The sequence below is a fragment of the Pteropus vampyrus genome, unplaced genomic scaffold (assembly GCF_000151845.1).
Source record: "Pteropus vampyrus isolate Shadow unplaced genomic scaffold, Pvam_2.0 Scaffold140, whole genome shotgun sequence".
Taxonomy (NCBI): domain Eukaryota; kingdom Metazoa; phylum Chordata; class Mammalia; order Chiroptera; family Pteropodidae; genus Pteropus; species Pteropus vampyrus.
In genome coordinates, this window is record NW_011888921.1 from 4,666,780 (window position 1) to 4,728,516 (window position 61,737).

A 61,737-nucleotide genomic window follows, 5' to 3' on the forward strand; every position below is an offset into this window, starting at 1 on the left:
GGGGGGGTGGAAGGTGGGGTTCATTGCTAGGCACACGAACTGATAAATTGTTTGGGACTTTTATTTATTTCCCACGTTTCAAGCATGGAGCAGCAGCCCAAGTTACCTGGGTGATGGGAAAATCACGTGGAAGCTGCCTTAACCATTTCAGGATTAGAAAGGTGATGTAGCCAGAAAGGGGAAGAGGGTTAATTCTCAGGATATAGGTGAGTCTGATGTTACAAGAGGTGCCATTCCTCAGAGCTGGGAAGAGGGCAACTTGCTTGGCATCCCTTGGAGGCCCGCTCCTGGTTCCCTCAACCCAACCTGTAGCTCCTCCTCCCTTGGCAACCCCTTCCCCACCTGAGGTCCTTTAACCTAGATATCTGAAGGTGCTCACTCCTCAGACCCAGACCTCTGTACATGCTTGTCCTTCAAGGCCCAACTCTTGTCCATGCCAAATCCCTTCTGTGGTTCCTAAGCCCAGGACAGAGCTTGAGGCCATGAAGAGAGGGAAAGACTTAGGGAAATTAATTTCTATCACTTATCAGGCATATATAATCGCACACTCTACACCTTGGGTAAACCATCACTTACTCTCTTGGAGCCTCATCTATAAAATAGGGATGAAACTATCCATCTGCCTTGTCTTTCTTACAGGATTTTGAAGATCAGCTAGAAAAATGTTAGTTAAAACATTTGAAAATGGGAAATGAAAATGAGAAAGGGATAGTTTATTATGTCATGTATGATTCTCACTTGTGCAGGCCTGGCTTGTAATTTGACCTTTGGGCCCTCTTTGCCTGATTCCGCCTTTAAGTAGCTAGTGTTCTCACCACTTTCAAAATTTCCTCTCCAACTTGAATCCAATTTCTGCCATTTACCTCTTAGAATAATGTTTATGGGCCACATGGGGAAAATACAAAAGAAAATTGAGAAAAAGAAATGTGTGCATCACAAAATTTTACATCTCGAAATGGAGGCTTTGTTTTCTATTGGAATTTTTTTAAAAAATGGACACAAACCAAGTAAGCTGGAGAAATATGCAAGAGATCCATCTCCGAGTGCTTTAAGTTACACTGGCCTCCTGTACCCTAACGTATGGCTGATGTGCTAATGTATGGCTGGTCTGCCCTCCTGAATTCCATCTGGGTTCCTGGAGGGTGGCCACCATCGGCACCTTATAGAGGATCTATTTACAGAACTATAGACTGTTTGGGCCTTAAAAATGATTCTAGTCTCTCATTTCGTAGATAAGAAACATGAGCTAGTGCTAGACACATGGGAAACACTCAGTTATTGAATTTGTAAATGTATAGGATACTAGAGCAGAGAGGTCATAAAGATGATCCAATTCAGCCACTGTATTTTTAGTAATTATAACAACAGGCACTTATATAGCATTTCTTATGTGCCGAGTATTCTTCTAAGCCCTTCTAATTCTCATAACAACTTCATGATACCATTATTATCACCCTCATCTTAGAGACGGGAAAAATGCAGCATAGAGAGGTCAGAGAGGAAGTGGGAGATCCAGAGTCTGAAGGCCTGTAGTCTCGCTTCGGAGTCTGTGTTTGTAACCACTGTGCTACACTAACTATGGAAAACCAAGCCCCTGATATGAGAAATAACTTGCCCAGGTCATACAGCTGGTTGGTGACAGAAGTAGAACCAGAACTCATAGCCACTGACCCCAGTTCATTGCTCTTTCCAATCTGCTTCACTATGTTTATGTCTATATATATCACAGACATGAATTGCACCAGGCCTTCCCGATATCTCCTCAGAAGCACAGACATTCTTTTGTTGATGGGTGGGCTTCGTCCCCATTTCTCGGTGGGGAATATGTACATTGAAGGATAGGGACAGCAGGCCCTTGATCTCTAACTTCATGACCCAAAAAGTGTGAGAACTGCTACTGCTGACCAACTGCAAAGAGCCAGGGACCCCTCATTAGGCCAGCAAGTTAGAATTTGGGCCTTTCACCAACCCCCTCTGTGACAGAGGATTGCATGTGCCAGATGATTTCAGCCAAATCATCCATCTCTGAAATGCGCCAAGGCTGTTTTAAAAAGCTTGCAGGTGAATAGGTTGGTAGGAAACATGGAGTCTCTAAGACAGTGGCTCTCGGACTTACTCTGAGCCTCTGAAAGAAAGGGTTTTCTCAGCAGAACATGATGAAATATTAATATATTAATATGCCATATCAAATAGAGTCTAGAATCACAGGCACCAAAGTTTTAGGGAAAAAAATATTGTAAAAGGCTTAAAATTGAGAAAATTCTATCTATTATTATTTTCTTTGAACTGGGACAAGATGGTTATTACTCAGTTTTTACAGCAGAACACTGTGATCCAGCTTGTGGAACACCAGCCTTGCTAAGCCAAGTTTGAGAACCACTACTATAAGTAAGATATTCAGAAAGGACCTCCTTATCCCAGAGTGGAAAAGAAACGGCAAGTCCAGGATCAATTGGAAGGTTTAACCCTGACCAAACAGAAGAAAAAAAGACAGAGAAGCGGGCAGCTGGCATGAGCTGTTTCTATTTCTTCAATTCCAGCTCGGTCTCAATGACCTTGGTTTTTCTAATACAGGCCACAGTCACAGAGTGATGTATTCTCAACCTCTCATTTCAGGAAGGGGAAATTCCTACAAAGGGGAAATGTAAGTTCCATATAGCTGTTGTGTATCTAAACAACACTCTATAAATATCCAGTGTTGAAAACGCCCTATAACGTAACAAATGAATGGGCATCAGTCCCCTGAGCCTTCCCAGGATGGTTTGGGAAACAGTTAAGTGAGCCTCTGCCTACTCCCTTTTACAAAGCAAAGATTGCTTTTACAGTGCAAATCACCATTCCCTAACTTTTCTGTCTTAAAGATCAGTTTCTGTATATTGCATTTTCTGAAAATAAGAAAGATGTGTAAAGACAATCCACATTCATTCATTCTGGCAAATATACCCTGTCCACGTCACCATCTCTAACATGACAGTTGCCCCAGACTCTTGGCTTCCTCTAGGTCCCAAGGGTGGGGGAGGCCTTGGCCACTGCCAGTCCCACAACCACTACCACCCACAGGAATGGAATGATTGACTATAAACTCCAGAGGGATCCAAACTTCCATTTCCCATTCCTTAGCTCCCCATCATTCATTCATTCCCATTCTTTCCACAATATTTATTGAGTGCCTACTATTGCTAGGTACAGTTCTAGGATACGGTTCTAGATACGGTTCTGAGTAATTGAACTCAGCAGACGAAGTCTCATGAAGCTTGCCTTCTAGTGGGAGGGGACATGAAACAAATGAATAGATGAAAAGATAGTTGATGATAAGTGCAATGATGACAATTGAAATAGTGGATGGATAGGAAGTACCTGGGGGAGAAACCTAGGTTGTGTTTTCCAGAAGCCTCTCTGAGAAAGTAACATTTACATAGAGACCTGAATGACAGGGAATCAGCCATGCAAAGAATCTGAGTAAAGAGCATTCCAGGCAGAAGGGACAGCTCATGCAAAAGTCCTAAGGCAACAGCAAGCTCACTGTGTTCAAGAAACAGAAAGAAAGTCCATGAAACTGAAGCCCAGTGTGTCAGAGAAAGAAAGTACAAGAGGAGGTCAGAGGGGAAGGCATGCTGTAGCTAGTGCACAGCTCATAGGCTGGGGTAAGGAGTTCAGATTTCATTCAAAGTGTAATGAGAAGCCTCTGGAAGATGTTAAGCTCAGAAGTGGCATGATCTGATCTATGGTTTTAAAAGATCATGTTGGCCTCCTGGTGAAGAATAAAACGGGAGATCAAGAGATCCAAGAGAAACTACTTAGGAAGCTATTATGGGGGTCCAGGTAGAAAGAGCAGTGGCTTAGACAAGGATATAATAATGGACTGTTGAGGAGTGGAAGGACTCAGGAAATGTTTTGGAGCACCCTAATGACCTGCCTTGGTTCTCTCTGCATGGTTTATCCCTATCAAGTAGTTATGGAAAACTGACAAATATATATCAAGCGCATACTATATGCCAGGCACTGTGCTAGGCACTGGAAGTTACAGTCCAAAGGAGACAGACCCCACCTTCTCCTGCCATACTGCCATACAAAGTTCTAGGCTGGGGAAGCTATTTACTGCCCATCCCAACCCTGCCCCATTTTCAGAGCCAGAGGCACACCCCTCACTCCACACTGGCACTCTACTCCAGTGCCAACCTGGAGTTGATGGGGTCGGGGGAGTATTTACAGTTGGAGAATTGATGCCATAAAAAAAGAAGAGTCCAAAGTCCTCCCAAGATCTCAGAGCAAAGACCGGGGAAGCCCAAAGTTTCTACAATGAAGAGAGGGTGCAGCCGGGCACACAATATGAGAGAATATAAGAGAAACCCGTTGGTGCCCACACCATTACTAGTCCTTCGATGGGTCATTGGAGCCCAGCCAGCAAGAGCCCCAGTCAAATCAGGCTTGCTCAGCCTTCTCCACTACCTCATTGTGCAGTGCAAGTCCCCAAGCTCCCTTAGTAGATTTCTGAGTCTTGTTTACCCCCTGGTGGCCCATTTCTGAATCTGCAGCCTGTAATAAATGGCTTTTCACTACACACTCACTACTCAATCTACAAACTTCTCCCAATCCACGTGCTCCCAGAAGCAGTATTGGAAATTCCGGAAATCCTGGGAAGGGCTAGTAATGTCATTACATTAAAGTAAAAGGCCACATCGGTTTCTGAGCTAGCCCTCCACCTATTGCTAGATTCATCTTTGGTTTATGAGTTAAACTATTTTGAGCACCTACTATGAGCTGATCCCAGGCACCATGTGCAAAGCTGACCCCAGCTCAGATGATCAGGCACTCCCACCAAAGGCTTTTTGAGTCTAGAGCTGGTAATATAAAGAAGCTAGAGCAGAGGAGTTCATCCAGTGACTGTGGCAGGAGCCCTGAACCACTCTTCCATGGTTCCTGCTGTCTAATTTTCTTTTTTTCCTGCCTGTTTTTTAAGCCTAGTCCTCTGGCCTTTTCATCAATTCTGTAAGAAAGTTATTCTCTATCCTTTCAATAAATGTCTTTTCTGCTCATATTAGTTGGTGACTGTTTTTGTTTTTGCAACCAAGAAAATGACCGGTACGTTGGACAGTTGCTCAAGCCTCTGAGCCTTAGTTTCCTCCACAGTGAAAAGGGATGATAACAATGCTTCCATATGCCAGGGTGTTTTAGTAAATGAGTGTATTAATTATCTATTCCTGCATAACAAATTACTATACGTTTAGCAGCTTAAAACAACATACATTTATTATCACATAGTTTCTGTTGCTCAGGAGTCTGGGCATGGTTTAGCTTGGTGCTCTGCCTCAGGATCTCACAAAACTGCCATCAAGGTGTCAGTCAGGGCTGCAGTCTCATGTGAGGCTCGAATCAGGAAGAATAAACGCCAAGCTCAGGTAGTTATTGATAGGACTCGGTTCCTGCAGGTTGTTGGACTGAAGACCTTAGCTCCAACACAGCAGCTTGTTTCATCAAAGCTATCAAGAGAGAGTCTACTTGCAAGATGGAAGTCACAATCTCTAGTAGCCTAATCACAGAAACATCATCCCATCACTTATGCTATGTTCTATGGACTAGAAGCAAGTCACTTGGCCAGTCCACTAGGCAAAGGGAAAGGGTTACCCAATGGCATGAATTTGGGGCTCTCTTGGAGTCAGCCTGCTACAATGACGGGAGTGTTAGTCATCGTTCAAGGCCTTGTTTGAAATCCCATTTCCTTTTTGAGGGCTTTTCAAGTCCCTCCTTAGCCCAAACCCATCAAAATTAGCCCCTCTTGCAAATGGGAAAACTTGAAGATGTACTGGGTGCCAGATGGGATTATTTTTAATTGTATTAGTAGGGATAATGTTATTTTGATGCTATATAAAGTTCTTTTCAAGAGATACTACTGAAGTGTTTAGTAGAATATCATGATGCTCAGTTTTCCTGAAAATATTTTAGAGTAGTAAAGAGACACTACTCCCTTTGTTTCTCAGTCTCCCAGACTAAGTGGTTGCCATGGAAACAGTTGCTTTTGTTCTTGCCAAAAATGGTTCAGGAGGCCAGTTTTATATATGTGTTAGAGGTGAGAGGGACTAACAGGAATAATATTTAACAAATATCATACTTTCTCATCTCATAAGCTTCAGAAGGCTCCCATTTTAGGGTTGTATTCACAGATACATACAAATTCACTAAAATTCTCTCATCAACCCTGAACAAAAGAATACGGGGCAGGGATGGTTGTCATTGACTTATAGATACCGTCATCAATAAAAAAAGTGGTGTCCCTTTCTGTATTGTGCTTGATCCTTCAGATCAAGAAGAGAAAAGATCCTGGAGAAAGCCCAGGGTGGAGAACCAACTCCCAGAAATCATTTATCGCCCCAGTCATTGCCAGCCTCATACACAGACACGGGGGGGCAGACACTCACGGCAAGGATCCTCTTTTGACTTGGTTTTTGACCCAGGTAGATCTCAGCCCGTAGTTCAGGACTTGGGCTTAGGAGAAGGGGAAGGGAAGGGAGGAAAATACTTCAGTCGCTGCTGGGCTTGGCTCAGGCCAGATCCAAGGCTCATCCACTGCAGCAGGAGCAGGAAGCACCTAGTTGCTTCACGCAGTCTTGGCCCCAGGAAAAATGATGAACAACCACAGCTTTTCTTTGAGCCTCTTCTTTTTGTCCTCCTCACTCTTCCTTCCGGCTCTCCTCATTTCTCTCCTCTTTAAGGTAACATCCTCCCTGATTAAGAAAAATGCCACGAATGCCACCTTAACCAAGTGATCAATTTTAACATCACTAAAAATGGGACAAACTGATGATCATATGCTCCCAGGCGATGCGCTGAGAAGGATAAAATGTCACCTAGGTAATTCTTACGAAAAAACGTTTAAATTTAATCGAATCACAAGGAAACAAATTGAGGTGCATTTCTAAAAACAATTGACCTGCAGTCTTCAAAAATATCAATATTATGAAAGAAAAAAAACCCAGCTAGGAAACTGATAGAGTTTTAAAGAAATTAGAGGGACATAACTAATTTAATGCATGATGCTTGATTGGATCCCATTTTTTTTTAAGTCATAAAGACATTGTTGGGACAATTGGGGAAATTTGAAAGACTGTGTGTTGGACAATAAATATTGAATTCCCCGAGTGAGATAATGTTTTGTGATTATATAGAAATGCATCTGTTCTTGGTAAATACATGATTAAGTATTTAGGAATAAAGCCGATGTCTGCAACTAACTCTCAAATGGTTCAGTAAAAACATACATCTAAAGCAAATGTGGAGAAATGTTAACGACCAGTGAATCTAGGTAAAAGGTATATGCAAGAATATGAATTATTCTCGCAACTTTAACCCTACAGAAAGGTCTAAATTTTTTCAAGATAAAAATTTGGGAAAATGCCAAGGCTTCAGAGTTTCAATGCCAGCAGGGGAATACTCTGAATAAGGAAAGTGCTGGGGGCGGGGGGCGAGCAACAGTGAATATTTACCCAACAGGTGCCCTGGATGCTAGGTGCCAGCAAAGCAGGGGCACTGAAAAATATTTACTTAGAAATAATTTGATATTTGACATTTTCCCCAAAATATCAAATTTGTCATGTAAATTTTCAGAATTTTGTTAGACTTCTTAAAATTTTTTACAGTTGAATTGAATTATTCTTCACTACGCAAGGATTGCCATAATCCTTTTAATGCTTAGGGCATCTAAAAGTCTAATGTGTTCCCCCATCCACCAAGGCAGACAAACTGGGAGCTGGAGGTCAAGGGAACCAGAAAGGCAAAGGGGACCTCACAGCTCTAAAATGCCCTTTGGAGTTGGGTAGCCCAAGTCTGGGAGTCCTGCCATAAAATTAGCTGTGGTAAGAATGGAAACTTTATACTTCAGTTTACCCTGGACTGTTTTAGAGGTAATTGTTTATTTTCTTTTTGTTTTTCCTTAGTACTAAGTAGTTTTCGTTTGCTTAAAACAAGTGTGAGCCTCTCTCAGCTACATTAAGAAGAACCAAGACAAGGGGATTACATATTGCCCCTCGCCCTTCGGCAGAACTCTAAGAGAAAGCAGAGCCTTCCAGAGCTGCCCCCTGGGCCAACTTTGTTTTATAGAAAAGCTATTTGCTCCCTACCCTCCTTCTCTCTTTCCTTCACGTCTGCTGCCCTTTCCCTTCTCTGCACCACCTCACAACTACCTTTTCTCCCTCCCGATATGGTGTGATGAACAGATCAGTTTGGGCTGTGAAGTCAAGGAGACCAGTGGATCCCAATGAATTAGAATGTGACATAGACCAACTTCAAAACATATTCTTCCTTTCAAAAAAATACTCATTAATGCCAATAAGGTAGCAGGCACAATTCTAAGTACAGGCGATACAGTGGTAAGTAAAGTAGACAGACAAGGTTCCTGCCTTAATGCAACTTGCATTCCAGCCCAGGGAGGAAGATAATAAATGAGAAGACAAATGAATAAGTTAAAGACCATAAAACCTGTACTGTAGAATCTAGCTACATATTGTATGAATTCAACTATATGACATTCTGGAAAAGGTAAAACTATGGAGACAGTACAAAGATCGATGGTTGCCAGGGGCTGTGGGGAGAGAGGAATGAACAGGCAGAGCACAGAGGATTTTTAGGGCAGTAAAACTATTCTGTGTGCTACTGTAATGGTGGGTATATGTCATACATTTGTCCAAACTCATAGACTGTGCAAAACCACCGGTGAAGCCTAATGTGAACGATGGACTTTGGGTGACTATGATGTGTCAATATATGTTCACGGATTGTAACAAAAGTACCACTCTGGTGGGGGAAGTTAATAGTAGGGGAGGCTGTGAACATGAGGGGGCAGAGGCATATGGGAACTCTGTACTTTATCCTCAATTTTGCTGTGAACTTAAGAGCGCTCTAAAAAATAAAGCCTACTAAAAAAATGGGTTGCAGGAAATTAACATGTGACTAAAGGTTACTGGAGGGATCTATTTTAGATAAGATGAAAAAGGAGGCCCTCTCTGAGGCTGTTTTCTCAACTATAAAATGAAAGTAGGAGTTTTTGCCTCTGTATAAATATACCTATGTATTGATATATATGTTAATATATATGTATTGATAATATATATGTATTCACACATTAAGACTTTTAGATGCCCTAAGCATTAAAAAGATTATGATAATCCATGTGTAGTGAAGAATAATTCAACACACACACACACACACACACACACACACACACACATGAAAGGGCCCTTTAGATTGCCATGTATCTTCCCATGTGATAAAGTTTGGAATAACACCTATGATGTATTGGTAGACAGCTCTGAAATGGCTCCCAATGATCCTTGCCTTCTGGTATTCAAGTCCTTGTGTGATCCCCACCCTCTGAGTGTGGGCTAGATCTAATGACTTTCTTCTAAGGAATAAAATGCAGCAAGAGTGATGAAAAGTCACTTCCAAAATCACAAAAAGATGCAACTTCTATCCCCTCTGTCTCCCTGTCTCAGAAGTAAGCTGCCCTATTGCATGCAGCCCCATCGAGAGGTCCATATGACAAGGAACTGATGTATCCAGCAAGGATATAAGGTGAGGTCTTACAGGATGCAACTACCAGATGGAATGTGTGGTCCTTAATTGGGTGCTGATTAGGACATATCAGCTGTCCTAATCAGACATTTTGGGGCCAATGGGGGAGATTTGAATATTGACTGGGATTAGGGAAAATAAAAATTAATCAGTGGAAATATGGAGACTGAAAAAAAGTAAGTTTAAAATTGTACGTTCATTATGATCTCATTTTGCTAAAAATCATTTGCGTGTGTATGCGTGTGCATAAAAAAGATACGACCTACCCTATAACCCAGCAATTCTATTTCTAGGTATATATATCCAAGAGAAATGAGTTCTTATATCTACCAAATGGCATATGCTCAAAAATGTTCATAGCAATTTTATTCAATTAGAGACAAAATTGGAATCATCCTAAATGGTCATGAGAATGGATCATCCTTAATGTATAGGAGAATGGATATATTATGGTATATTCTAACAATGGAATACTACACAGCAATAAAAAAGAGCAGACTGCTGATAAATGCAACAAGGATGAATCTAAAAATATAGACTGCTGCGGGAAAGAAGCCAGATACAAAAGAGTACAGACTGTACGATCCTTTTTATATGAAGTTCAAGAACAGGCAAATCTAATCTATGGTGATAAGAGCCTGAAGAGACATTAAGTTACCACAGGAGGCTGCACGCTGACTATGAAGGAGCACAAGGAAAACTGAGGTGAGGATAATGTTGTAGACCTTGCTTTGGATGTGGTTACACAGATACAGATATATATGCAAAAAAAAAAATCATCGAGTTGTACATTTAATACTTGTGCATTTTATATAATTGAGTTATATCTCAATTTTTAAAATTTTTTTTTTAAAAAATCCAGAAAGATTATACCCAAAGTGTTAATGGCGGTGATTTCTAGGTGGTGGGAATACTATGTTTTGATGTGTTTGATCTTGTTGTTTATCTGTATTTTCTAATTTTCTACAATCCATAAGTACGGCTTCTGTAATACCAGGCTATTTTTTAAACCGCATTCCAATACTCGATAATATTATTCCTGCCACCTCAGGGGAGATCAAGAAATGTACTTGCTTCATTATTCTTGAAAGAGAGAGGGGTGTGGCCACGCATAATAGGAAGGAATGAAGTACTAATTTCTGTGGCATCTGGGTGTGGGGACTTCTCAGAGGAAGTCCTCAGTGCTGAACACATGGAAGGTCAGTGGTCCACACGGTTCAATGGAACGAACACAGGAGGCAGAATCTGAAGAGCTGGGTCTGAATCCAGATCCCACTATGGACTGACTGTGGCCTTTGCAAAGTCTTTTAACTTCTGAAGTGGAAAGGGTTAGTCACAGGGCATGGGCTAAAACCCAGGTCATGACTCTGGTTCTCTCCACCACATGCCGCTTCTCTGTTTATCAGCTCTTACCCTCAATAATAACAACTAACTTTTACACAGCCATTTCCATTTTCTGAAACACAGATGTTCCTGTTGAGTTCTCACAGAACCTCTTGTTAAGCAAGCACTGTTCTTTCCCTTTATTAAAGGTAAGAAAACTCAGTTGCTGAGATAAATGACTTTGCCCACAACTATAAGTGATAAAAATAAGACTTGCCTTCTAGTTTTCAAAATCCAAATCCTGTGCTCTTTCCACCAGGCCAGATGGTCCATCCAAGACCCTGACACTTAACTGCAACCTCCTCAGCCTGCACTTGGCTCCCAGTAGCTTTACAGTTCTCTTACATTCTCAGCAGGACGTTGTTTCCCTGGAAGGGACAGAGGGCTCTGCACAGAGCACCCTTGAATGACCTAATGCCTTATTGGTGCTGACTCCAGGACTCAGATTCCTTCTGGCTCTGTGTAACCCCAGAGGCGTAGGGGAGTTCAGATCTCAAATGCTGGGCAGTCACTGGGCTCAAGGGTCTTCCAGTCTTCCCAGCCTGGTTCCAGGGTGGCTGCCAGCTCCCTCTCCCCTCCTGACCCAAGACAAGGAGCCACACTCTTCACCGGCCCTTTCCCCAAGACCTGAGTCCTCATTTCCCTATCTAGGTCCTGCCTCTCCCTAACACCCCTACCAGGCCTCACCCACCTCACAGCTGATGAAGGAGCAGTGAAAAGCGGAGTGAAAGGCAATGGTGGGCCCACGGGGCAGCAGCAATGAGCAGCTAGCACTATGCTCTTTTCAATAATTCATTGCCAGGGAGGCTGCAGGCACCATGATCTCATTCTAAGCTAGAGATGGCTACCACAGCTCAGATCCTTAAATTGAGCCAGAGGGACAGAGAAGAAGGACCCCAACACAGAAAACACAGAGCCTCACCCCCACTCACTCCAGCTGTACTACAGGGTCAGGTGAGCCTTCTCAGGCCACCCTCAGCCTCTTGTCAAACAACTTTCCCACCTCCTAAAGGATAACCAAGTCCCTTTTGTCCCAGACTTCTGGAAGCCCTAGGGTGTTTCAACTTCCCCACTTGGGGAACATTTTCCCAAAGAGCTTCACCCCTTAGGCCTGTAATCTGAGTCAAACATCTCAGAAACACCCCCATCACCCACACCCTGTTCTCCACCCCACCCCACCTCTTTTCAACCCTAATTTCCCTGGCTTGTAAACATGTGGGAGTAGAGGAAGGACTGGAACTGACCCCTCGGTAGGGCAACGCCCTGACAGTGCTGTGATTCAGTCCTAAAGTGTTAAGAGTTTGGAAAGAGTGAAGGAGAGAAGGCCAAAAAGTCTAGGCCAGCCCCTTTCTCCAGGACCTTCTTGGGATCCTGCCGCTAATACCCTTCCTCCACCTGGGGTAGACCTAGAGTTCTGCTCCTGTCCCATCCTCATTCCTTATTCCAATCCACTCCGGAGAAATGGGATCACCCATCACATGCAATGAACCAAGAGGGGAAACTTAGATCTAAGACATAAATAAACATATATCAAGCACCTACTATGTGCCAGGCTGAGCCAGACTCTGGGCGGCAAGAGAATGAGAGCCAAGCATCTCAGTTCTCTCACATTCCCTCCTTCCCAGATACCGGAGAACCCCCAATCCGCAGATCAGTCACACTGTCTGCCCAGAATAGGCAAGAGTTTGTTCTTGAAGCTATAGCTGAGAGCCTAGTGTCTCCAAAGAGACCTGGCATGGGAAGGAAGGTACAATCTTGCTGGGCACTGTCAGCAAGAAACTCTTCATGTATATTTATAGCAAATGCTGCGTCAGGGGATGGAGCCTGAAAGTACCTAGAAGCATCAAATAACACCATGGGCCCAGAGGTGGAGCCCAGAAAAAGAAGACAAAGATCGCAGCAGGAGACATTGAGGTTTGATGTTGGAGGAACTTTCCCAGAGTAATATCTGGAATTGGCAATGGGTATTCACTGTGGAAGCAATTTCCAAGCTTGCTCAAAAGAGTCCGGGATATCTTATTTGATTTCAGTGGAACAAATACAAAGGGATGGACATGGTGAATTTTGTTCTCTGTCCTTGGGGTACACAGATTTTCAAATGCTAATGCCACTAAGTAAAGTTGTACAGATTATTCCTTACTGAGGAGGTAAACAGGGACTGAAACCCAACTCTAGATCAGTAGGGCAACCCCCTGGTGCAGAGCTATGTCTGCACAAAGGCTAGCCAAAAGGACTAGCAGAGGCCAAATATCCTGATGTCCTGACGACCTGGGGGCCTGGGAGCTCAGAAAATAGAGTGAGCTGAAGCCAGAGGGAAGGGATGAGGGCTGCTGGGAAGCTCTGGGGGGCAGTATGCTGGCGCTGAGGACCTGAAGGGGCCAAGCTAACGCATGGCGTCCAGGAATGTGTCCAAACTAGAGGCTCCTCTTAGCAGGGTGCCAAATACCATGAGGTCAGAGCCAGAGATAGGGACCCAAGGGAGGGAGAGTGAGGATGAAGAGGGTGTGGGTCCCAGATAGGGCTTCCTGCCAATCATCTCACACTGAGAGGACTAGGAGGGGATAGTTCTGGAGGCCTGAGGGCTGGGCTCCCAGCTCTAGCTCTGAGGTTCCTACCTTCTCTTCCTGGCAGAAGGGAGAGGGTTGTGTGGTCCAGCAGCTGGAGTGGAAATGAGAAAAAGTAAAGGTTGCAGAGCTGCCCCTGTGCACCTCAGATTCCCTCTGATAGGCTCAGGGAGAAGTCATTGATATTTCTATTTTAAAGTAAGGAGTGGAGAGAAACGGTGTTCTAGGCTGTAGGTTCTGGGAGAGTGGAGGGAGGCAAGGAGAGAGGGAGGGGAAAACCAGGGACAATTGCTTGCCTCCGCGAGCATCTCCCCCCTCCCCTCCTATGGAAACTAAAGCTGCCCCAAGGCTCAGAAGAGCTATTCCATTAGCTGTGGTCAGCGGGTGGGTTGAGGGGAGGTTTGCGGGGAGCGGCTCACCCAGGTCTTATTGCCAAATGAAAGGCACTTCTGCTCCCTCTATTACAGCCAAAACAAAAACAATAAATAAATAAAAACTATACACATTTTTAAAACGCACACAACCTCTTTATCTCCTCTGAATAGTTGAAGCTGAGTAACTTGGGGGTAGGCAGGTAGTAGGAGAATCCTTGGACCAACTGGACTAGACCACAAACGGAGAGGAAGAGGTGCCCTCCCAAAGTGCTTTCCAGGTTAAGTAAGCCCCGCCTGAGGAGGAGCTGGGGGTGGAGAGAATTTATTCTCCCCCAATTCAGCTCCCTTTGGAATGAGGGCGAGTGGAAGGTCAGCTAAACAGATGGGGAGAGAAGTCTTCCAAGATCTCCAGGGGATGGGAAGGTTGAGGGGGGAGGTTACGGGGGCGGTGGGCGCCGTCGACCTAAAAGGAAAGAGTTCTAGCCGGTGGGGACCCGGGTCATTCAGCTTCGGTGTGTGTCGTCTCCAAAAGGGGATCTGCTGCACCCTCCCCGTACCCCAGCCGCCGTCTTTGGTATGGAGAAGAGTCCAACCTGGGAGTGTCGGGGTATGGAGGGACCAATGAGAGGCTGATCCGTTCAGAGGGTGCAGGGAGAGAGCTGGCTGGGGTTACACCCCTGCCTCCCCCTTCCCCCGCCAGAACTTGGGCTTGTCCTGTTTGACGTGCCCGCCGAAGGGGGCGGGAGGGGTACTGACCAGGGGAGCGATCCCGCGACTCTACTCCCTGCTGCCCCAGGCCCTGCCGAGTCGCTGCGGGACTAAGCGTGGCTGTCCCTGGAGACCAGGATGGAGGTAGGAGCGGTCTAGAGTTCCAGAGGGGCCAAGTATCTAAAAGGAGCCCCATGGAGGTGGGAATGGAGTGCAGTCTGGAGTCTTCGTACTAAGGGTCTGTCGATGGTATCGCAGTTCCTGGAAAGAGGGGAGTGAGAGGGTTTTGTCCTAGGCTTGGGTGGGGGTCTGGCTCGCGGCTGCGCCCCCTCTGCTCCGGCCAGGGCAGCGCCTCCTGCTGGCAGGGCCAGAACTCTGCCGGCCAGCTAGCTGATGGGCCCCTGGGGCGGGTGCCGCCACCTGGAGGGCATGTGCGGCCGCCCTCCGAGTAAGTCCAGGGGGCGCTGCATCCTTTGGGGGAGGAGCCGCGTCGCCTCGCCCTTTGCCTCTGCGGGCAGTCCCGCGGCGCCAGCACCCAGAGAGGAGTGACAGTAGAGCCTCCTCAGGCGCATCCCGCCCGAGCCACAGGGTCTGGGCCTGGGACAGAGGGATGGACGTGGCTTCCCCGAAACCCAGAGGGGGCGCCTTGACGCTGGGGCTAGCGAGTGGTACACGAGCGTTCTTCTTTTCCGATCCGTTCCTCTGCTGAGGTCGATCGGAGCCGCCCTCTGGGACCGCGGCGCTTTCATTCCTCCGGCGCTACAGGCTGGGCGCGGGCGCACGGAGCTTGGTCCAGGGGATCAGAACCTTCCGCTCCAAGCTCCAGAGTCCTGCCGGCCCTTAAGCTACTTCTGCCTGTGGCGGTGGGTGCTCCAGAGTCCTTTTTCTAGGGAGGGAGTAGAGGGAGAAGCGGAGGGTGGGAGAACGGAGAAGGGAGAAGAGGTATGTGGATGGAAGGACAGTGGGTGACACCCCGATAAACAGAACAGGGATCGTAGAGAGAAGGAAGAGACAGAAATGGAGAGAGCAGGACTGAAAGGCGACGGGAGAGGGCGAGAGTGACAGAGAAGGCGAGAAAGGGAGAGAGAGGGAGGGAAGGAAGGAGGGAGGGGGTAAGGGGGAGGGAACCTGAAGAGAGAGAAGGGAGCAGGCGGCGGAGCCTGGCGGGCGTGGGGCGAGGCCCGGCGTGCAGGCGGGAGCCTGTGTGCAGAGCTGCGTCCGGGTCCGGCTCCCGCCTCGGTGCCCCTGGCCCGGGGGAAGGGGAGAGTCCGCTAACCCGGTATATGTCTTTTTCTGACTCCAGTGCAACCTTCCTGCTGAATGAGGTAAACGCAGGGTCCCTCCGAGTGGGTGGGAGAGACCCATTACAAGCTATGAAGAGGGCCCGCATTTGGGGCAGACTGCAGTGATGGGGAGGGAAGGCAGAACGGCATTGAGGCTAAGGGTGGAAGAGGGGGTAAGAAAGAAGGCAGCAGCCAGAGCTGGCAGCTTCTAAGCACTGGGCCTGGGAGGGGAGAGGAAGACTGACTGGGGAGCTAGTAAAGGGGGTAGAAAAGAGAACTGAGAGAGGAGGGCTCTGCCAAACTCCCCCGTGCCCCACTTTGGGTTACCTGGGGGCAGCCGAGCAGCTAGAATGCTAGGGTCCAGATCTTGGCTTGGTCCAGATCTTAAAGACTTGCTGTGGATGAAGACTTCTCAGAGGTCCTAGCTCCTGCCTCAGTTTTCCCCCATTCAGTGCTCAGGGACTAGGATCTGCTCAGGTTCCTAGTGCACTTACAGGATAAGCCAGAATGTACTCTAGAGGTTCCCAAGAACTCCAACTCCCAAACCTGGTTATTTGGGCTTTCCTCCTATGTTCTGCTTCCTTGCCTAGAGTATCTAATAGCTTCCAGTCTAACGGCTCTTTCCTATTTAGTGAAGGGCAGAAGGAATCCTCTCCTGGAATCCTCTCCCGCCCACCTCCCCTCAGCTCTCTCACCTTATGTTCAGTCATGGAAAAGAAAAGGGATTAGGGGACACATGGACACTGACAAGTATATGTCTTGTTTACAGGACAGGAAGTCACTAGGTTGTCCTGAGAACTGGAGTAGGCAGGTGTGGGTGAGGTGAGAAGTGGAAGGGGGCATTGAGTAGCAACTCAGATAAGGGAAAGAGAAAGAGGCTCTGGGGCTCTGCAAGACCCAGGGGATGGACCCAGGTATGAGGAACCTGAACCTATCTCCTGGGGGTGGTTGGCATGGCAACTCATGCTTCAGGAGCAGACTCAGACACTGTTCCAGATGGAGATGAAGACAACAAGGTGTGTGAGGAAGAAATGAGGCTGATGGCAGGTCCACCGTCACCTACAGACCCCAGGACCTGCTGGTGGTGGGGAGTCCCAAAAGGAGAGGCCAGGAGAGTAGAATTAGGGATGGAAACAAAAGCAGATGCCTCAGCAGCTATCCTCTCCATTAGAGTTATCTCCCTGGAGAGAGCACCTTGAGAGTTGTATCCTTTCACACCTCATTCCTCCTTTCTGTCCCTCTGGAAGAAGAGAAGGAATTGAAGAGGCAGAGAGTAAAAGAGGGTAGGAATACTGAGGAGCTGGGAGAAGGCACAAAAGTGAGAAGACAATGTGTCTGGGAACTTTCAATATATAACCCACCCCCAAATGAGAGGGAACTGTGAAAGCAAACCGCCTTTCCCAGTAGTGATTGGTCCCCTTAGCCAATAGAGGCTCTGACAAAATTGCCAAATCCAGCAGGAGGAAGAGGCTTGTCAGGGCTGAACTGCACCGCTTACAGGGCTAAACAGACTAAAGGCAGACTAAAGACGGTTTTAAGATTAGGCCCCTTCTCTTTCTTTTTCTTGCTAAGAGAACATGAACAAGTGATATAAATGAGAAGCCAGTTGGTTTGGGTGGTCTTTCTCTCCCGCGAACAGTGCTTTCTCCAATAGATCTCTGGTCCTTCTCTCCCATGAATAGTGCTTTCTCTAATAGAGCTCATTAAACCCTGTCAGTTTTGGATTTTTAGTTCTCCTGTAGCCCAGGAAGGTAAAAGGACAAGCAGATTCCTGATTCACCCTCCTGGGGGTTAGAAACTGGGAATGGAGAAGGACTGAACTCAGAAGCCTTCCTCTGTCCATCTCACATCCCCCTCTAGGTGGGAGTTGGGTAGGGGGCAGGCAGGCAATCAAAATTCAAAGGAAAACTTTCGCTAAGGAGATGGAAAAAGGAGGGAGCTCCAGTGGGTGGACATTCTGGGAAATTCGCTCAAAATAAGGGCTGCTGCTCTGTCTCTAACGTCAGATTTCAGTGCTCTTCTGAAGGAGGACTGGTGCAGAGTGAGTGGTACAGGTGCCTCCAACCAGGATCCCGGGCACCCCGCCCCCATCTTTTTGCTGAGGAAATCTGACCTTAAACTAGTGTCTCTGGGGAGACTTGCCCTTCCCCTTTCCTACCGCATTGGGGTCAGGATCCTACCTTCTGACCCAGCCACAACAATCCCCCTACCTCCACCCTCTGGTTCCTTTCCTGCTCTTTTAGACTCACCTAAAACAGCCCAGTTCTCATGGATGCCTTGCCAATGCCTGGCACAGTTCTTGGCAAGGAAGTGAGGAAGGGAACCCCGACCCTGGCCAGACTAGGATGAAATCTGCCTGCGCAACAGGCGGCGGGAACCAAAACCTCCCCTTTTGCACCGGTTAGGCGACGCGGCTCTTTACTGCAGGCTTCCAGCACTGAGAGGGTCGAGCACCAGGTGGAGCGGGGGCTACTTTCATGGCATTGGCCTGAGGTCGCCAAATCCATTCCTCCCTAGTACCATTGAGGGGTTCGCTTTTGGAGTCTCTGGGATCACCAGGGCTCAGACACGCCGCCCGCTCACCTGGGGCCCTTCCCCCTTCTGCCGCCCGCCCCCATCCCGCCTCTTCTGTCTCCCCCAGTCTCTCCATTTTCCTGTCTCCCCCCAACCTCCTTCTGCCCGTATCCCTCCTTTCTCTCTCTCTCTCTCCTACCTCCCCGTAACCTGCGCCCGCTCCTTTCTCGGTTCTGGTCTGGTCTCCCTCGGGCTCTCCGCGGCCCCTCCCCTCCCCCGCTCCAGCCCTTTGTTTCCCGGCGGAGTATTTCCTGGGTTGCCGAGCGTCTCTGTCCCCGCATCTCTTCTCGCCCCGCCTCCTCCCAGCCTAGATCCGCCCGTCCGCAGTCTCTCCTCCCCTTCTTCCCCGCCGCCCCTCTGGCCTGTAGGTGGTGGGGCACCCACCTTCTACCCAGCTCCCGTCCGCTACCCTCTCCCAGCCGGGTCTCGGGCTCCTGGGGTGGCCGCCGCCCCGCCCTCTCCCAGAGAGGGGGGGTCAGGTGGGCGGGCACTATTGTTGTAGGAGCCGGCGCCAGATTCCTCAGCCGCGCTCGGGGTGGGACTGGCAGGCTTTGGGGGGGTGGGACGGGGGGAGCGGTGATTTGAGCTCAGAGCAGCTGGTCTTCGCGGCTCGGTCCCTCCTTCGCGCTCCTTCGCTGTGCGCCGCCACCCGCAGGGCTGCGGGGCTCTGTGGCATCTCTCGGGCGCGGCCCGCCGTCCTCGCCCCTGCCTCCGGGCCGCCCCTGCCTCGGGGCCGCTCCCGCCCCCGGCGCTGCTCGCTTCCCCCAACTCGGACTCCCCCATGTATGACGACTCCTACGTGCCCGGGTTTGAGGACTCGGAGGCGGTGAGTGCCCACGGTGAGGGTGGGGGTGGGGGTGGGGAAGTGGGATGATACCTCCTCTGCTTCACCCAATTCAGGACTTCGAAAAAACGCCTCAGTGGTGGGGCAGGGCCTATGACGGGGGAGCTCCAGGGAAGTGAGGAGATGGATTTTCGTGCCAAGGGCTACCCTGTACCCCAGTCGTAGACTAAGAGGCATTGGGTGTGTGTATTAGGAGGAAGTGTTGGGGGGAGGCCTGAGCAGGTGGCTCCAGAGCCCAGGGCAGAGGGGTAGAGGGAAGAAGGGCTGGAGGAAAAGGGTACGGGGGCTTTCTTTAGAAAGGGCACACAACATGTCTGGAGTTTCCACAGGTGGATTATGGGGTCTGAATACAACCCCTACAGTAGATGAGTTTCTTGGGGAGGGGGACAAGCCAGACCTCCTGTGACTCCAGTAAAGGACAAATTTAGGGAGCCTGGGAGAACACCAGAGAATTGGGTACCAGCCTCTTCAGGCAGAAAGATCACAAAACTTGAAGACCTCCATTATTCCCTTCCCCGTCCATCCTAAGCTTGCCTTATTTCCTCATCCTGCCTCTAGCCCAGCTTCTCTCCCAGGCTGGAAACTGGGCACCCAGCACATGGGTGAGCCAGCTGACTGAGTCCCATCCATTCCACGCCTCCTGCTGAGGCGGCCTCAGAGCAGCAGGCATCCGGAGCTCCTGCTCAGCATGGAGGACCTGGAGGTGAAGACAGAGGAGCTGAGGGCCTGGGGATGGAGAGGAAGCTCTTTGCTCAGAGAACCAGGCAACCAATAAATATTTAATTCTCCTCTTTGCTTTTATCTCCTGACCCACTGAGACAAATCAGCTCATTAGGCAGTGATTCCCGGAGCTCAGAGAGCAGGGAGAGTGCCTGGAAAGATGGGGCAAAGATGGGGAGCAGCTTCTCAGTGTCTTCTCTCAAACATCCTGCAAGAAGGCCTCCTTAGGAAAGGACCACTAGACAGATGGCTTGGAAGGGGTCCCTGACAGGTGTGGAGGGTAGAGCACTTGAAAGTGGAGTGTTTGCGTCTTCTCCCACATCTTGCTGCCAAGCCCAGGATAGATGAGTTCTAGGGTTCAGAATAAGCAGCTGTCAGTCCTTTTCTGGGACTGGGCTCCTGCTGGGCCAAATTCCCCATTGGGCCTTCGGGGCTAATTACATGGCAGATGATTTTCAAGGCTCTGGTGGACACCTCTTTCTGACAGTTGAAGGGACAGCTGGTATGGCCCAGGGTGTCAAGGTGAGCTTGAAAACAAATCTTCCTGCAGGGCTGGAGGGCCCTAGAAGGTTCTTCCCATCCCTGGAGAAAAGGCAAGAGCTGTCGTCGCAAGGGAAAGATTGACACGTGGATGGTGTTGGGGCACCTTGCTAACCCATCGCTCACTGCGCACCCCTCTCTGGTCCCTGGATCACCCTCCCCCACTTCCCTTTCTCTTGCCTGGCTCCTTGCTCTCCCTGAGGCCCCCTCTGAAGCAGTAGGAGGGAAATCAGGCTCTAAATAAATCCACGGGCTCATCTCCCTCCTCTCCTTCCCCCGTGCCAGGCAAGAGTAGAGCTGCAGTCTGCCCACACACTCACCAGGCAAGGGGGGCACCATGAGGGCACTGTGCCAACTCCTGGCAGCTCCAAAGTACTGAGCCTCTGGCTGTTCTGGCATAATGCGGTGGGAGAGGCAAGACCCCAGAGTAGGCTTGGCAGGGCAGCACTGGTCTTCCCAAATGATACCAGAGCATGAGAGATGGGTGAGCTCTGAGAACTTAGGAATAATGGAGGAGGGGTTCCAGTATGAGCCCGACTCATTAAACATTTAGGGAGAGATCCTATCATTCCCATTCTAGGGTGAGAGTCCAGGAAACCCAGATACCCCAGGTAGGGACATTAAGATGACAAAATTAGGCTGAAGGCCTGGGGAGCGGAGAGTGAAGGCCAGACTTCTCCCCCAGCATAGGTCTGGGCATCCAGGAAGCATCTGATGGATACTTAGCAAAATGGTGGTCATCCTGCTCTGCTACCTGCCTCCTGGCCTGTTGGCCCGTATTCTTTTCAATCAGCCACCTCCCACAGAGGTATTTCCTGTATCTAAGACCCCTGGAAAGAGGTCCCACACGCTACTGACAGTGCAAAGGTTCTTTCTGGGACTCAGCCACTCTTTATCCAACTGTCAAGCCAGCCTTATTTTGTTCTCAAGAGAGAAAAGGAATAGCAGGTAGACTCCACTCCTTTATCAAATAAGAGACTTTTCCCTGTGTTGTTTCATGCCTTCGGTCTACCACAGACATTGACTTTAGCTTAGGCTCTAGGGCCTGGGCTGATATCAAGCTGACCAACCCTGTTGCCCATTGTGGGGCTGAAGCAGAGGGCATGGCGGACAGCAAGTGTGTGTTTGCCTTCTCCACTAGGAGTCTGGCCTCTGCTGCCTTCTGTAGGTGATCATGCACTGTAAGGCTTGAAGTAATGTTCCTCAGCCTAAAATATCATAAAACCCCTTCCACGCACATGTGCTCTCTCTCTCTCTCTCTCTCTCTCCCTCTCTCCATCTCTCTCTCTCTATTCCCCTCCCCCGCACCCCACGTGGAGCCCTTATCTAGGCTCCTACCTTATCTCTGCCAACTGTACCTCAGAATGGATGGGAATACCACTTCAGGCTTCTGATCATAAAGAGGGAAAACAGGCAGAAAACAAAAGATTCCCTTTTCCCTAGACTTGAGGGGGAAACCCAGACATCCTGACTTCTATCTTCCTATCCTAAGGTCCAGCTTCCCCTACTCATTTGTGCATCTTCCTCACAACCCTGAATGTGAGCTCTGCAGCCCTCTAAATGCACCCTCATTGCCCAAAGACCTTCCAGGACTCAGACACTGTCCTGGCTAAGGTTACCAAAGACCCCCTCCCTGCATCTCCAGGAGACTGCTCCTCTGGCTGGTTTGCCTGGCACCAACATAGCCTTCCTCCAGGGCTGATCTCCCCTTGGGGGAGGGAGAGGGAGATGTAGGCCAGGTGGTGGGCATGGCCCAGCCTTACAGACCCAGGGAGATAGCTTTGTGTTGCCTTCTCAGTCTGTGTCTTGTTTGCCGCCCACACCTGGCCAGTTGCCCCAGCAGGTGTGAGAGGAAAGAAAGTGGGGGTGGGGAGAGTAGAAAGGAAGTAACTTCCAAGAGTCGGCATCTCTGTGTCCTCTTCAACCTGGAAGAGTAGGGACTGGGGGAGATGAGATTTATGGGGTGGATGTCTGTATCTTGACACTCAGGACCAGTGCCATACCAGCCAGCATCTTTTGACTGTTCCTAGCTGGCTATACTCCTGCCAGGCATTTTGAAGGGATAATGTCTAGGCTACTTTGCAGGCTGATGTGAACAAGAAGGCTGAGCTGAGTCGCCTGGATTCAGAATCATCTTCAATATATCATCTTTAGTACATCTCCCTTCCCTCTGCCTCAGAGGATGTGGTAGAGGGGAGAATAGGGAGGAAGGAGGGAAGTGAAAGCTCTATTCAAAGCTGCGGTATTAATAGGCTTGGGGGGGAGGGGCCCAGATCTCTTAGCACATGGATTGGGTGGCTTTCCTACAGTCCCAGAGTCACTGGGGCCCTTCTCAGGGAAATTGGAGGGACCACTGGGGCCCAGCCACCCCTGTGGACATGAAGAGGCTGGGGTTCATGGATGCGCTGCTATAGGGTTCAGAGGGTGCCTCTCTATGCCCCTCCCACCTGAGCCCAGGGGTCACAGCCTCTCCCCCATGCCAGGGTTCAGCCGACTCCTATACCAGCCGCCCATCTCTGGACTCAGACGTCTCCCTGGAAGAAGACCGGGAGAGTGCCCGACGTGAAGTGGAGAGCCAGGCTCAGCAGCAGCTTGAGAGGGCCAAGGTATCCTCTTGCTGTAGGCGAGGGGCAAAACAGGCCAGGCTGGGTGGAAACTTGTTCTCTGTCCTGAGTCCCGAGGGGTCAATGGGCAGGATGTACGTGAATGTGAAAGATTCTGTGTGTGTGATGGGTGGACGATGGGACACTGAAACTGGAAGGGGCGCTCTGAGGCTCCTCTCACTGGCACTGATGGCCAAATTCTCCAGCACAAACCTGTGGCATTTGCTGTGAGGACCAATGTCAGCTACTGTGGCGTACTGGATGAGGAGTGCCCAGTCCAGGGCTCTGGAGTCAACTTTGAGGCCAAAGATTTTCTGCACATTAAAGAGGTGACCACCCCCTGCCCCCACCAATTAAAAGCCACTTAATTTCCCTGTTTTTGCCCGGTCCCCTGCCTCTTACTTTAGTCCTCAGTCTATAAATAAGTCCCCAAACTCTTCATCTCTTATCCTTAACACACCCTTACATCCCTCATATCCAAGACCAAATCCCTAGGGTCTCCTTCTGAGGCCTGGCTTGGGCCTGTCACCATATGTGTAAAGTGAGCAGTTAGATTAGCTGCCCCTTAGGTCCCCTGTGACAGCTGTGATTCTTCATACTGAAATCTTGGGAGTCTCAAATCTGGCTACCCTTCCCTCTGGCGCCTTCTGCCCCCTCCACTTGTGTGTTGCCTTCGTCAGACCAACTCTGTGAATACCACCCTGGCTCCTTCACATTGGAGAGCTGGGGTTGAAGCCAGGGCGGCCTCCTCTCACTGCTCCTTCCCACTCCACCCTGCCCCCAGAAGTACAGCAATGACTGGTGGATCGGGAGGCTAGTGAAAGAGGGCGGGGACATCGCCTTCATCCCCAGCCCCCAGCGCCTGGAGAGCATCCGGCTCAAGCAGGAGCAGAAGGCCAGGTGAGAGCAGGGCTGTGACTCAATAACCCCCCCTCCCACCTCCACCCTGCCCCCCTGCCCACGTGTGCACTCTACCCAAAGTCCATTTCACTGTACATGCACGCGTATCTCACTCCCCCCAAATGTGCACATTCATACCCAGCTATATACATTTACACTACACAAATATACACACATACACCAATGCATGTGTCACAAACATACCTTCTTCACTACCTAAAATATAAGGAAGTATTTACAACTGTTAAATGACATGTAGAACACACAAACACAAAGATGCTTACTGATTGCCCTTTCTGTTCTCAGGAGATCCGGAAACCCCTCCAGCCTGAGTGACATTGGCAACCGGCGCTCCCCTCCTCCATCCCTAGGTAGCCTTCCCCCAACCCACTTGTCTTGGGTAGGTGGGTCACTAAGACACAGGGGCAAAGAGATTCTCCCCAGGTGAACTATGTGGGAAGGGGTTGGTGCGGGGCTAGAAGAGCTGGGAGAAGCCCAGTGTCTCCCCTGGGGAAGGGAATACATGCCCCCCAGGGCCTTTTCCCCCTTCACAACGTTAATCTTTTATTTCCTTTTCCAAAAAGCCAAGCAGAAGCAAAAGCAGGTGAGTCAAGGAAGGGACCTGGGCTGGGGGGCTCTTGGCTCATGACTGCTGGGTTAGGCTTCTGGGCAGCAGAACAGAGAGGGAAGGGATCCCAGAACTTCTCCATCTGCCCCAGTCAGGCATAGGGCAGGCCACAGAGCCATGGCTTTACCTGACCTAAGGTCAATTCTGCAGGCAGAACATGTACCCCCATATGATGTGGTGCCCTCTATGCGGCCTGTGGTGTTGGTGGGACCCTCTCTGAAAGGTTATGAGGTAAGAGGAAGTCCCTGACCCAAAGAGTCACTTTTGCCAAGCCTGCATGGGAAGACCCCAAGAACCGTGGGAGGTTGTGTTCCCTACCTCACCATCAAGGTCTGTGTGTGGAGGGGGTGGGCTCCATGGCCATGACTGGGGATGCTGCCCCTCTCCAAGGGGGCCCTCAGTCAGATCCATGTCTTTCCCCCCACCTCTCCCACCCAGGTCACAGACATGATGCAGAAGGCTCTCTTTGACTTCCTCAAACATAGGTTTGATGGCAGGTAAGCTGCCCTGACCTGGAGTGGCATGAGAACTAGGGAGAAGATCATTGCCTCCGTCTAGATGTCTGTAGCAAGATCTTCTGTAAAGGGAAAGTTAGGAGTAAGCAGGGGCCTAGTACTTGAAATTTAGAAGTGAGCTGTAATTCTCCATCCCCGCCCCAGGATCTCCATCACCCGAGTCACAGCTGACCTCTCACTAGCAAAGCGATCTGTACTCAACAATCCTGGCAAGAGGACCATCATCGAGCGTTCCTCTGCCCGCTCCAGCATTGGTGAGGAGTCCCCAGCTCCTGCTTCTCTGCCCACTCGGGCCTTACCGAGAACCTTCCTCCTACCTTTCTCTTCCCCCTTTCTCTACCTGCCCCAGGATTTGCAAGAACTCACCGCAGTGTCCTCAATTCCCTGTTCCTCTGCCTGCTCAGGCCTTGATGAACACACTCTCCTACCAATTCCTTCTCTTTCACCATTGGGGAGCCCCCCTTCCCCGAGCCCTGTTGGAGGAAGAAGTGGGCGGAGCCACTGGTGAGCACTGTGGCTCACTCACTCCCTCCATAGCTGAAGTACAGAGTGAGATCGAGCGCATATTCGAGCTGGCCAAGTCCCTGCAGCTGGTCGTGTTGGATGCTGACACCATCAACCACCCAGCACAGCTGGCCAAGACCTCACTGGCCCCCATCATTGTCTTCGTCAAAGTATCTTCACCAAAGGTTAGTCAGCAGCTGAGATGGAGGAGGCCCCCGGAGCTGCAGTGCTAGAATGTGCTCCTCTCGGCTTGGTCCTTGTCCCAAGGCTCCTGAATTCCCTTTCCTGATGGTAGATCACAAGTGGGAGACATGCCCAGTTCTTTCTAGGCCCAGCTCTGCTCGGGACTCCCAGAGACTTCAGGCCTTGTTCTGCCCTCTTTCCTCTCAGGTACTCCAGCGTCTCATCCGCTCCCGTGGGAAGTCACAGATGAAACACCTGACTGTACAGATGATGGCATATGATAAGCTGGTTCAGTGCCCACCAGTGAGTGCCTGGGGCAGCTACTCCTATGCCTACTCTTGCTTTTCCAGGACTGGGGGAGTGACGGAGATGGGTGGGAGGCTGCTGCTAAGAGGAAGAAAACATTCTCCCTTCCTCTTCCCTCCCCAGGAGTCATTTGATGTGATTCTGGATGAGAACCAGCTAGAGGATGCCTGTGAGCACCTGGCTGAATACCTAGAGGTTTACTGGCGGGCTACACACCACCCAGCCCCTGGCCCTGGACTTCTGGGCCCTCCAAGTGCCATCCCTGGACTTCAGGTAACCATTTCCAGTGGGTACTGATGCTCAGGCTAAGCCAGCCAAAATAATGCCCCGTCCCCGCACAAAGGATCATCCTTGGCCTCATGTGAAGGCCAAAGTTTCAGAGAACTCAGATCTGCTGTACAGAGCTAGAGCAGATGGATGAAGGAACTTCCTGATGAGGGGGAATAAATCAGTGAAATGGGTAATCAGAGGTTACTTTTTTAGGGCTCAAAAGAAAGTCTCTCATACCTTTCTCTGGTCTGTCTTGATGGCAGAGCCTGAATTTTGCAGGAGTCAAAAGCTCCAGTTTTCTGTACCTGAAGAGAAACAGTGTTCCAATACGCTTCCCTTCTTTACATTGTTTCCTCTACCCAGGAACTAAGAGTTGATGGGGAACAATCCCCCATCCTAGTATAGGTGGGAGGGAGGCTGAGGCGAGGTCTGCACTGCCTCACTTAGAGCTGTTGTGTTACCCCCAGAACCAGCAGCTGCTGGGAGAGCGTGGCGAGGAGCACTCGCCCCTCGAGCGGGACAGCTTGATGCCCTCCGATGAGGCCAGCGAGAGCTCCCGCCAAGCCTGGACAGGATCCTCGCAGCGTAGCTCCCACCACCTGGAGGAGGACTATGCAGATGCCTACCAGGACCTGTACCAGCCTCACCGCCAACACACCTCGGGGCTGCCTAGTGCTAATGGGCATGACCCCCAAGACCGACTCCTCGCCCAGGACTCGGAGCACAACCATAATGACCGGAACTGGCAGCGCAACCGGCCCTGGCCCAAGGATAGCTACTGACAGCCTCCTGTCTTACCCTGGCAGGCGCAGGCACAGCTGGCTGGGACTTCCACTCTAGGCAGGTTGGCGTTAGACTGGCATTAGGCTGGCACTAGGCTCAGCCCCCACAACCCCCTGCCCAGCCTCAGCTCGAGGTCTGCCTGTGGTCCCAAGGTTCTAGGAGAAGCAGGGGGCCCCCTCACCTCCTGGGCAGTGACCCCCTAGGCTCCCATTCCAGGTACTAGCTGCGTGTGCTGCACCCCTGGCACCTTCCTCTCCTCCTGCACAAGAAGCTGCCCCACTGGGCAGTGCCCTCAGGCCAGGATCCCCTTAGTAGGGGCTTTCCCACCAGACTCAGGGAAGGGATGCCCCCTCAAAGTGGCAAGAGGATAGGGTGTGGGCGACATGGCATGAGGAAGAAACAAGGTCCCTGAGGAAACACAAGTCCTGATAGCCAAAGGACTCAGGGGTTGTGCTTTGGGGTCTGAGGGCCTCCACTCACCTCACTGCCACACACTAGAAATGACAATCAAAGCCCAACAGAGTGGCACTCCCATCCGTCAGCTGGGTGGGGCATCCACAAACAAGGCCGGAGTAGCAGGCCAGCTGAAGCTCTGGAAGAGAAGGGCTCTCCTTACCCTGTCAGGAAGCTTCATAATAGCTGACAGGACCAGGGACCAGAAGCATGGTCAAGCCAAATGGTAGACAAGAGCCAACTTGGATTGGGGGCTTGGGAAGGGAGGACATGAATGTCTGGAACAACTTTGGGGGCCTCCTTGCCCCGCTCATCCTTTTGCTCTTGCATCCTTTCATTTCTGTTTTTGGCCCTCAGGCCTCCTGGGGGATATGGGCCCCAAACTTTATTCCCTGATTTCATAGCTGCTGCTTAAGTTAGGGTTAGATGAGGAGAGAGAGGACACAGTGGACAGCCCCCAGAGGCCCTGTCTACCCAGCTACCCTTGCCTTACGGCTCTAGTGTGTGATCTACAGAGCATGCTCCACAGGACCCTGCCCCACCTCACTGTCATCACTAATAAACATCATGCACAGTCCCTCAGGCTCCTGTTCTGTCTGCTCAGGTGCCAGTTCCTCACTGAGGCCCAAGTCTGGAGGCGGCAAAGAAGTACTCTGGCCTCCTTTCTCTCACAAAGGACCCACTGGGTGGAAAGAAAAAAGACAGGCCGGGGAAGGAACTATATTCCCAGGCAGCCCCACACCTGCCCTCTCATGCCCAGGTGCCTGGAGGGAAACATCCAGCAGCACAGAAAGGACTTGCTGGGAGGTGGGGAAGAGGCTGAGTCACAGCCTTACACTGTCCCTGCCTTAGGCCAAAAGGCTCTCGAAGTAGCTGCAACTTAAAACTCCATGTACTGGCCCAGAAATTTTAGGGTTAAAGAAGAACATGTGAATAAGAGCATTATTGGGGAAGGACCCAGGCCCTGCAGCCCTCTCCCCACAACCTAACTCAGCTGGGCCTAGATCATCACTCCTTGATGCTTCCTTCTGGTGCCCATCTCTATCTCCCCATGAGCAGCAGCCTCAGCAACTGGGGAGCCATGAGCTGGGTGTCAGGCACACAGCATCAGATTGTGAGAGTGGCCCTGATTGTGCCTCACCTGCCAATTTCACAACTGCTTTCCTTTCTCACCCTGCACAAAGCTCCCTAGAGGGTTTCTAGGCCAGAGCTATAAGTTATATGAAGCCAGAGCAGGGAGGGAAGCTGTCAATAGCTTTTTCTGCTCCTAAGTGCCTCCTGTCAAGACTTAGACTATCAATTGAGATCGTAGACTCTGCTCTAGAAGTGATTTTCTTTCATCTCACAAGTATGTCTTCTGTGGTACCAGGGAGAACCTGGGAGTTTAGCTAGAACTATACACAGCCTTAATATTCCTGAATTTATTCTCAGAACATACAAACTTTTTTCAGAGAATAGAAAACAGGAATTTTACTCAATGACTTCAAGACACAGCCAGCTCACCCTGTCTCAAATCTACTAAAAAAAACTCCCTGGGTGAGGGATGCCTAGAGTGCACAGCACCCCTTGGCACAGGGGCCGTGCACAGCTCTAAACAAGGCTCTCAACTTGTTTTATAATCCAAAAGGGCAAACACTATCAAAATGACATTAAGAGTCCAAGGTCCATAATCCTCACAGTGCCAGATCCCCTGGGTCATCTAGGGCAATGATGTTGCTGCAGCTTAGGCAGTCAAGTCGGTGCCGAAGAAGTCATCTTCCAGCAGCCAGATTTCTGTTCATCCTGAGAGACAATGCCAATGGCTGCCCCCATAACTGGCAAGAGCTGAGGGCCCAATGCAATCCCAGAGGCCGCCAGGGGGCAGAGCTGGGCCAAAATTGATGGTAATTTGTTCTCCCGGCCTCCTGTAGCAGCTTCCTCTCCTTTTGCAGTCCCACACTCAGGCCTTCAAACCTGAGGGTCTAGGCCAGGGAGTCTGATTGTTAGCTAAGCCCCCAGAAGACAAAAGAGAAGGTCCTGAAGAACAGGCTTCAGAGCCTGCCTTTAAATCCGTGAGAAGAGTCCTCTGTCAGGCAAAGATGGTCTCTTCTCTGCGCTTCTTGGTAAGGATGGTGCCTGGCTTGTGCTGGGCATCTGGGTGGTTGGCTAGTTCTGGGGGGCAGGAGGACACTGGGCTTTCCAGGATGGCTTGTTTCAGCTCATAGAACACAGCAGAGTCCTCTTTGGTGAGGAAGGTGATAGCCACGCCACTCTTGCCTGCTCTTCCTGTGCGGCCAATGCGGTGGATATAATCTGGGGAGTGAAACGGTGGGAAAGGAATGTCACTCAGGGCACCAGGCCAGATGCCCTGGTGAGCAGTGTCTGAAGCCTTTGCTTCTAAATGCATCATCCTCCCCACACCTCCAGTCAGTGAACAGAGCTCATGCTTCCTGGACCTGCAGAGCCCACAGTGCTCTTCTCAAGACCACTACTTATGGGGTAATCCTACCACACTAAGACCAAGATGGGCTCAGCTCTGTCTTCTCCATCCCAAAGACAAGAGTGCTATCTCAGGTGCTGGGACAACACACTCACATGAGATAAAGAGTAGGAGCCCTTCTCACTGGAACAAGCTACTGTAAGCTCAGAGTTGTGAGAGATGGCAGCAGCAGCCTCCTCAGTACTATACTTTGAGTATAGTACCCAAATTGAAGCTACTTTTCCTGCACTTACCTTCAATGTTTTTGGCCATATCGTAGTTGACCACCATTGACACATCTTGGATGTCAATACCACGACCTGCCACATCTGTAGCCACCAAAATATCCTTGGCCCCAGCCTTGAGGTTGGACAATGCAAACTCTCGCTGCTCCTGGCCTTTTCCACCATGAAGTGTACAAGCATTGTACTGTTGGGAGAATGGTGAAGTGAAGAAAGAGTAATGGGATCATGGAAAGACACAGATATTAAGAGGAGTGGGGACAGAAAAGGACGGTTGCAAAGAGCAGCAGGGTAGGAGGAGAAAGGGAAGCAGGCAGGAGAAAGAATGGGTGCAACTATAAGTAAGGAGACAACAGGTAAGCTGAAGAAAGGATGGGAGAGACCAGGGCAAGGTCAAAGGTAAAATTAGGGGTGAGATGTGGAGCCAGACAGATGAGTAGTCAAAAAGAGAATGAGGGTGAGAGATAAGAGGAGAAAGCAGGGGCCAAGAAGTTTAAGGAAGTTTAAGCACTGAGTGGAGTGGACACGCTCTTCCCCTCAAACACCCGTACAGGAGGAAAGGACACTGATCAACATCTCCCTCCCGACAGCACCAAACATACATAAACACAACAAACTTTGACCCATTCTGTTCTACATCCTCAAATCCTCCCAGGATATGTGTCTCAAAACCTCTCCCTTGCCCCAGCCCACTTAGAGGAAGACTCAAGGGAGCTACTCTAACTGGCACTGCTGGAATGGACAGTGTCATAGCAATCGACCCAGGCCTCCTTATCCCCATCAAACCTCCCTTTTCCTTCTGGCCCTGACTTGTTGAATACTGGAGAGGTTCAGAAAACAGCACCAAAGAGACTGGACTTTGCCCTCCCCTGCCAGACACACCCCCATCTTCTCCAGGGATTTGGCCAAAACATCACAGCCCTTCTTCTGGTTGACAAAGATGATGATGGGTGGATCAAAGCCTTGCTCCAAGATTGCCAGCAGCTTTTTCCTAGGGAGAAGGGAAAGAGGCGAAAAATGAGATGCCTACCACCCCTCATTCCAAGTAAAATGCCCAACCCTGATCTACAACACCAATTCCAGGCTCTTTGATGCCCATGGCACCCTGAATAAGAAAACAGCTTTTCAACCAGAACAATCCTCTCACACAGGAATCCAGCCACCAGTCACACAGGAAAAAAGCTCCTTCTCTATCCCATTTCCTCTGGCTCAGCTGCCCCCGTACCTCTTTTCTGACTCTGACATGAGGAAGACCTTCTGTTCCACACGTTCATGGGGCTTGCCTGCAGAGCCAATGTACACCACAGCAGGACGCCGAAGATAGCTCCGGGCCAGACGCTCCACAGCTGGGGGCATGGTGGCCGTGAACATGACTGTCTATGAAAACAGGAGGCTCAGCCTTGGGCCCAGGCAGACAGAGTCACATATCCTACCATTACCACAGGCAGCACAGTCCAGGTTGAAGAATCTAAAATAAGCCAATGTAAGCTTTAACAGCCGCCACCTTAGAAAATACTGTCTTTTGCCTTCCTACTTCTTTCTTCAGTACCTGTGCTTGACATCTTATGATGACAGGAAGGGCTAAAAGCGCTGCTAGCACCAATGGTGGGCAGTAACATGACTCTTTGGAATTTTTCCAGGGCAAAGCTAAATGACTACACCGCTAGGACCTTTGGAAGGCCGTACTTAGGCAGGCCTCACCATTCTGGAAACATGTACTCTGGGCCCACCTAGGGTAAGAAGGGCCCTAGAGCAGGTTTGGCAACTTGCCCCAGCCCAGGGAAGGAGCCTTACTTGGCGGTACTTATGTTTTCCTGACTCAAAGTTAGCCAACATCTTCTCAGGGTCTTCAGCCTCATCTGTGTCTGGCTTCTGGTTGCTGACAGGCATGTGTTCCAGGATCTTCTGGACGTCTGGCTCAAAGCCCATGTCAATCATCCTATCTGCCTCATCCAGAACGACGTAGGTACAGCGGCTCAGCACCAGGTAACGGTTCTCTAGCACATCAATCAGACGTCCCGGGGTAGCGATCACAATCTAGGGAGTACAGTGGAATTATATGTGGCCTCAGCAGCTACCTCTTTCTTCAACTTCCTGTCCACCCACTTGGACACTAGACCCCCAAAGCTAAAGAACTTAGCAACCCAACCTCCAGTTATGTTTTACAGTAAAGGCATGAAATCACTTGTTGCTATCCTGAGTTTTTTTTTTCTCCCAGAAATGAATCAGGCCTCTGAGTAAAATACAGGGGTTAGACAGAGGAGGCAAAATAGTAGGAACTTTCTTGGATGGGAGACTAAAGGATACTGTGGAGGGGATTATATAAAGGGATTATACTAAGAAGTCTCTAAAAAAACTCAATTCTTACAGTAGCCTTATAAAAAAGTCTCTTCTCCTATCCTTCTGAGAAGAAAACAACACACAAAGTCTATGACTTGATCTGGCAGAGTGACTAAGAAAACAGGTTTTGTATCTGAATTTCAGCTCTGTCCACTGCCAACTGTGTGTGACTTTGGCTCACTTATTTACCTGAGCCCCAGCTTCATCTGTAAAATGGAGCTACCCCTACGTACTCTCATGTGGTTGTGAGAATTAATGATATGCATAGCACAATCCCTAGTAAGTTCTTAATAACAATAGCACATCGATATAAACCAGCCCTTTCTTCATCTAACTTCACATCTATGACAGAAACTAGAAACAGAGTCCCGAAACAATACAGCCTAAACAGCAGGCTGGTTGCTGGCCAGGTGAACAAACCTCACAACCCATGCGCAGCCTGAAGCCCTGGTCTTCTCTGGAGATGCCGCCAATGACAGCCACAGTGCGGATGCCTAGTGGCTTCCCAAACTTGATGGTCTCTTCCTCAATCTGCTGAGCCAGCTCACGAGTAGGGGCCAAGATGATAGCATAAGGGCCCTGGTCTGACTCTTCGATCCTGTGGTAAATGGGGTATCCCACAGTTTCATGAGCTTTGGTTCTCATCCAACCACAAATAGGAGCAGGACAAAGTCACACTTATGGGCAGCTATGGAAATGAGGAGGGTGGTGGGAAGAGGATGCAATGAGCTCCCTTAAAGATCTGATTTCTGGATAACTAAGTTCTCCAGGGAGTGGTCCTTGCCAGCAATAAAATCATACACTTCTTTGATACTACGATCCAGTTATTCCCTAATATCTGACCCAGACTAAAGAAGAGGCTTCTGATGACCTCCAAGATAACAGACTTAAAAAGAAAACCACTTTCACCATTCCTACCCAGTTAAGAGCACTCCAACTGGTATCAGCTGACCCCACCTGTCAATTTTGGGAAGCGTGGTGATCCAGACCAGCAATGGAATGAGGAAAGCTGCTGTCTTGCCACTGCCAGTCTCAGCCACACCTATGATGTCACGATTCTGTAGACCAATGGGAATTGCCTGACGCTGGATAGGTGTTGGTTCCTGCAGTGACCCAGAGAGAATAATGGGCACAGGATTATACTTCCTGAGCTATTGCTAATAGAGTAGGCATATATGCTAGCATAATGGGAGGATACCAAGCACAGTTCACAGGAATAGGGACTTGAAACATAGTCACCAAACGCCAATACTTCCACCAGAAAGTGATAGACAGCGTTACCTTGGTTCCCACTAGCAGAGAAAGCACCAAATAGTCAAGGAACAAAGTTTATATCCCCTAGAATGTAGAAACAAGTCAGGTCTTCTGGACCAATCTACCCCGTCCTTACCTTGTAGCCACACTTATCGATGACCTCCAAGATATGTGGGGGCAGAGAAGAGTCTTTCCAGGATCGAATGGGATTGGGGATCTTGCCACCTTTGGTAGTGATGCTGTAGTCCTCACGGAAGATCCGCCAGTCCCTGTCTGTCATCTCATCTAACTTCTTCTGGGACCAATGCCGATCATCCCAGCGCTGCTTGGCTTCCTTTTTACGAAGTTTGCGGAGTCTTGCCCTGGAGTAGAATCATGAGGGATAAGTGGGATCAGCATCCCCATCTCCTTTCTGATAACTCTGGGCTATGCCCAACCACTCCAGCCCTGACCACTCACTCCTCCTGCTCCTTTTCTTCCAGGGTCCGCCTCTTCTCCATTAGGTCTCCATAGAAACGTGATTGCTCTCGTTTCTGCTGCTTTAAGTCAATGCCTGCAATGAAGCCTCGCCCCAACAACTGTACCTGGTGCCGTTCTTTGTACCTGGGATTAAGACAGAAGAAGAAAAAAAGAGAAAGAGCTGTTACAGCACCCGGAGGGAAGGGCAGAATACTAAGATGTACCAGTTCCCCTTCCTAGCCAGGGTCTTTACTCACCCAAAGGCCTGGCTGACTACCAGTTTACCAATTTCCCCATACCAGCTTATCTTACTTCTATCTCTATAGTCATCAGTCCTCTCTAGGAACTGCCTACTTTAAAAGACCTAGTTTAGACAACCTACTAAATGGGAGAAAAAATTCTCTAACAATACATCCGTTAAGAGGTTAATATCCAAAATATAGAAAGAACTCATACAACTTAACACCAAAATGACAATCTAGGTAAAAAGACAGGCAGAGGACCCAAACAGACATTTCTCCAAAGAACACATAAAGATGGCCAATAAACATGAAAAGATGCTCAAGGTCACTAATCATCAGAGCATTCCACACCTGTCAGAGTGGCTATCATCAATAAATCAACAAACAAGTGTTGGCCAGGATGTGGAGAATTGGAAAGTGGTGCAGCCACTATAGAAAGCAACATGGAGGTTCCTCAAAAAATTTAAAATAGAACTACCATATGACCCAGCAATCCCACTTCGAGTATTCAATCCAAAACAAACAAAACACTAATTTGAAAAGATATATGTATCCCTATGTTCACTGCAGGATTATTTACAATACCCATGACATAGAAGCAACCCAACTGCCCAATGGAATATTATTCAGACATAAAAAAATAAAATAAAACTTTACCATTTGCAACATGGTGGACCTAGAGAGTAGTAAGCTAAATGAAATAAGTCGGACAGAGGAAGACAGATACCACATGATTTCACTTATATGTGGAATCTAAACAACAACATGAATGGACAAACAAAACAGAAATAAACTCATAGACACAGAACAAACTGATGGTTGTCAGATGGGAAGAGGCTTAAGGGGCTGAGTGAAAAAGATGAGGGGATTAAGAAGTACAAATTGGCGGTTACAAAATTGTCATGGGGATGAAAAGTACAGCATAAAGAATATAGTTAATAATACTGTAATAACTATGAATGGTGTCAGGTAGGTACTAGACTTACGGTGGAAAGCACTTCATAAATTATATAAATAACTACTCACTATGCCATACACCTGATACTACCATAACATTGAATGTCAACTATAATTGGAGAAGAAAAACAACCTAGTTTAGGCTTGAAGCCACTCACAGTGGGTTGTAGTCTATGGATGTGTCCTCCGATGCATCCCACTCAAAGACAAACTTGCGATCATTGAGATGCCTTGTTCGGCGCCTCTTCTTAATGCCGCCCAGGTAACGCTCCTGCCCAGGGTCAGAACAGAATCCATCAAGCTCAAGAATGAAATCTAGCATGCAGAGGTCAGAATAGCCAAATAACACCATTTATTTTTTGGAGGGGGGGAGTGCAGACAGAGCCAAGGCCTGCACCTTAATGGCATGCAGTTCCTTGCTCTTATCCTTTTCCTCTCGGATCTTCTGCCGCCCTTCCTCATCCTCGTTTCCATTGGTCTCCCGCTCCATCCTCTCCCTGCGTTCCCGACGTTCCCGTTCCTGAGGGTCTTCTGTAGACCAAAGAAAGCAAAGCTGCACAAGAGCTCAGTGGAAGAAAAAGGAGGGCATGGAGAGATCCAGACAATGGACACCAAATGAGAATAAAGGAGAGAGATTTACAATAGAAGGGAAATGGAGACCTAACAGAAAAATACTTTTCTCATAAAGTTCCCCCAACTTTTCCTTTTACAAACTTCAGAAAAAAAAATTTTCTAGCTCTCATGAGTAACACTATAATACCATCTCACCCTTTCCTATCCCATCTAGGGGTTACATAGCATAGGAAAACGAACCCAACATCTTCCTTCCCAAGTCTTGAAACTGCTTCCTTTTTTTCCTCTCTTCTTCGAGCATCCTTTGCCGCTCTTCCACCTCCTGCTGCCGCCGCTTTAGAGCTTCGGCTTCTCTTTCTGCTTTGGAGAGGAACTTGGGCTACAAAATAGATTGGAAATATAAACAAAGGATCTGGGAACAGGGTATAATCACATCACTGGTGGGAGATGGCAGGAAGCCTGAAAATGCTCAGGCATTAAATCGGTTAAGAAAAACACAAACAAACCTAGGATCCTGTTATGGGCTGAACTGTGCCCCCTCTCAAGATGCATATGTTGAAGTCCTAAATCCCACTACCTCACAATGTGGCTGAATTTAGAGATAAGGCTTTTAAAGAGATGTTTAAGGTAAAATTATGCTCTTAGGGTAGGCCTAATCAGATCTGACTGGTGTCATAATTATAAGAGAAAATCTGGACACATATACACCAAGGACATGTACACACAAAGACCACATGAAGACATAAAACGATCACATACAAAGCAAGGAGAAAGGTCTCAAGAAGAAAACCCTACTGACACCGTGATCTAGAACTTTCACCATCCAGAACAGTGAGAAAATAAATTCTTGTTGCCATAAAAAAAAAATTCTTGTTGCTTAAGTCACCCAGTCTGTGGTGTTTTGTTATAGCAGCCCTAGAAAATACAGAGCCTCAAGTTCTTACCTTAGCCTCAGCTTCCTCTTCAGCCTTTTTCTTGGCCAGAAGTTCCTCCAGGGATAATGGCTGGGCCTGAAGATAAAACACAGGACTTTGTCCATAAAGGTTCTCTCTCTTTGAAGATCACAAAGTTGGGCTTGAAGTGAAGAGGAAAATGAGAAAACCCTTCCTCTCCTTTACCTTTGGCTTCTTATCACCATGTTCATCCTCTTCATCCTTCTTGGAGTCTCTGTCTTTCCGAGATTTAAAATCTTTTCCTCGACCAGGAGATAAACTTTAAGGAAAAAGAACAGGAAAGGTTTATATTGCTGTCTTACCCAAGCCCTTAGATGAGGTTCAGGCTAAGGCCCTCAAAGAGAATGGAAGTTTTCCCATGGCTCAGCAAGACTGGCCATGGTCATCCATCAGGTTCAGAAGCTCCCTTGCAGGCATGGTCATTCTGCCTATTTTGAAACTTAATGATGGCCCTATCTTGGCCCCAATCTACCCGAATCTCCTTTTCTGAGATTAATTTATTCTGGCAAGTGAGTCGCCATTACTGACATCAAAAATATTTCCTCCTGGACATGGTTCCATAGTGTAGTGGTTAGCACATCTGCTTTACATGCAGAAGGTCCTGAGTTCGCACCCCAGTGGAGCCACAGTCCATGGTCTATGGCTATGCCACCCTGAACAAGCCCAGTGTCTGATCTCGGAAGCTAAGCAGGGTCGGGCCTGGTTAGTACTTGGATGGGAGACCACCTAGGAAGACCAAGTGCTATAGGCATAAATTAAAAAAAAAAAAATTCCTCCTAATAGCAGTTGCACATTGAAGGAAAAAATCCTGCTTTATAATACACAATGAATATAGCCTACACGACCACCCAAATACACCCTTCCTAGGTACTGCTATATTTGTCTCATCCTTATTTTCTCTTCCTACTAGTGGCAGCAATCCTTACCCCACACCTGCTATTAAGCTTAATCTACAAGAGATCTCAAACAACTCCACTGTGTTTGTTATGAGAATTCTGTCCTTTTCCCTGAATTCTACCTACACACTTGAAGCCAAATAAAAACTTTGTATAAAAAGTTTCCGAAAGAAGGAGATTAAGATACTGGGGCATTAAGCTATCCCAACAAATATATGTTGTATATTCTGGGTAGAAAATTGAATGGTCCAGTGGAGCTAAAAGAATGTCTTGTAGTCTGGTAACCTTTTCAAACTAATTTCTAAATTCTAAGAACAAGCTGATCCTTAAAGGGTTGTGGCTTCACTAACCAATGTGCAAACTGGAAGGCATTTGAGGTAGTTGGATTAAGAAACTAGCTGAGGCATAGAATACTACTGGTATATGTGCAATTGCATAAATATTAAATTATGTTTTTGAAGTCCAATTGTCATTCCTGGAGCTCAAATTTCAGTTGCTGTCGCTTTATATTTTATATACCCAAGGACGTCGCCTCAGGGTTGCAAGATCCTTAAGAAAAATTTATCCATATATCCATGTATTGCATAAAAAAATAAAAATTGAATTTACTTCAAAAAAAAAAAAGAACTGGCTATACTTTCTAAAGACACATGCCTTCTAAAAAAAAATAGCTCTACAGTAACTACTAATAAGATCCACTGGGAAAAAAAAAGTACTTTCCTACAAAGCTGAACTAGCTCAAATGCAGAGAGGAGAGATAGGAAGAGCACTCCTCTAAAGCCCCCTCTCATTCTCTCACGTACCTGGATCGTTTCCGGTCCTTGTCCCGTCTGTGCCCATCCTTATCCCGATCTCGGTCCTTCTTATTTCGATCCCGCTCCTTATCTCGTTCTCGTTCTTTATGCCGTCGTTCTCTGAAGACGAGCAAATTTAAGAAATCACTTGATATTTCTAGAGTATCCTGCTTCACTAAGCACTAAAAAGGTTTTCATGATCTTTTCTCCCCAAAGTAAAATTTTACAAATTGGGAAATGTGTTTCCTGGGGATGTTATGAGGTGATTCTAAGGTCTAGCTCAGTCATACTGCTAAATATGAATGACTATGATAGACCATAAACTATGTGAACAGATGAACTACCTCCTCTATCATCAGGACCTTCATCTTACAAGTTCCCTCTTAAACTTTATAAGCTAATGGGTCATTAGATGTACAGAAATCTGTAAAACACTAATGTCCTCATCCTGGAGGCATCAGAGGAAGCAAGAATGAAGTTTGAAATGTACTCTCCCTTTCCATTTAACAGACATACAAAGTTACTTTACCTTTCCGTAGACTTGGACCGGGAACGGGAACGAGACCGGCTCCCTCCTCTACGCCTATCCCTTGAACGATGCCGCTTCCTGTCTTTAGATGGGGAAGACTTCCGGTCCCGGTCTCTATCCCGCTCTCTGTCAGGAGTCCGAGATCGCTTCCTTTCCTCCTTGGAAGGTGATGCATCACGGTCCTTCTTGTCAGCCAGCTCTCCTGCCATCTGTCAGGGGTGACAGGAGTACTATGTACTAAGTACTACTCTAAATTGTTTATATATAATGTACTTAATCTCAAAACAACTTTATAAAGTAGATATATTGGTATGCCTAGTTTGTAGATGAGGAAACTGAAGCTCAGGTATATAAAGTAACTTGTCTACGGACACACAGGTGGAAGTGGCAGAGTTCCAGAGGCACTCTGGCTCCAGAGGCCCACTTTTATTCATTATACTATACTGTCTCTCTGTGATTCCTTTCTGTATATATTCATTTCTAAAGATATACAATGAACATAACTTATTTTAAAAATTAGATTTCAAGAGTATTAAAAGAAATGTCAATAAATAAATAGTGTACTAGCTATCTCTAAAAAATCCTGTATTGCTTATCTTAGGAATCTGTTATGTCTGCCAGCCCAGCAAGATCAGTCAACACAAAGACATCTAAGGGAGATAAGTTCTCTTGAGCTCATAAAGAAAGCTCAAAAGAGGGAAAATAAAGTGTAACTTTGAGATTTGGAATTATAATCAGCACTCCAAAGAAAAACTAAATTTAAATGGAGAAAAATAAATGTACTTCTACTTATGCAATGGGAAAAACTTGGTGACGGGTATACTGGCCCTTCATGAACTTTTTTTGCAACTTCCTATGAAGAAAGGAAGCAAAAACTACAGGTCATAAGACATTCTGACTGACATTACCTACTTAAATTTTCACAGTCTTGATCATTACCCAGTCCTATGAAAGGTTTGGGCAGGAATCTGTCCTACTCCCTCATGCCTGGGAAACAGTGAACACCATGCCACGCTGTCAACTGTCTTTCAGACTACAAAATCTACTTCAGCTTCATTTGCTAAAAGCACAGCAGGTCTGAATCTGCCTCTACCCCATCATCATAATCATTACCACCACCACCGCCACCATCCCCAACACTTGGGATACATTTCTCAGAATTTATTTTATCCCCACATAGTTCAGCTAGAATATCAGTTCCCTAAGCTTTAGCTTACAATCCCCCTTTCCGATGTTCTTTCCCGTCATATATCTTTAAGAAGAGAGAATGTGTAAAGAAAAGAAAAATAGCCTTTTGAGCCACGCTTCTCTTGCTCAGGCCTGCTTCCACGTCTAGAAGTGTACTTTCCCTTCTAAGAGAAGCTTTTCTTTTCTACTGTAAAAAAAAAGAAAGAAAGAAAAAAGAAAAGAAAAATAAACAAGTAGCACTTTCAAAAGGTGGAAACAACCTATTTTATTTCACAATTGTCTAAGAAATGAGTCAATGTTCTATATCGGTACATTACGCATTATCACATGGAAATTATTCTTATGTCTCTTCCACTTACAGCCCTAAGAAAACACTCCAGAAGGCTAATTTCTCTATAAAGTATCCTGGGCATCATTCATTCTTTCAACAAATATTCATTGAGCACCTGGTAGGTGCCAGAAACTGTTCTGTGTACTGGAGACATACCTGTAAACAAAACAAAGTCTGAGATCTCTAACACTTAAATTCCATTGAAGCAGATAACAGTTAAGCAAAAAGATAAGAGAATTTCAAATAGTAATAAGCACTAAAGAAGAGAATAAAACAGAGTGGTATGACAGAGGAAGAGGTATGAACAAGAGACAGCAGGCTCAGGAAAGAATTTTTTTAGATGACATGAAACCTGAGATTTGAATGATGGGAAAGGGAACTAGTTTAGCATGTCTGCCAATTAAAAACAGACTTGTGTGGCTGAATGGCAGTGACCCAGGGAGAAGACTGATTCAGGAGTTCAGGGAGGTAGGCAAGAGTCAGATCATGGAAATATGTGTTAAGCCAGGGTAAAAGAACTTGGATGTTAATCTAACTGTAATGGGAACCTTAGAAGAGTGTTAAACAGGAAATTATGTCATCTAATTTTACATTTTTAAAGAATTACTTTGGTGACTTGCAAGAAACTACATAGCAGGGAGGCAAGGTAGAAACAGAATCACTGAGAATGCTATTATAGTAGTCTAGGCAAGAGATGACAATGAAGATGAAAAGAAATAGTTAGCTTCAGTGTATACTTTGGAGGCAGAGATGACAGGACTTACTAATGAAAGGAGAAAGGAAAAGAGACAACACAAAGATAGCTCCTAAATTTATGGGCTGAACAATCTAATGGTTCGTGGTACTATTAGTGACAGGAGAAGACTAGGAAAAAAACAGATTTAGGAAGAAATCAAAAGTTTCATTTTGGCCATGTTAATATAAGATGTCAGTAAGAAAACCAAGTGAAGACTGCAGGAAGGCAGTTGAAAATGCAACTCTGGAACACAGGAGACCCTGGAGACAAAATTTTGTGTCATCAATACACAGAAAATAAAGCCATAGGACACTAAGTGATATTACTTAAGTAGGCAGTAAGAATAAAGAAGAAAATAGAAGAGGACACCTGACTGAGCTCTGGAACACACTTTACATTTAGAAGTCAAGCACAGGAGGAGCCAGAGGGAAAACCTGGAAAGAAGCTAAAGCCAGTGAAAAAAGATTTAAAAAAAAAAAAAGTAAGGGAAGAGAATGGGGAAGAAAAAAAAAAGTGAAGTCCATGATCTGGAAATCACAGCAGCCAAAAACGTATTTCAAGGAAGGAAGGATTAACTGTATTAAGTGGAAAAAGACTAGGAGATAAAGAAGTAACCCTTACATTTGGAAAAACAGAGATGGTTGGTACCCCTGACTAAGAGCCATTTCGATGGTGTGGAGAGAGTAGAAGCCCGAGTGGACTGAGTTCAGAAGAAAATGAGAAGTTAGAAGACAGTAAACATAGGCCAACTTTTATTATAAATTCTATGTATCACAGGCCCAACCTTAGCCATTGCTCCCAGGAGCCTTCCTTGCAAATCTCCAGATTTCTGAGTTCTTCAGTTCTTGGAGGGCAGGAGCAGACTTTTTCATTCAATGAAGTTTCTGTCAAACATCCACTATATACAAAGCACTCTGCTAGGTGCTGTGTGAGTTACAAAAGGAAGTCAGGAAGATCCTGTCCACAGAAACAAAGCTATGAGACATACCAAGATGAAGGCTCAGAAGAAGTATTACAGGAGTTCAAAGAAGTTTCCTTTCATTTGTAAAAGGGATTTTGAAAGATCTGTAGAGGAAGTGGCTCCTGAGCATTTAAGTATAGGTAGAATTTTAAAATGTGTAATTGAGGGTGCGGAAAAGAAGTCATTCCCGGCAAAATAAATAACACAGGAGGCGCAGAGGCGGGAAAGCATGACCGGTTCTGGGAAAGAAGCCAGAGTTCCAGTTTGGCTGGAGCAAGGACTACTCAAAACATGAAGGAATAAGGTCAGACTGAGGCTATCACAGGTGCTATGCCCGTGGGCAATGGTCTAGCCTGTAACATTACCGTAGGGACCTGGCTTGTGCTCCCAGGAGCCCACACTACCCACTGTGGCCCGCGCCCCTTCGCTCCTGCTGACTAGAGCTTTCCGGGCTCGTGCCCCTTCCCTGAGGCGTTCCCCCGGCCTGGTCCCGGAGGCGGGGGCCACCGCCATGACCCACTCTCGCCCTCTCTACAGGCTCGTGAAAACCGCCTCCATGGCCCTGAACTCACCACTCTTGACTCTGAACCACCCAACGAGGCCTCAACGTCGCCGAGCAGCCGCCATCTTTTCCGTTTCCTGGTTATCGAGTTGCACACCCCCAGCCGCGCAGCAATCTGGGAAGTTGAGTTCCCGAAATTAGGCAGCGGTGGCCGACAACCGGCGTCTGAGAACTACCAATCCCAGAATACACGGCGCGAGCACCGGCCCTGGGCCGCGGGGTCTGTTGGGCAATGTGGTTCGCCAAATATTTGAGTATGCGAGAGGAAGAGTTTTCCGTGGGTAGGCTTCTCGAAAAAGGTCCTCTCCCTGCGCAATCTTCCTGGAATATACTGGTCTTCCTAGAAACTGCATTTAATGACTATCATGCCTTATGGCTTACAACCCTTTGTAGAAAAGCATTTATACAAAAAAAAAAAAAAAAACCTGTGAGATTATTAGCCCCATTTTATAGGTGGACAAACTAAAGGTTAGGTTACAGGAGCAGCCGAGATACAATGAAAGTGGCACAATTCATTGTGCGGGACTATCCCAGGTTTAGAAGGACATTCAGCAACCCATGATAATAACACCCACTTACTGTGACAACTCAAAATGAGCCCATGCAACAGATTCCAAAGGCTTCCGAAAAGGATAGTATCATCTGGGCTGTGGCATCTCTTTTTTCAAAATTCCAGATAGGACCCTGGCTTCCTCATTTTCTTACCCTTTGGAATCTGGTCAGTTCTTAGGCTATCTTTGTGTTTTTGCTTCTTTTTTCCTCATATTCTCCCCCTCTTCAGTCCTCCACTGAGCTTTTCTTACCCCAAACTGTATGTTCACTTTGTTTCTCTTTGTTCTTATCATTCATAATTCTCCCACCCACCCCACCCCCGCAAAAACAAAAACCTTGCAACTTCTAAGATGGGTTTAGATAAATGTATCTAATTCCTCCTTCCTTCCCATTTTACCATCATCAACTTTTTGGTTTCAATCTCACATTGCTGTAGGTCTGGCTTTTCCCTCTGAATACATGTTCAGTTCTCCTCAAGCGGAGCCTCAGAATAGACCCAAATAATCTTAAAGCCCTGAATATCACCCACAATTGCTTAAAGTAACCCTGGGAGAGTAACACTTCTCTTCAAGCTGTGCAGCCTTTGACCTGCCGCTTCCACACCAGAGACAGAACGGAAAGGAACGTAGTCTGAGATCTATTAAGTGTAATTCACCCGATGAACACTGGAGGGCTCTCCACTCACAGAATTGAACCCCAACTAACAATCAGATCCAAGCTGTAGGCTGGAATCTTGAAGAGCTCCGGTTACTACTTACTGAGACTCTTCTAAGTGCCCAGCTGTGTGCTGAACACTCATGTTACTTATTTTGCTTAGTTCTCATAACAATATGAGATGGGTGTTATCTCTGTTTTACTGATAAAGAGTATGTGGCTTAGAAAAATTAATTTGCCTTCAAAGGCCGCATAGTGAAAAGAATGAGCCGAGTCACCTTCAAAATCAATGCTCGTCCCCTATTTCCAGATTACCATTTGTCACTGTCTTTAAAGATAAGTAAATTGAGACCCAAAAAAGTGATGAAGCTTCTCCAAGTTCATAGTGGCAGAGTTCCCCAGTACACCTGTTATGAATGACACATGTCAGACATTGAGCTTAAAGGATACTCGTTTGTCTTACTCTGCTAGTTCTTTCACAAACATGCATCTTTGGAGATGGAGACAGAATTATGTTCTAGTAAGGACCACAGGTAGAGTCTCCTATTTAGGTACAACATGGCTAGCAATAAGGGGCCTGTGGCATTACAGTTACCATTTAGACCTGGTTTGAATCTTGACTCTACTGCATACAAGCAGTATGATCTCTTGCAAGTTATATGGCATCTCTGGCTTTTCTATTTCCTCATTTGTAAAACAGGGATAATAATACGACTTGATTCACAGGGTAGGATAGCAGAATAGTGAAAAGTGCATGCTCTGTAGCCAGGTTGTCTGGATTTGCATCCAGCAGGTTCTACTTTCTGACTGTGTGACTTGGGGCACATTGACTAATCTCTCTGGACCTGTTTTCCTTGTCTGTAAAATGAGGTAGATAGTACTCCATAGGGTTATCACAGGAATAAATAACATATAAGAAACTCATAAGATTCCCTGACCCATAGTAAGCATTTAACAAATGTTAGCTATTAACATGAGGTTAAATATGATGATGTAGGTAAAGCTATCAGCACAGTGCTGGGCACATGGTAAGTACTCAATACATAATAAGTACCCTTTATTTCCAGCACACTGAAATTTGGAAAACAGAGCTATAAGTCACCGAGAAGGGAAGGCCCCTGAGCTGCCATCAACAGGCAATAGAATTGGAAGGTCAAGAAAGCAGGAAACATCAGCTCTCTTTGAAGTCAGGGAAGACTAAAACCCCAGGAATCTCCCAACCCTGGCTTCAGTCTGTCCACCTTCTGCAGGAATTGGGATCTCAGCAGCTTGGATCCTCTGATTTCACCAAACCTTCTCTCTCTCCTCTAGACTCTCTAGGGCAAGGGTCTCCAATCCCCAGTCCACAAACCAGTACTAGTCCATGGCCTGTTAGGAACAGAAGCACAGCAAGAGGTGAGAGGTGGGTGGGAGAGCAAGGGAAGCTTCATCTGTATTTGCAGAGGCTCCCCAGCGCTAGCATCCTCAGCTCTACCTCAACTCAGGCATTAGATTCTCATAAGAGCACCAGTCCCTGGTGCTGAAAAGGTTGGGGACCGCTGCTGTAGGGCAATGATTCTCAACGAGGAATGATTTTGTCCCAGGGGACATTTAGCAATATCTGCAGACATTTTTAGTTGTGACACCTGGCGGGGTAGGCACTCTTGACTTCTAGCAGGTAGAGGCCAGGGATGCTGCTAAACCTCCTCCAATGCACAGGACGGCTCCCCACAACAAAGCATTATCTAGCCCAGAATATCATTAGTTCCAAGGCTGAGAAACCCTGCTCTAGGGCTAAGGAGATCTTCATTGGCTTAGGACTTGGATGGGGTTGGGGATGAAGTGAGGGTTAGGGGAGAGGGAAGAGATTCTTGGAGTTACCAGGAAACAGTGGAGGCAGCTACTTTGCGATCCACAGAAAGAACCCCAGGATAGCTTTTTCCTCATTATCAGTGACCAAAGGAAACAAAGAAACTAAGAAAATGGAGCCAACTTCTTTATATGTTATATTTTTCATTAATAAATAGGTTTTCTTCTTTAAACACAGAACATATAACAGATTGAAACACTCCCCCCTCCCCCCATTCCAAAGACAAGAGTCTATAAAACAAATGCCAGCTGTACTGCCCTAAGGGCAGAAAAAGTCTGGTGACTCCCACCCAGCCCTGCCCCCTGCAGTACCACCACCCCCACACTGCAAGGGAAGGGGGTCTGGGGCTTCTCCCTTGGACGCTGGGGACTTAGGTGAGAAGCAAGTGAATGTACGATGTCACCTCTCCATGAGGTGTGGGCTATGCAAAGATGGGGTTTCTTTCTTATTAGCTCCGACCAGCTCCTGCCCCTCGGATTTCAGATATGAAGCACCTGGGCTCAGCTCCCAAGGGAGCTGCCTCATGGCTTCCCCACTCTCCACTCCTCTGCAGCCTCCTCAGAGGGGAAGGGAAGGGCTGAGGGACCCCTCCCATCCCCTGGCCTGCATGGAAACATTGGGTGGAAGAGGCATGATGCTGAAAGTGAGGCTCTTTTAGGCCCCCAAGCCCATGAGGCCAGCATGCCCCCCACACCCCCACACCTCTCCTTCTTCTGGAGTGGGGGCACTGGGGCAGCCACCTCCTCCACCACCTAGTGCCTGGCTTGGGGTGTGATGGTTCTTTCTCAGTGTCAGGTCCTCAAGCTGGGCCTGGTTCTTTCCTCGTCCCATTTCCTGTCTCCTTCCAAGCCCTCACCGTGGCCATCTGAAAAACTCGTGTCCAGTGTCCTAAATTGTCTCATCCTCCCTCTCCCCTTGCCTCTGCAACCCAAGAGAGGAAATGGGAGGTTGTCTCCCCTCTCCAACCCCCACTTCACATAATGGAGCAGCTTTTGGCCTTTTCCTTCTTGAAGGTAGAAGAGATGAGTTCCGAACGGCTAGGGAGGTGGAGCAGTCGCTTGGAGAGGCTCCGGACAGGACTCTTCGGGGGCATCGGGCTGGGCTTGTTCAGACACACCATGGATGCCATCCGGAAGATGCTGTGGATACTCTTTTCTGAGGTGAAAGCTGAGCCTTCCAGGTAGATTTCCGCACCCAGCTGCTTGGCTATTGCACAGCCCTGCAGGGGGAGCGGGGAGTAAGGTCATCAGTGCAGTGGTCCAAATGGCTCAGAAACACTTCCTGCTGTGGTTAGTGGTTCTCCCCAGGGCTACTCCAGATGAGATCCAACTGCCAGTTCCTACCACCACTATCTGCTTAATTATTTTCTAAAGGTGAAGCCTGACAGCACCTTAGAATCACCTGAGACATTTTTAAAACCACATTGATGCCAGAACGAGTAAATCAAATTTCTGGGAGTAGGGCCTAGGCATTAGTACTTTTAAGAACTCTGCAGATGAGTCTAATGTGAAACACTAGTTTTTTAAAAAATGAACCTTATACTCCCAGATGCATAAGAAATTCTAGTTATTCTGATGCAGGTGGTCCACAAAAAAAAAAAAAAAAAAAAAAAAAATCTGAGAAACACTGGCACAAACAGGAATGGTTCACTTGCCAACCTATAACATAAATCAGGGAACGCAGGTACCCACCACCTCTATTCAGGTGAGTCGTTTGCTTATCACAGATGGCCCCCCAAAATACCATTTTCTCTGGCCATAGCAAGAGAGTCTGAGCAAGGGCCACATTTCAAGCCCTCTGTCTGGAGTCTTGCCGCCCAACACACACAACGGCGAGCGCACGCGCGCACACACCTGCTCATAGGAGATGGGTGCCTGTTTCTGGTGAGACAGCTCCATCAGAGTGCTCAGGTCTGTTCGCAGGTCTGTTTTGCAGCCAATAAGCAAAACACGGGTGCTGGGACAATAATCTAAGATTTCCGTCCTCCACTGAAGAGCCATTAAAGAAGAAAGTTGGGGGAAGGAGGAAAAAAAGAGAGTCAGTGCCTGACAGATACCTGGAGTAGCCAGTTGGCAACATACTACCCAGCTTATCACCAGCTCAGCCCTCCCTCTGAGTCACAGCATCACCACTGCACTAATTACATCATCTTCCTGCCCATGAGTACTTTAAGGCCACAGGAGTGCTGACCCAAAAGCCCATTCCCTCATTCGACAGCCCAGTCGCCAGTGAGAGCACAGGGGCATATCTTTTCCCACTCTCTGCCAAGCATACGGGCCTGGGTCTGCCCCCTCAACCCAGTCAAACGGCTCCACAAGTCTAGAAAGCCAGGAAGAAGCCAACCTGTCTCTTCCCAAAGGAAGGAGACAGTCCCAGAGCCTTCTCGGAAACTAGGCTGGTTCCACAAGGTATCCTAGGACTCTTCGATATGAGCAGATCTTGCTATGCAGCCCTAGCTAGGCATTACCTACAAGCAGTTCTGCTCAGGCCTACCCGGCTTGCCCAGTTCTAGTAGCCTGGGATCAAGGTATATTTAAGCTGCCTCCAAAAGACCCTCAAATCATATCACCAAAAGGGTCTCTGACTCTCAATCTTTTACTTCCTGGGTCTTCAACACCACCCTCCCTTGCTGGCCTCTGTCAGAGCAGTATAGGACAGTGGTCCAGGCAGGAGATCTGGGTTCTAGTTCCAGAGCTGTAGTTAATAGTGTGGCCTTGGGCAAATCTCTTCCTCTCCTGGCCTTAGTTTTCTCCTGGTACACAAGAGGAAATTAGAAGACAAGGTCCCTAAGATTTCTTTTTTGTTCTCAAGCTGAACTAAAGATTGTAGAGGTTATCTAGACTTACCTTCTTGAGTGCACTATCCACTGTCTCTGGACGGCTAATATCAAAGCATAGTAATACTGCATCCGAGTCACTGTAGCAGAGTGGACGGACATTGTCATAGTAGGGAGATCCTGATGTAGGGGAAAAAGAGCTTATGGTGAGCCATGGCATTTCCCTCCCCTATAGGCCTAAGCCCCAAGAGCCCTGGGAATACCATTCTTGGTCTCTTAGGTTAGTTGGACCCACCCATCTCCTAGGGGAAGCTGCTGCAGCCTAAAAGCTCGGGACCTGACCAACTGTCAGAAGGCAGTGCAAGTATATCATTTTCCTTAGCCCGGAAAAACGAAAAGAGGGCAAAATAAAGGGGGAGTGGAGCATAATTTGAACCCTGTCTGGGTCTCCTACAATGGGCTTAATTTAAGGTCTGCCAGTTCTTAGAGTCCCAGAGGACAATATACCCACCCCTGTGGAGACCAAGGCTTGTTTAGGGTCTCCTCTTTTCTAGAATCTGACTGCTGCCCAACCTCTGCTCCCTTCTTCTGCTCCAGGGTCTCCCCAATGAAGAAACAAACCTGACTTATATAACTAGCTGCCCTGCTTTTTTGCCATGGGGTCAGAACTCTAGGAGGCTGGTAGTGATTGAGTGCCCCGCTCCTCCTCTACCCAAATCAGTTTATACTGAAAAAGGCAAGAAAGCTGTAGTCCTTGTGACCCTAGATCTCAGGAAAGCAGTCTTAAAGACAGCAGCACCAATTGCTAGGGATTTAGAGGCTCAAGCTAGGGTAGGCAGTGCAGACCCAGGTGGTCCAATATAGGTGAATGCTAGAGGCTCAGCCTGCCCCTCTCCACCCTGGAGAAGGAACAGTAGCAGATTTGGAACTCAGACAATTCGTGCTCAGAATAGCAAGCAGCCCCTCTCCCTGCACCATAATCGCCATGGAAACTGGGGGGAATCCAAGTGGGGAGGGGTTGGTTGTTAAAAAGAAAAAAAGAGTAAAGGGGAGTTGGAATAGCTGCCTGCTTCTTCAGGAACCCTCCCCCATCCCCTCTCTGAGGTGGGGTCTTATCACACAGCACTGAGCAAAGGGAACACTGCAGCACTGGAAAGAGGGAAGGGAGAGGCCTCCATTCTGGCTCTAAGTGATCCCTTTCCCTGAGACCAGCAAGCGAATAATGGGAACAGGTTCAACCCTGGCCTCACTGTTGGGAAGCCCCATCCCACATTCAGCTGCCACTTCCTCCTTCCTTTATGGGCACCTAATTTGAAAGAGGGAGTTTGAGGATGACTGTTAGTATGCATCCTTTTGGAAACTGCGGGGGGAGGGGGTTGGAATGGGAATGCAACACAGGAAATAAAGACCACCTTGCTGATTTTCCATTATCTGGATTGGGATTCAAAGGCTGCATTCTGATTGTGGGAGGAGAGGAGAAGCAGCAGGAAGTATGGGGGGAGTGGTGCTTTGGGGCAGTGGTAGCGAATAGAGATGAGCTGCAGTAAGATTCTGGGAAGACTGAAAGGTGGGCAGAGTGCAGCAGATGCAAAAACATACATCATGCAGCCAACTGCATTCCAGTTGGATCCAGCACAGCATAGTACGGGATAACCAGAACCCTGCCTCCCAACCCCTGGAATTGCACGGAAGGAAAGTATACCAGGTTGAGGAATTTTTGTTTGTTTTGGGGAGGGGGAGCAAGGGGAAGTCTCATTTTCTGTTTACCTCTCCCCTACCCCAAATCTGTTCAGACCTCAAAACTGGATCATGGGAACAACAGTTCTTTGGAGGAGCAGGACAGCATATTTATTGTATATAACAGGAACCCCTAGTGATTTAGTTCCTCTTTAAACTCAGCCTAAATATGCATTTTTAGAGAGGAGTGGATGTTATTTTCTTTCTCTGATTCCTGGCTTTTAATCCTTAATTACAACTCTGAGCCCAGTCTATTAAAAAAGGTCTGGGGTAAAGAGATAATGGGAAGGGGTCAGAATCAAAGCAAAGGATAGCTTAGCACTGAGTGTTTAGGGTTGAGAGGCTGGGAAAATATTGCTTCCTACATTCCAGAAAGACAGGGCATCATCTACCTCAGCCCAGAATGGTGAAAATGGTCAGAACCAACACCTCTTGCCACTATCTATAATGTGACTCTGCCCCACATTAAGCCATCTCCCCCACCCTCCAGAACATCGATGATGCATCACTTCGGCCCTGAGCCGCAGCGGTATGACAGTGGAGCTGAGCTGCGGCAGGCGGACAGCAGTGGCCAGAGATGGAATGCAGGAGAGAAAACAGAGGTAGGAGCAGTATTTCCCCCAAAGCAGTCTTGTCTCCCTGCCTCAGCCACAACTGCCTCCAGCAACACTGTTTCCTGCCTCTTACTTGGTTTTGCTCCAAGGCAGTAAAGGCTATGGGGGGTCAGGGGACGGCAGGGAGTAGAAATGGAGAAACCCTGTCTGACTGTCCCCTTGTAATTTCAGGAGTCCATTCACCTTACCATCCAGTGTCCAGCCCTTTCAAGGATGGAGCTAGACCCAGAGAAGTGAGTGGCTTCTGGAGTTCATCCATTCTGCACCCCTGGACCAGCCAACTGAGTTGACCAGGCCCCTCCCCCTACACCTAAAGGGGGACTATTCAGGTCCCCTTCTTTCAGTTTCCTGGCAAGCACCATACTCCTCCCCGTCTAAAAGACAGCAGCTGCAGCAGACCAGTGGAGGTGGGAAGGGGGAATCCGGGGTCAGCTGTCTTACCGGAGGTGTCCCAGAGACTGAGCTCCACTCTCTGTTCCTCTGTCTCCAAGCAGGCTGTGTAATTCTCAAACACGGTGGGCACATATGTCTGTGAAAAGAGAGGAACTATTCACACCCTAGTCCCCTCTGCCCTCATAAACCTATGGTTACTACTGGCTACACAAGAAGCTACTCACCCTAGTGAGATACTAAAGTGGCCAAAGGAGGGGATACCTGGGGCAGGAGGGACCACATGGGACAGGAAGGAGGGGAGTGTGGAGGCACAAGCGCTTTGCTCCATCAAAGTAAGCAATGTGAATGACTTCAAGCCAGCGACAAGCACTTCGTATTTTAGATGGTCTGGGAGGGAGGGATGGGGGAGGGGGGAGAGGTAGAGACGAGGAGAGAGAGAGTCCTCTCACCCCCAGATTAGTCTGTCTCCCAATTTCAGACAAGCCAGTTCCAGCTCTTCTCCCCCCCACTCACCCACCCAAGCCCCCTGGATCAGCAGAACAACAGAAAGGGGCAGCAGGAGCCTGCCTAGGGCCCTGCCTACCCAACCTTTGAGGTTGGGGTGAAAGAATGGGCAGGTACTGCGTCAAGAAACTCCAGCTTCTCAAATGCCTCCAGCCCTTCTCCAGAGAGCAGACTCCAGGATAAAGGGGAGATAGGAGGGGATTTGATCGGCGCCTATGGGTGAAGAGGTGAGGAGGAGCCAGCGGGGCGGCAGAAGTGGAACAGGTCTCAAGGGAAGCTAAGGTAGGGCGGTCCTCCAGCCAGAAAGCGGCTGAGAATGGGTTGGGGTGGGGTGGAGAGAGAGAGCTTCCCTGGCAGCTGGGGATCTACCCGCCGCCCCCTCTTCCCGGGCAGGTGGGCAAGGAGAAAAGCTGGCCAGGGGGCGGGCGGGCAGCTCACCTCGGGATAGCAGTCCTTCGCTAACACCTGTAACATCGCTGTCTTCCCACACTGCACATCCCCCACCAGAACGAGCTTACATCTGGCCACGACTGGCTGTGGGGCCCGTCTTTCCTTCATGGCTGCAGCCTCCCCGGGACTTGGACTCGGGTTCAGAGAGGAGAGGGTTGCGCCCCGTGCGTCTCAGCACACACTATCAGGCAAATTCCTTGCCTCGCTCCGACTGAGGCCAGCACAGCCCACTTATATATACCTGGAGGAGCCAATCACAAGAGGAGGCGGACTCTGCCAAGGCCAATCCCTGAGATGGGATCCCCTCCAGGAGCCAATGGTCGGAGGATCTGAGTCAGCGCCCTCTTCTTCCCTTCCGTTTCTCTTAAAGCTAAACCGTTGCTTCCTCTGAAAGGGGATTCCCACGCTGTTTTACATTTATATTAGGGAGGGGGGAAAGGACTTGAAGCTAAATTTAATAATCTTGAGTGTCTACCAATTAGTGACAAAAACAAACTAGCCATGAACGCAGAAAGCGAGGTCAAGCTGAAGGTCTGTCCCAGAAGAACAGGACCTGCCTAAACTATAGACAGGTGGCACCCCAGGGTGGGGGTGGGGGCAGAGATCTCTGACCTCTTTGTTCCCTCTAATCTCCATCCCAACCAGTTCCCTCTCTGTCCTCCCCTCCCAGAAGCTCCTGCTATACCCCTTTATCAGCTCCTTTTGTTCTCTTTTCAAATCCCGAGTCTCTTCCTCAGGAATCACCTTTACACACACACACACACACACACACACACACACACACAATTTTTTTTTTTAATTAAAAACGCTTCTCCAGTCATCTGGAAAAGGCCCACACAATCCCTGACCTAGAGATGGGGAGAGAGAAAGGAATGAGAGTGTGTGGCAAGGGGGGATGGGAGAGAGGAGAACAAAGCAAACAAATCGCAGTCTCTTCAGCCAAACAATCTCTCACTCCATGCCTCACAGGAGCTGCTTAGTGGTGTTTGTTCTGCTGCCTGGGTTCAACTTCCTGGGTTCAGGCACAAGTCCAGTTCCAGGTGACGCCTACTGATGCCAACGCAATGTGCGTGTCACCCGATTAAAGTCCAGAATGAAAGACTGGGCCTGGAACTTTGGGCTTTGAAAGTTGGAGGATAACCTAAGATTGAGATGAGCTACATAACTGTCTACCAGCCCTGCCCCTCAGCCCTTGCATCTTAAGGCCCCAAACCATTAGACAAAACCATGGGATGTATACAGTTTGAATAACTCACTGCCTATTCAGGAACCAAAACAGCCCAAATAAGGCCTCCTGGGGATCAGGGATTGACGTAAGACCAACAATGGGCAAAAATGAGAGCACTCCAGAGTTCATCTTTAGGTCCATTCACCTTGGTAAGCCCAGCATCTCTGGAGCATGCCCCAAGTCTTGTTCCATCTGAGCTTACTCTTAATTCACCATCATTGCTGCCCCACCCAGGGATATTTCTGCCGTTATAAAGAATATTTAAAAGCCTTCCCCACACCCAAAGGGGTAGGTCACTATGAGTGGGATTTCCAATGCCCACTATAGACAGGAGAATGGAGGGTATTTTGAGAATGCAGCCTAGCCAGTGTGTCACCTGTCAAATCCTGTAGCATATAAGTCCATACTCCATGTTTGTCTGAAAGTTCTAGAGCCAAGGCCTGTACTGTCCTCTACTCAACACCGCAGGCCCCCTGTCAGGAATCAGAAATCAGCTAAAGGAGACTCCAGGGTAGAAAGAAAATTATGCAAGTGCTACCATGAGCTGGTTACCCTCTGCTTCCAGCCTCTCTGAAAGACTCCATCCCCTAGCTTCCCCCAGGCCTCAGATAATGTTCTGCCGATAGAATTCGATAGAATTTGTCCTCTTCTTGCCCTCTTTTTTTTTTTTTTTTTAGCAGCCCTACAGCCTCATAAGTGTGGATTGGGACAGTTCCAGGAATGGCTGTAAGATCATACACTGCTTCAACCTAGAGCTTTTTCCCTCAGCCTGACCTTTTCCTCTCCTTTTGACACACTTAGTCTCTCCTGGAATTAGTTCTGGAGGCACCTATGCATCCATCCTCTTAACCCTTAACTGGGTTCTCTCCAATGGCAGCCCCAAAGGCTTTATAGCTCTCTTTCCTTCATGTTCTTTACCAGCCTCCCACTACACACCTGCCCTCCACCAGCCACTCAAACAAACAAACAAAAAAAATCAAGTGTAAGTAAAAATGGTTCTGGCTATGCAAACAGCTTCCTCTGATCATTCCCAAGCTCCTCTGAGATAGAAATTCTGGGAGCTGGTGCTAACCTGGGTGGCTGCACTTCAGGGTATGGCAGCCAAAAGCCTGAGCTGTGAGACAAAGCAGCCTTCATCATGGCTGATTCTCAACATGTGTCTCTGAAGATATTTTGTGGGTCACATGTTTATGAGTTGTGGTGGGAAAAGTGGTATGAGTGTGTGTTAGGTCAGAAGGCACAGAAGGCAGTGTGAAAAAAGGTTAGAGCCGAAGGTCAGCAGGTCTAGGTGTTAGACCCAGCTCTGCCCTTAACAAGCTACATGTGTTTGGGTAAGTCATTTCCCTTGCTGGGCTCTTGTTTCCTTAAATATAATGCAAGAGATGTGGAGTAGAGAAGGGGTTTTTCCACCTTTTTTTTTTTTAGCAGTTAGACATCTTCCCCCAAGTTTGTTTAAACCTTTCCCAAGTGTCTTTATTTAAAAATCCATAGCCAGAATAATAAATTTACAAGATTGTTCTTCTCCATCAAAACCAGAAGAGTTTAAAATAAGGTTATACTTGAAAATGTTATCCTACGGTAAAAGAAACCAGTTACAAAAGATCACATGTTGTATGATTCCGTTTGTATGCAATGTCCAAAATAAGCAAATCCAAAGAAACAGAAAATAGATTAGGGGTTGCCTAGGGCTGCGGGGATTGAGGGAAATGGAGAGTGATTGCTAATGAGTATGAGGTTTCTTTTGGGGGGGATGAAAGTCTTCTAAATTTGTTTGTGGGGATGGTTGTAAAGTTTTGTGAATATACTTAAAACCACTGAATTGTACAGTTTAAATTGGTGAATCATATGGTATGCAAATTATATCTTAATAAAGTTGTTAAAAATAAGGTTATAATTCCAAATCTTCTTTATATAGTCTCCTTTAATTTGTTTTTTTAAAAAGCTTTGCATGTGTGTGCATGTGTGTGTAAATGTGCAAGCATTTTAAAAGGTAGAAAGAATAATACAATGAGCCCCTACGTACCTGTCATCCAGCTTCAACAATTATCAACACAATCTTGCTTCATCTATATCCCAACCCACTTCTCTTCACTACACCTTCTGTACTGGATGATTTTAAAACAAATTTTAGATATTATATCATTTAATCCATAGGTATTTCAGTACTCATCTTTAAAAGAAAAGAACTCTTTGTTAACATAATCACAATATACCATTATCACAACTAAAAATAAATAACTCAATATCACCAAGAATCCAGTCAGTGTTAAAATTTCCCCAATTGTGTCATACATTGGTTTATTCAAGTCAGAATCTAAACAAGTTTCACTCATTGAATTTGGTTGATATGGCTCTTAAGTGTCTTTTATTTCATAGGTTCCACCTTCTCCCCCTTTTTTCTTGCAATTTATTTGTTGAAGAGACCAAGTTGTTTATTCTACAGTGTCTTCCATATTCTGGATTTTGCTGATTGCATCTCCACGGTGTTGTTTATATGTAGTAAATTCTTTTACAAATTAAGTCTTATGCAGAATCTCTCAATACACACTAAGAAGATGCAAAACCAAACTGCTCTGGTTGAATCAGAATGAGGGACTTGGAGGGGGGCTTATTCAAACCACCTCCTTAGGTAGCTCCAAGAAAGAAACATTAGAGAACACAATTTGAAAACCACTAGCCTGGAGAGAGAGGGAGAGAACCACATGTTCAAAGCTCAGGGCTGCCCTATCTTTTTTTGGCTCTGATTACTCTGATAAATTCCTAATCTGGGACAATGACATAATACACAAAGGTGTTCAGGGTGATAGCAAATTCAAATTCTCTCTGACTCCTACTGAAGGATATACAAGCACAGTACTTTCTGTGCCCTAGTGCTCCTTACAAAGAGCTCCCAGGCATCCTGCCACCTGCGTCCCCCAAGAGTCTGGCAGGGCCAAGGCCATTCTCCCTGTCCCTTAATGTGACTCAGGTGCTCCACTCCTCAGTCCTAATCCATAACTTCTCATGATCTCAGGGATCTGTGGCCTCTAGAATTTTGGAACACCTGATCTTTTGACTGGGCATTTTTAGCTGGAGCAGCCACTAGAATGCTAACCAAGTTTTTAAAGACCTAGTCTCTCCTTCAGGGAGTTTACAGCTATGAAGGGATAAAGCAAAAGGCTTGTAGGTAATTAAAACTAAGTGTGGTAGCTTCTGGATATTTAGCCAAAGAAAATCAAAACAGTAATTCAAAAAAATATATGCACCTCTATGTTCACTGCAGCGCTATTTACAATAGCCAAGATATGGGAGCAACCTCTGTGCCCATCAGTAGACAATTGGATAAAGAAATTATGGTACATATATACAATGGAATATTACTCAGCCATAAAGAAAAAAAATCTTACCATTTGCAATGACATGGATGGACTTAGAGAGTATTATGCTAAGTGAAATAAATCAGAGAAAGACAAATACCATATGATTTCATTTACATGTGGAGTCTAAATAACAAAATAAACAAAATGAAAACAGACTCATAGATACAGAGAACAAACTGGTGATTGCTAGTTGGGAGGGTGTTGAGGGGATAGATGAAAAAGGTGAAGGAATGAAGAAGTACAAATTGGTACTTACAAAATAGTCACAGGGATGTGAAGTACAGCATAGGGAATATAGTCAATAATTTTGTAATGGCTATGTATAGTGCCAGATGTGTTCTAGACTAATTGGGGGGATAGCTATATAAATTATGTAAATGTGTAACCACTCTTGTGCACCTGAAACTAATATACAATAAAATTAAATAAAAAACAAACAAAAACAAAAGCCCAATTTGCAGTGCTGAGGAGAGAGGGGTCAGATCTGGTTAGGTGATCATGGAAGGCTTATGGAAGAGGGTGGTTTCACCTGGGCCTCAATTCTGATACAAAATTGGTTAAGAAAGAGTATGGATGCAGGAAATGCTAAGCATGCCCAGTCAACAGAAACAGAAGATTCAGGGAGCTGGGGCAGTTTGCTTGAGAACATAATTAGGAAAGGAAATCTAATGCTAAAATATCATAAAATGTACAAAAAATCTAAAATATAGGCATTTATAGTTTATTAAAGAGAAAACCACAGGCCCAAAATGGCATCGCTCATGCCTAAAGCCCATGATACCAAACCTAGATTTAATACCTGATCTAATTGCAGTTTCAACCTTTCCTAAAAATGTAATCTTAATCAACCAGTCTGGAATTTTATGGTCAACACCAATGAGGTAATCTCTCCAGCAGGCCTTCTCCATCTCCTCCAGCATAGAAAGAAGAGGCAATCTGCATGATACGAAACAAACTCTTTCCATTCTTCCCTCTTCAGAAAAAAAGCTGTCCCAGCCTAAAAATAATCCTTACTTTTCTTTTGTTAATAGCTCTTTCTCTCACCGTTCTTCCTGTAAAACCTTCCATTTTGTACAACCCCTTAAAGAGTCCTAGTTGCTAGGTTGGATGCTGCCTGATTCATGCATCACTTAATAAAGCCAATTAGATCTCCAAAATTATCCGGTTGATTCTGTTTTTTAACAAGTTTTTGAAAACACATACAAGTACACCGGTATGCTGTTCTTGATTGTCAATGCCCTCTGACCAAAGACCACAAGCAGACCCTGTAGTTAAACAAAATTGGATTTATGGACTCATTTCACCAAGGTGAATACGCGCCATGGCAAAACTGTGGGACATCCAGGAGAAGAGTATTAGAAAGGATGTAGGATTTGGACTTACACTTGCTGATTTGAGGAGAAGTTCAAGGAAGAGAGACTTTGCTCTGGGCTGGATGCTATTAGAAAGCTGGGGAATTCTACAATTGGGTATCTTAATAAATTTGATCTAAAAGGTGGGAATAATAAAGCAGAATGAAAACCGTAACAGGTAAAGAAGCAGCAGCCACTCATATTAGCTAGGATAGGAGGATGTTTTGTTTTGTTTTGTTTTTTGAGGCTTGAACAATGTTTTTGTTTTTGTACGAGCTTGGGTGTAACTACAGAGGTCTTGTTCTTGATCTACCATGGTCATAGAGTAGCCTCGCTTGATGGTAGTATTATGTGAAAGTATTTATGTTCCACAGAATGAAACCAAAACCTAGCTATGAGTGCCATTTCAGTTTATGAGGCTTTTCTCCTTCTTATGATTTTTTTTCTACTCCTTTCCTGGGAGCTAGGTGTTGTTACATGAGTTTGCTGAGAAATTAGAAGTAGAAACAAAAGGAAAGAGGAGAATTTTCCAAGAAAACTTCCTGGAGGAAATAGTACTGATCTATGATGCATTACAATGTGATGCTGAAACATGGGCCAGAGTGTGGGCAATGTCCTAGGGGAACAGGATAGTGTGGAAGCAAGAGATGGAGGCCTGGGAAGAAGTTCAGTAAGTGTGTGTGTGTGTGTGTGTGTGTGTGTGTGTGTGTGTGTGTGTGTGTAAGAGAGAGAATTAAGGTGTACACAGGAGGAAAAAAGACCACGAAAAAGCTACTGTCGTTAGACTAAGAATTTGGAAGAAAGTATAGAGATGGCTGAGGGTAGGGCAGGAGGGGTAACAGAGGGAAGTAATAGTAAAGACAGTGTTCTTAAAAAAGCCTGTGTTCTGTATAGCTCTAGCTGAGTTGGGGGGTGGCAGTGAGGTGGCGGGGGGTGGGGGGGTGGACAGAGGAGTAATACGTAGCCAAAGGGAGCTCAGCAGCAGCCACATGTGGAGCAGGGGCTTGGAGTACAGGGGATTGGTGAGACCACAGCGTGTAGGCCTTCCTGCCTTCTCTTGCCACCACCCAGGGCTTGGTCAAGGTGTCCACTTGCTGGGTGAGTGGTAGGGAGCCCTCATGCTAGGGGGAATTCTAAGGGAAGAAAGCACCTCAGGCACATGGGAGTGAGCTGGAAAATGGTGCGGGCTCCGAGCCAGACCCATTCCCTCTCCAGCTTCCCAAGTCTAGACACTTCCTCATCCTTCTATGCAGCAACTCCCACACCCTCCTTTCCCTTCTCTGTCTTCCTGCTCACCCTTCATTATAGCCTCCCTGGGGAAATTTGTGCTTCCATTCTCCTGGGCTCCTCCAGGAAGTCCTTCTTGATCTGGCAAAGATGGACATGAATATAACTCTCCTCTGCCTGCCCTCAAAGTTCTTGCCTGCAAGAGTGAGGCAAACCTGTTATGGTAGGAAAACAATTGTAAGGAGATTTAGTTTCTCTATTTCTAAATAGCTAAATTAAAAACAAAGGTAAGAAATGACATACATCATGTCCATCCTCTGCTTAAGTCTTCCTACAAGGTCAGGTCCACTTTGAATAAAATCCGACTGCTTATGGTGGCTTATAGAGCCATATACGACCTGCCCTTGATCCCAGGCTGACCTCATCTCCTATGCTCTTCCTTTCCCCCACTGTGCTCCGGTCATACTGAACTTGTTTTGATTCTTCCAATAATGGCTTTCAAACTTTTCAGTCCGCAAGTTACAGTCAGAAATACATGTTATATCGTAACCCAAAACATATATACACTCACACTTTATAACATATACATATATATACACACATGTAAAGTATACTCACACACATATGTTTATACTGAAATTAAAGTTTCCCGAAACATTTACCTTTAGTAAGTACAATGTTCACTGGTTATACTTAGGGCCTCTTTACTGCTTTCCCTCTCCCAGGAATGCTCTTCTCCCCGATTGTCCTAGTGGGTACTTTCTCATCCCTTAGGTCTCTGGTTAAGTGTCATCTGCCCAGAGAGGTCACCTCAGACTAAAGTAGCCACCTGATCATTCTCTTTTCTCTGCCACTGGTAACTATGATATTTTTCTAGTTTATGTTTTTTGGTTACCTATTTCTTTGTTGATTGTTCTCCTCCACTCCGATAAGGTGGACGGACTGTGTCGGGGTAGGCCCTATCAGTATTGTGCAATGCCATGTCTCCGTGACCTAGAAAGGTGCCTGGAGCACAGCAGGTGCTCAGAAAATGTCAGTAGGCTGAAGGAATGACCCTAATCAAGACGGTCTCTCTTTGGGCCCCAGCATTCTCATCTACAAAATGCAAGGTCAGACTCACTCTCTGAGAGCCTTTCCAGTTCTACCTGCAGTCCAGATACTCCAAACAACCAGAGTCCAGCAGTGAGTATGACAGAGAGGGTCAGATAGTCACCTGTTCACCCACAATTCTGTGTACAGACTGAGAACAGATACTAAAAAAGGACTTGCTTCCAGGCTGGCGAAGGTCAAAGGCATAAACTCAGGCACAGAGCAAATAATGGAAAGGCAGAACTGGAGCCAGCCAGACATGATGAAAACAACCTCGGTGGTGTGCTTTCTGTGTGCTGTGCTCTACTTGCATTGTCTCACTCACTCAGTACTCTGAGGGTAGAAGAAAGGGTACAGAACACATTCTCATTCTGGCTCAGGAGTCAACCGCACCAGGTTCAAAATCTGACTCCGACAGTTCCAGAGGCAGCACAGAGGGAGAACTCAGGCTTGAGCCACACTGCCCAGCCTGATCCTGGCCCTATCGGTTATTAGTTGCGTAACCTCGGGCAAATTATTCAACCTCTCACTGAGCTTTCTTATGTCTCAAATTAGGATAGCATTAATTGCATTACCTCACGTTCTTTCAAGCACTTCCTGGGGATTGGGAATCGTAAGCAAACTGGGAGTCTCCACTGGGGCTGCCATCCCCCCTGACCCCAAGGGGCTCCTGGCCTCCAGTACAGCACACAGTCGAAAGCCTTGGCTCTGCATTCATCAGGTCAAGGTCTGAGTCCAGGGCCCATCACTTACTAACTTGAGACCTTAGACAAGTCATA

The 61,737-nt window shown here is 47.3% G+C and overlaps 3 protein-coding genes, 1 long non-coding RNA gene and 1 pseudogene across 9 annotated transcripts; 2 read left to right on the forward strand and 3 right to left on the reverse strand.

Annotated features, from left to right (window-relative positions):
* Positions 1-14,016: 14,016 nt before the first annotated feature.
* On the reverse strand, positions 14,017-19,063 carry LOC111744730. Of its 2 annotated transcripts, XR_002782294.1 has the most exons (3): positions 16,204-19,063; positions 14,642-14,854; positions 14,017-14,478 (listed from the first exon to the last, which is right to left on the reverse strand). It is a non-coding gene; the product is annotated as an uncharacterized LOC111744730 (long non-coding RNA). The 2 variants fall into 2 exon arrangements; XR_002782293.1 differs by having other exon boundaries at positions 14,017-14,854.
* On the forward strand, positions 15,744-28,277 carry CACNB3 (calcium voltage-gated channel auxiliary subunit beta 3). 2 transcript variants are annotated; one of them, XM_023535413.1, is made up of 13 exons: positions 15,744-15,918; positions 23,038-23,160; positions 23,364-23,486; positions 23,942-24,057; positions 24,364-24,428; positions 24,642-24,661; positions 24,836-24,916; positions 25,124-25,182; positions 25,345-25,454; positions 25,738-25,889; positions 26,095-26,190; positions 26,317-26,466; positions 26,931-28,276. In XM_023535413.1, exons 1-13 carry the CDS (start codon positions 15,877-15,879, stop codon positions 27,243-27,245), a joined length of 1,452 nt encoding a protein of 483 aa, XP_023391181.1. In that variant the 5' UTR covers positions 15,744-15,876; the 3' UTR covers positions 27,246-28,276. The 2 variants fall into 2 exon arrangements, with proteins under 2 accessions (XP_023391181.1, XP_011366544.1); XM_011368242.2 differs by lacking the exon at positions 15,744-15,918 and adding an exon at positions 19,098-19,276 and having other exon boundaries at positions 26,931-28,277.
* An 828-nt stretch (positions 28,278-29,105) lies between these two features.
* Positions 29,106-43,307, reverse strand: DDX23 (DEAD-box helicase 23). 4 transcript variants are annotated; one of them, XM_011368244.2, is made up of 18 exons: positions 43,185-43,281; positions 40,944-41,071; positions 39,397-39,605; positions 38,877-38,987; positions 37,343-37,436; positions 37,169-37,234; positions 36,465-36,603; positions 36,049-36,182; positions 35,810-35,922; positions 34,453-34,596; positions 34,130-34,355; positions 33,697-33,842; positions 33,160-33,337; positions 32,194-32,436; positions 31,625-31,776; positions 31,282-31,390; positions 30,412-30,586; positions 29,106-29,991 (listed from the first exon to the last, which is right to left on the reverse strand). In XM_011368244.2, exons 2-18 carry the CDS (start codon positions 40,998-41,000, stop codon positions 29,768-29,770), a joined length of 2,520 nt encoding a protein of 839 aa, XP_011366546.1. In that variant the 5' UTR covers positions 41,001-41,071; positions 43,185-43,281; the 3' UTR covers positions 29,106-29,767. The 4 variants fall into 4 exon arrangements, with proteins under 4 accessions (XP_011366546.1, XP_011366549.1, XP_011366548.1 ...); XM_011368247.2 differs by lacking the exon at positions 40,944-41,071 and having other exon boundaries at positions 43,185-43,307; XM_011368246.2 differs by lacking the exons at positions 40,944-41,071; positions 43,185-43,281 and adding an exon at positions 42,436-42,575.
* On the forward strand, positions 37,813-37,928 carry LOC111744798 (annotated as a pseudogene).
* Positions 43,308-46,352: 3,045 nt separating the features above from the next.
* RND1 (Rho family GTPase 1) lies at positions 46,353-52,916 on the reverse strand. Its single transcript, XM_011368249.1, has 5 exons — positions 52,692-52,916; positions 51,798-51,885; positions 49,076-49,185; positions 48,083-48,217; positions 46,353-47,448 (listed from the first exon to the last, which is right to left on the reverse strand). The coding sequence occupies exons 1-5, from the start codon at positions 52,809-52,811 to the stop codon at positions 47,203-47,205; spliced, it is 699 nt and encodes a 232-aa protein (XP_011366551.1). The 5' UTR covers positions 52,812-52,916; the 3' UTR covers positions 46,353-47,202.
* Between the last annotated feature and the right edge of the window lie 8,821 nt (positions 52,917-61,737).

Coding starts and splice junctions, on each gene's coding strand:
- RND1 (XM_011368249.1), bottom strand. CDS start 52,811: ATGAAGGAAAGACGGGCCCCACAGCCAGTCGTGGCCAGATGTAAGCTC. Junction 48,218..49,075: donor TGGATAGTGCACTCAAGAAG/GTAAGTCTAGAT, acceptor ATGGCTCTTCAG/TGGAGGACGGAAATCTTAGA. Junction 47,449..48,082: donor CACCCATCTCCTATGAGCAG/GTGTGTGCGCGC, acceptor CTCCCCCTGCAG/GGCTGTGCAATAGCCAAGCA.
- DDX23 (XM_011368244.2), bottom strand. CDS start 41,000: ATGATGCCCAGGATACTTTATAGAGAAATTAGCCTTCTGGAGTGTTTT. Junction 33,338..33,696: donor ACGCTTCCCAAAATTGACAG/GTGGGGTCAGCT, acceptor CATTTACCACAG/GATCGAAGAGTCAGACCAGG. Junction 32,437..33,159: donor GGCTGCGCATGGGTTGTGAG/GTTTGTTCACCT, acceptor TGTACTCCCTAG/ATTGTGATCGCTACCCCGGG.
- CACNB3 (XM_011368242.2), top strand. CDS start 19,232: ATGTATGACGACTCCTACGTGCCCGGGTTTGAGGACTCGGAGGCG. Junction 23,161..23,363: donor AGCAGCTTGAGAGGGCCAAG/GTATCCTCTTGC, acceptor CAAATTCTCCAG/CACAAACCTGTGGCATTTGC. Junction 25,455..25,737: donor CTCTGCCCGCTCCAGCATTG/GTGAGGAGTCCC, acceptor CTCCCTCCATAG/CTGAAGTACAGAGTGAGATC.